At 42.2% G+C, this 70,710-nt stretch overlaps 4 protein-coding genes and 2 pseudogenes across 9 annotated transcripts in view; all 6 read right to left on the minus strand.

The window, feature by feature from the left end:
• Positions 1 to 358: 358 nt before the first annotated feature.
• Positions 359 to 2,947, minus strand: LOC311106840 (major histocompatibility complex class I-related gene protein-like; annotated as a pseudogene). Its single transcript has 4 exons — positions 2,914 to 2,947; positions 1,967 to 2,210; positions 1,104 to 1,125; positions 359 to 511 (listed from the first exon to the last, which is right to left on the minus strand). The product of its transcript is annotated as a major histocompatibility complex class I-related gene protein-like (transcript).
• A 2,317-nt stretch (positions 2,948 to 5,264) lies between these two features.
• LOC311121430 (class I histocompatibility antigen, F10 alpha chain-like) lies at positions 5,265 to 14,287 on the minus strand. 3 transcript variants are annotated; one of them, XM_084157960.1, is made up of 9 exons: positions 14,095 to 14,287; positions 12,286 to 12,558; positions 11,860 to 12,153; positions 11,460 to 11,744; positions 11,159 to 11,275; positions 10,984 to 11,007; positions 9,049 to 9,084; positions 8,791 to 8,868; positions 5,265 to 8,160 (listed from the first exon to the last, which is right to left on the minus strand). In XM_084157960.1, the coding sequence occupies exons 1-9, from the start codon at positions 14,162 to 14,164 to the stop codon at positions 8,153 to 8,155; spliced, it is 1,185 nt and encodes a 394-aa protein (XP_084014086.1). In that variant the 5' UTR covers positions 14,165 to 14,287; the 3' UTR covers positions 5,265 to 8,152. The 3 variants fall into 3 exon arrangements, with proteins under 3 accessions (XP_084014086.1, XP_084014087.1, XP_084014088.1); XM_084157961.1 differs by lacking the exon at positions 9,049 to 9,084 and having other exon boundaries at positions 8,067 to 8,160; XM_084157962.1 differs by lacking the exons at positions 9,049 to 9,084; positions 10,984 to 11,007 and having other exon boundaries at positions 8,067 to 8,160.
• Positions 14,288 to 15,073: 786 nt separating this feature from the next.
• On the minus strand, positions 15,074 to 22,706 carry LOC311106850 (LIM/homeobox protein Lhx9-like; annotated as a pseudogene). The gene is made up of 7 exons: positions 22,581 to 22,706; positions 21,549 to 21,751; positions 21,169 to 21,277; positions 19,330 to 19,459; positions 19,027 to 19,241; positions 18,515 to 18,863; positions 15,074 to 15,553 (listed from the first exon to the last, which is right to left on the minus strand). The product of its transcript is annotated as an LIM/homeobox protein Lhx9-like (transcript).
• A 1,006-nt stretch (positions 22,707 to 23,712) lies between these two features.
• On the minus strand, positions 23,713 to 31,589 carry LOC311114762 (histone H3-like centromeric protein A). 2 transcript variants are annotated; one of them, XM_084157234.1, is made up of 5 exons: positions 31,519 to 31,589; positions 28,327 to 28,507; positions 28,015 to 28,145; positions 27,299 to 27,373; positions 23,713 to 24,334 (listed from the first exon to the last, which is right to left on the minus strand). In XM_084157234.1, the coding sequence occupies exons 2-5, from the start codon at positions 28,457 to 28,459 to the stop codon at positions 24,206 to 24,208; spliced, it is 468 nt and encodes a 155-aa protein (XP_084013360.1). In that variant the 5' UTR covers positions 28,460 to 28,507; positions 31,519 to 31,589; the 3' UTR covers positions 23,713 to 24,205. The 2 variants fall into 2 exon arrangements, with proteins under 2 accessions (XP_084013360.1, XP_084013359.1); XM_084157233.1 differs by having other exon boundaries at positions 28,300 to 28,507.
• Positions 31,590 to 31,696: 107 nt separating this feature from the next.
• On the minus strand, positions 31,697 to 36,310 carry LOC311115140 (proteasome subunit beta type-7-like). The gene is made up of 8 exons (XM_084157274.1): positions 35,814 to 36,310; positions 33,856 to 33,949; positions 33,638 to 33,735; positions 33,331 to 33,471; positions 32,966 to 33,081; positions 32,670 to 32,728; positions 32,435 to 32,586; positions 31,697 to 32,313 (listed from the first exon to the last, which is right to left on the minus strand). The coding sequence occupies exons 1-8, from the start codon at positions 35,876 to 35,878 to the stop codon at positions 32,202 to 32,204; spliced, it is 837 nt and encodes a 278-aa protein (XP_084013400.1). The 5' UTR covers positions 35,879 to 36,310; the 3' UTR covers positions 31,697 to 32,201.
• Positions 36,311 to 47,411: 11,101 nt separating this feature from the next.
• LOC311106856 (tenascin-like) overlaps positions 47,412 to 70,710 on the minus strand; it is a gene marked incomplete at its 5' end in the record, with an annotated part of 30,230 nt that continues 6,931 nt past the window's right edge. The window contains 13 exons of the mRNA XM_084149236.1: positions 47,412 to 48,579; positions 48,710 to 48,873; positions 49,070 to 49,231; positions 49,940 to 50,036; positions 50,495 to 50,646; positions 50,748 to 50,880; positions 50,995 to 51,137; positions 51,278 to 51,430; positions 51,712 to 51,831; positions 52,266 to 52,409; positions 52,530 to 52,652; positions 59,709 to 59,987; positions 60,106 to 60,259. Of these exons, the coding sequence (XP_084005362.1) occupies positions 48,481 to 48,579; positions 48,710 to 48,873; positions 49,070 to 49,231; positions 49,940 to 50,036; positions 50,495 to 50,646; positions 50,748 to 50,880; positions 50,995 to 51,137; positions 51,278 to 51,430; positions 51,712 to 51,831; positions 52,266 to 52,409; positions 52,530 to 52,652; positions 59,709 to 59,987; positions 60,106 to 60,259 (1,923 nt within the window). The 3' untranslated portion in view covers positions 47,412 to 48,480. The remainder of the gene's footprint in view (positions 48,580 to 48,709; positions 48,874 to 49,069; positions 49,232 to 49,939; positions 50,037 to 50,494; positions 50,647 to 50,747; positions 50,881 to 50,994; positions 51,138 to 51,277; positions 51,431 to 51,711; positions 51,832 to 52,265; positions 52,410 to 52,529; positions 52,653 to 59,708; positions 59,988 to 60,105; positions 60,260 to 70,710) is intronic.

Genomic DNA, 70,710 nt, shown 5'->3' on the forward strand with positions numbered 1-70,710 from the left:
ACTAACAGTAGGACATCTAATAACAATAACAAAATCATTTAGATAACTCTTAGAATTACAATAGAAGTAAAAAATTACCAGGGTCGTGGGTGGACAAGGACCCATTTCATGAACCTAAAGAAAGAAATAGTAATGGTGCGTTAGTACTACATGTCCATGTAGTCTCTTGATGATATTTGTTGGGATGTTTGGGGATGTTGGTTAATATATGGTTTGTAGTGTCAATACCTGTAGTTGGATGCAGGGTGGTATGGCTGCTGGCACCAAATCCGTGTTTCATTTCTGTAATCCACATTTACACTATTTGAGGTTGAGATTAACATTCAAATGTCAGCTTGTTTGTAAATACTCACAGTCCTCAGCCTCTGAGTTCTTTGTCCCCATATGCCATGCATTTGGACAGCCAGTCCACATACTCCTTCTCCGGGTAGCCCTTGGTGTACTAGTTGAGGATCTGCACCCCGTCCCACTTCCTCTCAGTCGGCAGAGCTTGATCAACTGGGACCACCCACTGCATAGTGGCATCACAGATAGAACAATGAGACAGATATTTCACTGGATGTATAAATGCGAAGCATCTGGTTGGCGTTTCCGAGAGGAAGCCCACTGGCGGGCAGTGGGAGAAGATGGAACGAGATGTTTTTTGGCCGACATTCTGCATAATTTCTCACCGATTAAACATTTGATCTAAATATAGTTTTCTGTTCCCCAAACTAGAATCTGCTATGAACAGAGTGGACTTAGTTTTGTAGACTTTACCCTTTGCAAAAGTTTTTATAAATCGCACTGTTTAGAAGGAGTGCAAAGGCGAATTGAATTATTGCACACGGGCACTTCACAGAGTAGGAGTTCCCTAACGGAAATATGCAGATAGCTACTAGAGCGCGCCAATAGGATATCGCTAGCGTCCCCACCTCCTTGCTTGTTCTGCCCACTATGACTCATTTGTTCCATTGGAAACGAAGAGCTGTGGTCTATCTTGGTTTAGTTATAAAAAATCTTTGGTGGCATCATCAAAGGCCAGAAAGTCGCCACCATGGTAGCAATAGTATATTGGTCAGTGACCTTTATGAATGTGCCGTCACTCTGTTGGGCAACCTCACAGCCATGTTTCCACTGAAGAATCTGAGTGGAAAAACAAGTAGAATAGAGCCCCACAGTGGAGGTGTCATAATACCCATAAAACCTATCGGTCATACAGGGTAATGGTTCCAATCGTTTTTTCACAATTCATTTTTACCATAGGGGATTTTAGACACAGTTAAAATAAGGTCTGTGTTTCGTGTAGGCTTACCCTGGCGTGACGTTTTGATAACCATGTAAATCTCTCTCGGACAAGGTGACTTTTATCAATATATTCGGCTCTATTTACTCTCAGATTAGAAAATGCTAATTAGCATCAAAGTAGACATCATGCAAGACTACATATATCTGCAAGCTCCTGCACATCATCTATGTCACCTTTGCTAACAGGTACATTAAAAAATGTAGCACATTTATTCATTACTACATTTAGTTAACTTTAGATAGTGAATCCAGAGATTCTTACTTTTGCCTTGATTTGGCAGTCTCGTCCAGGTCATCGTGGCATTTGTAGTTCTTTATGATAGTCACATTAGCAGCTAATTCGAATTTCATTTGTTGGGGGTAAATACTGGCAAATATATTGATAAATGTCACCTTGTCTGAGAGATTTACAGTTATCAAAACGTCACGCCAGGGTAAGCCTACACAAAACAGCCCTTATATTAAGTGTTTATAAAATCCGCTATGTGTAAAATTAATGGTGGAAAAACTATTTGAACCATTTCCATTTGACCGCTAGGTTTTATGAATATTATGACTCATACTGTGGTACTCTACATGAGAGGCAATGACACACCTATGGTATGTTCAAGTCCTTATTTATTTTTTTGCGCATTGTACTTACAAGTTAATTATCTTGGAGTTTTAGTAAAATATCTACAGGATGTTGACGTTGACTTTGAACCACTGCTCCTTGCACTTTTGTGACTGACTGCTTTTTTCCCAGTAGTCTAATGGCAGCTTTTCCCTCATCCAGGCCTGTTTGGGAATCTTCTTCTTTGCCACACTGTCATAGTAATCAATCTGTTTGTCATTCATCAGACCCATGTCAGTGAATTCATGGATACCAGGCAATTCTACTGGCTTTGACAAGGCAGTGTAGATGTAGCTCGGCGACCATGTCTCTAATGGTCACAAAGAGGAGCAAATGGGTTAGTCACAACTCCTGAGTAGAGATGTAAAAGAAGTGAGGTAGTGATGGGAATAATAAAAAAAAAAGTTATGATAATAGTAAGTACAGTAACATCATAGTCATTGTCATGGTATGAAATCTATACCTAATCAATCCATTATTTTATTGAAACTGTTTAATTAAATTATGTATTTGTGATGAGGTGATGTCGAAGGAGTCAGGCGCAGGAGGGTAAATCACAGAATAACAGGCTTTATTCCGCAAATACAGAGTTATGCAGAAATACGTCGAACACTCTAGTGCGCAAAACAGGCGCACTGGAAAATACAAGGCACACAGGGAAATATCCCGTCGATACAAAATACACGGAGCTCCACCAAGCTTAGCTATCCTCCACAATAAACAATCACACACAAAGACAAGGGGGCAGAGGGAATACAGGTACTGATGAGGGGATATGAACCAGGTGTGTGTACTAAACAAGACAAAACAAATGGAATGATGAGATGAGGAGCGGCAGTGGCTAGAAGGCTGGTGACGACAAACGCCGAAGCCTGCCCGAACAAGAAGAGGTGGCAGCTTCAGAGGAAGTCGGTGACATTATTAGACTAATTTGTTTTTCTGAAAGAGACTAAAGAATAATAAACGGAGACTACAAACTTTTATGTGCCAGTCATACTATATAGTCTTATCACCTGACAGTTCCAACCAATCAAACTGTACTATCATGTTGCCAGGTAAAGATTATTTTCTCAGCCGTGTAGTCAGTGGAACTTGCCAGCGGCAACAATGAAACATCGCAATATAAGGGCCTACAAAACTAGCCAACCATTAAACAAAAAGTTGGAGTTGTCATCAATAACATTACAATTTAAATAATATGAACAAAACATTATATTTCATTCAACCAACTTAATAGGCTAGTAATTGAAAATTGCTTTTTTTTGTTTATTATTGATTTGAAAAAGAATGTAGGCTATATACAGTGGGGAGAACAAGTATTTGATACACTGCCGATTTTGCAGGTTTTCCTACTTACAAAGCATGTAGAGGTCTGTAATTTTTATCATAGGTACACTTCAACTGTGAGGGACGGAATCTAAAACAAAAATCCAGAAAAACACATTGTATGATTTTTAAGTAATTAATTTGCATTTTATTGCATGACATAAGTATTTGATCACCTACCAACCAGTAAGAATTCCGGCTCTCACAGACCTGTTAGTTTTTCTTTAAGAAGCCCTCCTGTTCTCCACTCATTACCTGTATTAACTGCACCTGTTTGAACTCGTTACCTGTATAAAAGACACCTGTCCACACACTCAAACAGACTCCAACCTCTCCACAATGGCCAAGACCAGAGAGCTGTGTAAGGACATCAGGGATAAGATTGTAGACCTGCACAAGGCTGGGATGGGCTACAGGACAATAGGCAAGCAGCTTGGTGAGAAGGCAACAACTGTTGGTGCAATTATTAGAAAATGGAAGAAGTTCAAGATGATGGTCAATCACCCTCAGTCTGGGGCTCCATGCAAGATCTCACCTCGTGGGGCATCAATGATCATGAGGAAGGTGAGGGATCAGCCCAGAATTACACGGCAGGACCTGGTCAATGACCTGAAGAGAGCTGGGACCACAGTCTCAAAGAAAACCATTAGTAACACACTACGCCGTCATGGATTAAAATTCTGCAGCGCACGCAAGGTCCCCCTGCTCAAGCCAGCGCATGTCCAGGCCCGTCTGAAGTTTGCCAATGACCATCTGGATGATCCAGAGGAGGAATGGGAGAAGGTCATGTGGTCTGATGAGACTAAAATATAGCTTTTTGGTCTAAACTCCACTCGCCGTGTTTGGAGGAAGAAGGATGAGTACAACCCCAAGAACACCATCCCAACCGTGAAGCATGGAGGTGGAAACATCATTCTTTGGGGATGCTTTTCTGCAAAGGGGACAGGACGACTGCAACGTATTGAGGGGAGGATGGATGGGGCCATGTATCGCGAGATCTTGGCCAACAACCTCCTTCCCTCAGTAAGAGCATTGAAGATGGGTCGTGGCTGGGTCTTCCAGCATGACAACGACCTGAAACACACAGCCAGGGCAACTAAGGAGTGGCTCCGTAAGAAGCATCTCAAGGTCCTGGAGTGGCCTAGCCAGTCTCCAGACCTGAACCCAATAGAAAATCTTTGGAGGGAGCTGAAAGTCCTTATTGCCCAGCGACAGCCCCGAAACCTGAATGATCTGGAGAAGGTATGTATGGAGGAGTGGGCCAAAATCCCTGCTGCAGTGTGTGAAAACCTGGTCAAGACCTACAGGAAATGTATGATCTCTGTAATTGCAAACAAAGGTTTCTGTACCAAATATTAAGTTCTGCTTTTCTGATGTATCAAATACTTATGTCATGCAATAAAATGCAAATTAATTACTTAAAAATCATACAATGTGATTTTCTGGATTTTTGTTTTAGATTCCGTCTCTCACAGTTGAAGTGTACCTAGGATAACAATTACAGACCTCTACATGCTTTGTAAGTAGGAAAACCTGCAAAATCGGCAGTGTATCAAATACTTGTTCTCCCCACTGTATATTGCTCTGCCAAGAGCTTTTATTTTCACTTATGATACATTTTCTAGAAGTAAAATCATTCTTACCGCTGTTCACCGTTGAATGTGTCCCAAACAAGAGCAAAACTACGACAAAATATGTTTTGAACCCTCACATGTATTGGATAACCCGAAAATATACTAAATTCTATGTCTAATTCAGGTCCGCCCCAAAATGCTACGACTGTGCGCTCTTAGCTTTCTCTACCAAGTATAGTCCTGTATTGATCCTGATCATTAAGTTGAACAGGTGTTGTAAAAGTCCAAAGTCTCTTCTCTGATGTTACTGTACTTCATAAGCAATAGTCATACATTGGATTTGCACACCATTCATAACCAGAACTCTGTGCAAATGTGCTGTTGCTTACAATTCTGTTATCATTAGCCAATACTATCCTCCTGAAGATAAATTCTGTTTTGAATTACAGAACGTGCAAAAAAAGGGGCTTTCTTATTTTTTTTATTTTTTTTCCAGAAAAACAAATAAATCATACAGGATGTGTCAAAAGCAGTACAGATTATACACATTGTGTGTGTACATCAGTGGGCATGAATGCAATATGTCACGTAACATACTGGTTTAGTGAATAGTAACAGAGCAATGCCAAGCAAAATTAATGTAGTCATTTGGCGAATGCATTTAGTCCACAGGTAGTGTGCATAACAATAGAGGCCCTATTCATTAAAAACCCCTGACTAGGTTTCTGGCATAAGATACAAAATATTTTTGTCTTGAGCTTCAAGACTGCATGTTGGAATTATTTGTGTCCTCCATAAATCAATGTTTACACTGTGATATTAAAAGAAACTCCACGGCATATTAATTCAAGAGTGTAGCTTTGTCTTAGCCTGGAAACCCAGTGAACGGTTTTGAAATGGGCCCTAGGTTGAAATAAACAATCAAGTATTCTACAATATTAAACAACAAAATAATTTTTACATATATTTGCAGGAACTTAAAACAAGACATACAATACGGTAAAAACACTCATGAAACACACGTGTTGTAGTGAAGATGTGCTTTTTTGTTACTGTAAATGTTACTTAAAATGTTTGTCTATACCTCTTTTGAAATGTTACTTAAAATGTTTGTCTATACCTCTTTTGAAATGTTACTTAAAATGTTTGTCTATACCTCTTTTGAAATGTTACTTAAAATGTTTGTCTATACCTCTTTTGAAATGTTACTTAAAATGTTTGTCTATACCTCTTTTGAAATGTTACTTAAAATGTTTGTCTATACCTCTTTTGAAATGTTACTTAAAATAAGAGTATGTCATTGATTGGCCAGAGGTATAAAAACATATCAGCATATACCTCTAGGCTTATATAACCCTGGATAATTATACAAATACCTTAAAAGGTGCCTCTCCCTTTAGTAACATCCATTGTAACAGTAAAACAATGAAATACACAACAGAGTACATTCATTCAGGAGAATGAGATACATCAACCCCAATGGTACCTAACCCCCCACTAATGAGACTATTTGGAAGTACAGAAACCTACTCAAGAACAGCTAAAACTATTAAATGCAGCAAATTTTAGCACATTGCAATAAAGTAACTATCATTTCCAACACTAGATTATAATAATGTATTAGTGTAACAGAATAACAAGCAATAGCCATACTTAGGGGTTGTGGCGGTCATGACATTTTGTCAGCCGGTGATCGTCAAGCAAATAACTGCCGGTCTCACGGTTATTGACCGTTAATTAACATAAACACATTTAGCATCTCCTGCTTAGAATTCCGTGGCATTACTTTATAGTATGAAGAATACAATTGAACATAGCTGAATAAAATATAAAGTGTGCACATCCGGCTATTCTGAGTTGAGCTGTTAACAAAGAAACAGGTACTCCTATATGCTTCATTTAGTGTTATTTATGTAACTTTAGTTGTGATACAAATGTTGGGCTATATGTTTTGATTTTTTATACATTCTTAGGCTGCATGATGCGACTCTAAAATGATTTGAAAAAAGTTTAATGAAAGGCATGAGCGCTGCTTTGTTTTTTTGCACAGGCTGTACACACTTCATCAGTCTCTCATTCACTATTTGACAAGCACTTGATAATACCTTGAATTTCCCGGCTGCATCCCTTTGTGGCCGTAACGGCCCCTAAAAGAATCCATGCCTTTTGCGGCCAGTGGCCAGTGTGCCCTTGGGCTGAATATAATAATTATAATTCCCTTCTCCCGGCTGCTTGCTGAAGCACCTCTCACTCACATGGCTCTCTGTCACGTGATCGGGTCTTTCTCACAGGCTATAAGTGAAGACATACACATTGTGGACGCAACTGTGCGCATCCTTATCCAATGAAGAGACTGGACTTTTTGTCAGCCAACAAAATGAGTAGGCTTAATGAACAGCAAAAGCACTAGCCTATGTCAATCTACTATCCCCCATTGTACAAAAGTTGACCTATTATATTCTGTGCAATTAATAAATATTCCAAACATAGTCAGGGACAGTTGTGAGATATGATAGATCCCAAATTAATACAACCACTAGCATCAAAAAACCTGTTTTAAGCAATGAGCCTGACGCAACAGATGAGAACGTTTAAAATGTTGATCAACTATTAGGGTATATCGTTTGCCTTAAGCTGGGCATCATTCACAAGTGATAATATATCATTCACAAGTGATAGGCTAATATTGTCACCCATCAGACTTTTCTTGATTTAATCTTTACATATACTAAATAACGTGTGAAATTTGTTTTGATTTATAATGGACCATTATCCTGCACCTGTCTCTAAACAGGGGCAGCAGGAAAAAATACATGTAATCTATGCACTTAAATAGTGAATGGAGGACGCTTTTCCAGTGTTTCATTTCCATGCAAGCCAGGTAGGCTATACTCCTGTTTTAAAGAGAAGTAACGTGCTTAATATTAGGAAAGTTGAGAGATAAATATAGTAGGCCTAGCCTATAGAAAGCTGATGGGATCCCCCTCTTTTTAATAGAGGCCATCACTCTATTGTCTCACGCAATTGCATAGCCTATAGAAATGTTGAGCAACATGAGCTCATGGGCTCTCATAAGTGTTTGATTAGATTTTCGATTACATTTGCGTTGATGTCAGAGTGATTAGAGGGACAACAGAGTGCTGAGTACCAGGCAGTAAGTAAGTTTGGTAGGCTACTAATGACCATCAGCAGCTTGGAGAAGCCTAATTACCGTGACTAAACGGTCACGTGGAATTTGACTGCTGTCATGACTCGTGGCCAAACCGAAACAGCCCTAGCCATACTATAAAATTATTAAATGAATTGACTTTCCTTCATGGTCCGCTCAGGAAGTTTGGCCACCAACGGTCATCTAGACACCTGCACATAAATAGACAACATGGAAAAGATGTGCATTATTAGATCGAACACATACCTTACAGTGCAATGTTGTAAAATATTCCCCATTACAATAACTGACATGGCTCAGCTTTAATTACAAACAGATGGTGTCAGTGCAATGTTGTAAAATATTCCCCATTACAATAACTGACATGGCTCAGCTTTAATTACAAACAGATGGTGTCAGATACCGCCTATGGTTTTGCCTCACATTAACCAACCAGTTGTTAGGATCTTTAATTTTATCTTTTGATGATAAAACAAAGTGTTGTCCGTGACATTTTGAAAGTGATGTTCCTTATGTTCTAAACTGTCGATTTATCGATAAATGCAAACTTTGTAGAACCAACAAAGGAAATGTATTTATTACAGTAAATTAAACAATTCTATATGGCAAAACCAAAGCAGCATTAAATTCACACTTATTTTATGCTTTCTCCATAATTACTCGTTAGGAAATTATTTTGGTAATAAACAAGCAACATTTTAATATTAGAGGAACCAGAAGAACCCTATAATACTTGGGTTGGATATCACTGAATTATTAAACCATCCAAATTGCAAATTGGAGAAGAGATGACAGAAGGGTTGATATCCATCTAGACTTACTTCCATTAGGCAGCATTGACTTCTTAACATCCTCCTCACTGCCTCCGTCTGAGGACCCTTCATTCTGGCTGCCTTTACCTGAAATAGTGGCAGAGCAAAACTGTCTTTCTACAGTCTCAAAATAATTAGTCAACAAATACAATCTAAGTCTTTGATTGATATTAAGTATGGACACACGACTAAGTCACTTTGGATAAAAGTGTCTGCTTAATGTATTTTATTTTATATTTATTATGGGTCAAGGGAATATTAGATTACCAGAGTCTGATGAGGTTCTGCTTTCAACATCTTTTGCTAATAAAAATGAGAAAACAGTCACTCATTTCATTCCAGATATTACTAAAATATCTGTTTCAGTAAAGTAAAGTTTCAGTACAAGAAGATCATGTAGTTGAATGAATGACTAAAGTGTTTCAGACAAGTTCAGAATAAATGAGTACTTATCAAAACCCAAAGGGAAATCTAAACAGTATTGATTGTTACATAGAACACCTTTTAAGTTCGATGGCCAGATTGTTGTTCTGATATAAAAGCATCATGTTGTCTTTATAACTAATGTCAAAAGTATGTTATATGTAACATTCGACCATTATGCTGATAAATGACATTTACAGTCCATTCGGAAAGTATTCAGACCCCTTCCTTTTTTCCACATTTTGTTACGTTACAGACTTATAAAATTGATTAAATTATATTTTTTTCTCATCAATCTACACACAATACCCCATAATGAAAAAGCCAAAACAGGTTTTTAGAAAATTTTGCAAATTTTAAAAAAAAAGATTCGAAATAGAGCTCAGGTGCATCCTGTTTCTATTAATCATCCTTGAGATGTTTCTACAACTTGATTGGAGTCCACCTGTGGTAAATTCAATTGATTGGACATGATTTGGAAAGGCACACACCTGTCTATATAAGGTCCCACTGGTGACAGTGCATGTCAGAGCAAAAACCAAGCCATGACGTCGAAGGACTTGTCCTGGGGAAGGGTCCCAAAAAATGTCTGCAGCATTGAAGGTCCCCAAGAACACAGTGGCCTCCATCATTCTTAAATGGAAGAAGTTTTGAACCAACAAGACTCTACCTAGAGCTGGCCGCTTGGCCAAACTGAGCAATCAGGGGAGAAGGGCCTTGGTTAAGGAGGTGACCAAGAACCCGATGGTCACTCTGACAGAGCTCCAGAGTTCCTCTGTGGAGATGGGAGAACCTTCCAGAAGGACAACCATCTCCGCAGCACTCCACCAAATCAGCCCTTTATGGTAGAGTAGCCACTCCTCAGTAAAAGCCACTCCTTAGTAAGCCACTTCTCAGTAAAAGGCAGCACATGACAGCCCGCTTGGAGTTTGCAAAAAGGCACTTAAAGGACTCTCAGACCATGAGAAACAAGATACTCTGGTCTGATGAAACCAAGATTGAACTCTTTGGCCTGAATGCCAAGCCTCACATCTGGAGGAAACCTGGCACCATCCCTACGGTGAAGCATGGTGGTGGCAGCGTCATGCTGTGGGGATGTTTTTAAGCGACTGGGAGACTAGTCAGGATTGAGGGAAAGATGAACGGAGCAATGCACAGAGAGATCCTTGATGAAAACCTGCTCCAGAGCACTCAGGACCTCAGGCTGAGGTGAACGTTCACCTTCCAACAGGACAACAACCCTAAGCACACAGCCAAGACAACGCAGGACTGGCTTCGGGACAAGTCTCTTAATGTCCTTGAGTGGCCCAGCCAGAGTCCGGACTTGAACCTGATCGAACATCTCTGGAGAAGCCTGAAAATAACTGTGCAGCGACGCTCCCTATCCAACCTGACAAGTGCATGAGAGGATCTGCAGAGAAGAACGGGAGAAACTCCCCAAATACAGGTGTGCCAAGCTTATAGCGTCATACCCAAGAAGAATCGAGGCTGTAATCGCTGCCAAAGGTGCTTCAACAAAGTACTGAGTAAAGTGTCTGAATACTTATGTAAATGTCATATTTCAGTTTTTAATTTGTCATAAATTTGCAGAAATGTCTAAAAACCAGTTTTTGCTATGTCATTATGGTGTATTGTGTGTTGATTGAAGAGGAGAAAAAAAAAAGATGTAATCCATTTTAGAATAAGGCTGTAACGTAACAAAATGTTGAAAAGGTCAAGGGGTCTGAATACTTTCCAAATGCACTGTATATAGACCGAGGGAGAGGCTGTGATACTAACCTGTAGTTCTCAAGCAAGGAATCACTATGATGGATAAAGAGAAAAATAAATAGAAATGTTATAATTCATATGCATTTTGGCCGTAGTGCCCCCCTTTCATAGTAGTACCTTAGATGAAACTTTTCTTAACATTTAACAACAACAAAAACATTGAATGATAAAAATCAAGACCTACCAATTGTCCCTCTTCTGTGCAGAACAAACACGCCAACCAAGATCAGAACTACAATAATGGGGATGACTGCCGCAATGACTCCACCAATAACACTTCCACAGTCACCACATTTTCCATCTGCAAAACAAAATGCATAGTATTTATAAAAAGCAACAATATGTAACAAGAAGCTGATTTCAGTTTTGTTCCTGCTTCACTTGCAAAGCTGTTGTTAGTATGCTGTTTAGTAAGCTGTTGTTAGTATGCAATTTATGATTGTTTCCCGTGTCAATAACATTAAACCAAATGAACCATACTTTACCCCATTTTTCCACAATTGGCTCCTTCAAAGCTCTATGGTCGACATAGCATTCATAAGTTTCCTTATCTGCCTCTGGGACATGCACACTCATCCTGATCTGGTAGGTGTCATCATCATTGGGTAGGACTCCTGTAGACAGCACTCCATCATGTTTGGTCAATTGGACCCCATTCTTCTTAATATGCATAACCACATCTTTGGGATAGAACCCTGTGGCCATGCAGGTCAGTCGGACATGTCCTGCAATTTGGGACTTTTTAGCAAATGCATATACCATTGGAGGGGCTAAAGAGGGAATAAATGGAGAACATTAATATTATTTCTGATCTCACATTTACAAATGGTCGTTTTTTGTTAACCATTTGTTAGGCTATACTATTTAAGGTTCATAAGTACTCACAATCAGCACTACTGAATTCTTTCTCCTCATATTCCATGAATTTAGACAGCCAGTCCACACACTCCTTCTCCAGGTAGCCCTTGGTGTACTGGTTGAGGATCTGCACCCCGTCCCACTTCCTCTTAGTCGGCAGAGCTTGATCAACTGGGGCCACCCACTGCATAGTGGCATCATCGAAGGCCAGGAAGTCGTCACCATCGTAGCTGTATTGGTCAATGCCCTTTAGGAATTTCAATGTGCCGTCTGGCTGTTGGTCAATCTCACAGCCATGCTTCCACTGAAGGATATGGACATCTGAAACAAAAAATAAACAATGAAAAAGAAGGTGAATGATGCCTCTATGGCAATATACATAGATAACTAATGACCCACAATTTTAAAAGATTAACGGTGAGCGTAGGACACATTTCAGGTGTGGTCCCTCACCAGTGCTGTTATGCATCATGCGCTTCATCAAGATGTCGACGTTGACTTTGAACCACTGCTCCTTGCTCTTGCGTGACTGAGTGCCTTTTTCCCAGTAGTCTGCAGGCAGCTTCTCCCTCATCCAGTCCTGTTTGGGAATCTTCTTCTTTGCCACACTGTCATAGTAGTCGATCTGTTTGTTATTCATCAGGCCCATGGCAGTGAACTCATGGATACCAGGCAATTCTACTGGCTTTGACAGGGCAGTGTAGATGTAATTCAGGGAGTAGATGGCTGTAGGGGAAAACATTTAAACATTAAGATCATTTCTCTGAATTTAACTTATCTCCATGTTACTCAGACAACGCTGTAAAACATTAACAGGAAATTACTGTATGTCAAATATTTATCTCTATCACACTGTAGGTCTGTAACGGCCAACAAAATAATGTATTCAATTAATAGTGTCAAAGAGACCTTGCATGATGTTGTCTAAATGTTAGGTAACATATAAATAACAAATAAGCCCACACTAGTGCATTAGTGAAAAGTGGGACACATGAGGCCCTTTATCTACTTCCCAAGAGTCAGATGAACTCAAGGATACCATTTTTATTCCTCTGTGTCCAGTATGAAGTTAGCGGTAGTTTCACAAGCCAATGCTAACTAGCGTTACTGCTATTGCTAACTAGCGTTAGCGCAATGACTAAAAGTCTATGGGTACAGCTAGTTAGCATTGGCTCTCGAAAGTACCTGTAACTTACTTCCTACTGGGCGCAGATACCTAAAAATGGTACCCACGAGTTCACCTGATGCTGGGAAAGTAGATAAAGGGATTAATTGACAAAATCCTGAACTATCCCTTTAACCCAACACCTAGTGACCTCATCAAGAGCTTCGGACCTCTTGGTATAATGGTTAAGGTGTTGGCTTGACAGTCACTGGAACTGGGTTTGAGTCCAGGTCCGGACTACCCCATGAATTTGCTACACTGGTGTCAGAAGTGGGATGGTGCCCGTGAGCCCATCGGAGAGGGACTTGGTAAAGAGAAGCGTGGGGACACGATCTCCTGAAGGAAGGTGGTAATGTATAGACCTTAACCCAACACCTACCGACCTTATCAAGAAGTTCGGACCTCTTGGTGTAACGATTAAGGTGTTGGCTTGATAGTCTCTTGATCCAGGTTTGAGTACCAGTTGGGGCTATCCCCCGGATTCACTACCATAAAGAATATAAATCATATGTCTTTCCTTTGTTCATATATTGTTGTTTTGTTGTATTGTTTGTATATCGTATTTTAAATTTGTGTGACTGTCCTTGTCTATCAGTGAGTGTATAAGTGTTTTGTTACTTGTTATGACTTGTGTTTTGTTTGTGGGCCCCAGGAAGAGTAGCTGCTGCTAAACAAATAAACAAACCTGTATAAAATTACAGAAGTCATTATCAGTATATAGGCTACTGTAAAATTGCAAACACATTACAAACATATTAAATCTTCTTTGCACATGTTTTACTTTGTGATAATAAAAAATAAGTAGATGACGCTATGCCTGGTTATTCCAAGCAAAGTAAAAAATATGTGTGTTCTTGTTCTTGTGCTGGCCTGTAAGTGCGCAATAGCTTTCCAGTAATCGATACAATGGATGGAGAAACGCTTAAAAAGGTCGACTACAAATGCTATAATGCAATTAAAACATGTAGACTATTATGCTAATAGTCCGCAGCAGTATATATGGTAAGCGATTTTAAAAGTATTATTTTTTATTATTATTTTGCCACGCCTGGCTGTAAACTCTTACTTTCACTTTGATATTCGAGTACACAACTTACCGCTTCGGCTCTGGCAAATACATTCCAGTGAAAAATATAAAACAAAAACCATCAAATTAGGTCTATACATCTTACTAATTAAACTACAGCCGTTTTCTTAAACTATATTCCGTATTTTAAAAAGTATATGTCGATGGAAATCCCCTTCACAAATGTCTGTTGCATATGGTGTATTTCCTTGCCCTTTGAAAGTGTTTTTATCCAATGATTTTCGAGGGCTGAAATAAACCTAGCTGTTGTCAGGTAAAATAGAGTGTGGGAGATTTCCGTGGCTGAAGCCTACGGCGTCATACTAAAGACAAATATAGCCAAGGCTATGAAAATATCACATGTTTTTTACTTGAAAGCAAATATTTTATAAAATCTCTAAAATAAGTCAATAACAAAAAAATGTATTCTTACAACTCTATCATAGGTCTACACAATTGTAACCCCCAACTTAAACTTTTGAAACTGTTGTCACTGACAATTAATGTGTAGTGATTTTTATTTGTTTATTTGCTTTACTTTAATGTTTCTTAAGATAAAATATACTTGTAGTGATGTCCTATGTTCATTTGTTATTGTATTGTAATATAAAATTGTATTTAAAATAAAAAATTAAAAGGCTGATTTTTCACTGTAGGTAGGAATGGATAACTTAAATCATGGACAACATGAAATAAACATTCACATACCCTCAATAATTTTATTATGTAGCAATTATGATACATTGTATTTTACATTGACAGACATTTTCTGACCACTTGGTAAACTTTCTGTTTATCGGTTCGTAAGTCTCTTTTTCTCTAATGATACATATCTCATCATAATGTCATGACTGATTGCTCTGACATAGGTGTCAATCAGTACATCTCTACTGTCAACTCATCCCTTCCTTCATCATCAATTCATCCTCCAGCCCTCTACCTTACCCTTTTCCAAGTTCCCCACAGTAGTCCGAGTGCCTCCTCTTTTTCCCCGACCCCTCCCTCCTTTTTCACTTCCTTCCAAAGCGGAACCCGAAGCCTCCCTTCTCTCTGTTGAAAGCCTGAAGCCCGCCGGCGATGGACGAGAGGGCCTCGTTCCTCTTTCCTCCCCCCTCTACTTCCTCTTCTCCCCCCTCTTGGTAGTGCAGAGTGTCCATAGGGTGGCCGGGGAAGGGACCCAGCGGCCTCCTCTCCAGATCCCCCCTCTGGCCCCTCATCATGCCCTTCTGTCCCCAGCTGTTCTCTGCCACCAGCTCCCTGAGCAGTCCCAGGCGTGGGACCTCTCGTCCCAGCTCCAGCAGCGGCCCCCAGGGGCGGAGGCCTGCCGGAGCTACAGCCCCGTGGATATCGAGGGAGGCCTGGAGCTGGAGTAAGTCAGCCTCCCACTCAGGGTTCTCCAACGTGGGCAGGATGGCAAGGGGGAAGTGGGGGTGCCCGTGTGCCCCCGGGATGGGAAGCAGCAGAGCCAGTGAGAAAAGAGTGAGCATCGGCTGAGAGGCACAGAGATGGAACGAAGATAATCTCATCTATAGGTTGTTGAAAAGATAAAGTAGTTGTGAAATAAATCACAAAATGTAAAAAGAGACTGTCAACGCATCATAAATTGCAAACCTATCCAGATATTTTCAAGCCCTGATTCTTAGGGCCCTATGACGTAAATGTAAATGTATTCAAGAATAAGAAAAAATGTACTGTGTGGGGCAACAAACAAGATCACCTTCATAACACCGCATTCCTCCTTCCCACACAAAAATATGATTTTACCCTGAAATAGCACTAAGTGTGTTAGATAAGATAGGACATGATGTCTAGCAGCACACAAAATGCATACCTAACATGAAGATCTCTACAGGTATTTACTTAGAACCATTTACTATGTAAGCACTGAATCATATGTACCTGCTGTACACATAAATAATATCAACATCCACAACTAATTCCAACCACATAAGCATTGATATATCCATTGGCTTACCTTGTAGAGTTTTCAGTGTTTCTGTCTTGACATCCCCCTGACCCTTTAAATACCCCATAAATGAAAAGAGTGTATCAGCTGACAGCATCGTGTCCTCTGTCACTGATTGGTTAATCGGGCACTTGACGCACAAGTGTAACGCAACTCTGACATCTACATTCTTCTGGCTTGGAAACAGGTCTTACTTAATTGATTGACTCTAAAGTGCCCAATTATTGTGCTTGATTGTGAAGTGATTCATTAGGATTTGAAGAAACCTTGTCAAGGTCTCAGTCATTAAGGTCATCTCACGGGGAGGACACAGACACACCTGAAAGAATTCCATTGTCCAGTTCCTGACAAAATCCCATTCCTTATAAACATCATTCATAAATACTCCGGATCAGTCACTTTTCTTAATTGAACGATTCAAGTAAAAACATCATACAACCAGACTTCTATAATGCTCATACAACATCAACTTTGGCTGAAATTCCAACACGAAAGATAACCTCTTTTGCTTTCTGTTTGCCATGTAAAAATCCTATTTTATTATTTTTGGATGTATTTGTTTATATTTTCTTATCGGTATATTGGTATCCAAGTTCATGTCATTTTCTGGTGTTGTTGGGTGTCTACAAAATATCCTGTCTTTTGGGCATTGGGTAATTGGTATTATGCAATCATAAGTGGTTTATTGAGGTCACACCCACACTATAGATTAAATTAATTGCTAAACAGAGCTGTTATCCTCACAGAGGACAGTCCTACGTGCTTAGTAAATTCTAATTTTAAAGAGATTATCCTGTACTTTTGTATACTTTTTAGCCAGTAGTTCTGAAAGTAATGCTCACGAGCCAAAAGTGGTCCCTGAAAATTGCTTGTTATGTCACATATGTGCAGATATGTGCTCCCTCTCTCACTCTGCTGTGTGTGCATCTTGCTAGCTGTTACTCAAATGGCAAGGGGCTGAAGCTCATTGGCTGAAACTCAAATTGCTAGGGGGCTGGCCCATGTGCTGCACAGCTTCCAGAAAACAGTCGCTTTCAAACTAGGGATTTTGTGGCCAATTGAGGAAAGACAATAATTCTGCATGTATGAACTACACATTGAAACATCCAGCCCAAAGCAGGAGGTTTAAAAAATACTTACTAATTGCCAAAGTTCCAGAGCATGTCTAAGAGGATTGTAGCATGATCCTAACTAAACCTGGTCTGTGAAAAGCATTCTAGTAAGGTACGACTTCTCCGATTTGACTGATAGGTGTTTACTTCAGCTATCTGATCTGTTGAAAAATGCTTTTAGACAACAAGTAAATAAAAGACTACCTACACTTCCATTAGGTAATACAGCCCATTTATTAAAGACCTCATATTGTCATATTTGGGGTGGGATTGGGTTACTTGATCTTGTATTACTTCCTGGCATTCAATGTGTACAATATCATCACAAACATCTATACATCTTGTTATTGATTACTGCATTGTTGGGTTTAGAGCTTGCAAGAAAGGCATTTCACTGTACTTGTGCACATGACATTAAAACTTCAACTAAACTTCATAACAACTATGACAAACCGTGGAACAAAACAAGTAGTCGTGAGGAATAAACATAAAATGCTTAAATTTCCCATAGCATTATTATATACTGAACAAAAATATAAACGCAGCATGAAACAACTTCTAAGATTTTACAGAGTTACAGTTCATAAGGAAATCAGTCAATTGAAATAAATCAATTAGGCCCTAATCTATGGATTTCACATGACTGGGCAGGGGTGCAGCCATGGGTGTACCTTGGAGGGCATAGGCCCACCCACTTGGCAGCCAGGCCCACCAACTTGGGAGCCAGGCCCAATCAATCAGAATTAGATTTTCCCCCACAAAAGGGCCTTATTACAGACAGAAAAACCCCTCCACCCACCCTCAGACGATCCCGCAGGTGAAGAAGCCGGATGTGGAGGTCCTAGGCTGGCGTGGTTACACGTGGTCTGTGGTTGTGAGGCCGGTTGGACCTACTGCCAAGCTTATGGTAGAGAAATGAACATTAAATTATCTGGCAACAGATTTGGTGGACATTCCTGCAGTCAGCATGCCAATTGCACGCTCCCTCAACACATTAGGCGCCTGTGGCATTGTGTTGTATGACAAAACTGCACATTTTAAAGTGGCCTTTTATTGTCCCCAGCACAAGGTGCACCTGTGTAATGAGCATGCTGTTTAATCAACTTCTTGATATGCCACACCTGTCAGGTGGATCAATTATCTTGGCAAAGGAGAAATGCTCACCAACTGGGATGTAAACAAATGTGTGCACGTCATTTGAGAGAAATACGTTTTTTGTTCATATGGAACATTTTATTTTAGCTCATGAAACATGGGACCAACACTTTATATGTTGTGTTTATATTCTTGTTCAGTGTAACTAAAAAGTCCATCAGTTTACAGGTCACAGAGTTTTACCGTCAACATGCCTAACAATAATATGGTTGAAGTACCTTGTCAGAATTCCCTTCTCTCCCTAATCCAGACTCTCAAAAGTCATAGGTCATCAAAGGGGAGAGCCTTGGTGCACCCTGGGAATTGTAGTCCAGGAAGACAGTCTTTAAAGCCTGTTGATTGGTTGGTGGGGCTTTGGGCTGGGTCACTGAAAGGGGCGATGAGCAGAGAGAGCTCCAGTTGGTTGATGGTGCTGGTCTGGAAGGACTGGGAATGGTGGGAGGAGGCCACTGGGGACGGGGAGGGCGTTGCCATGGCATCAAACCTCTGGGGGGCGGGTGAGTTGCTCTGCGACTCGTCAGCTGAGAGGGAGCGCCTGAGCTTGGCCCTTGCGTTCTGGAACCACACCTGAGTATGTGTTTGTGAGAGATAATGAGAAACAACTAATTTTTTAAGCATGAGCATGACCGTTTTTATGAATAATCCTACACGGATTTGTATTATTTTTCTGGATCACTATTCCAGTCAAAAAAAAAATCACAGTTCAAATCCTATGTTCTATGTCTCAAACCTGAAGCACTCTCTTGGGCAGACCGGTCCTCTGAGACAGACAGCTCCAATCCTTGCCATCAGGGTTGTGCTTCAGGGCGAAATAGGACTCCATGGCTCTCAACTGCTCGCTACGGAAACATGTTCTGATTCGCTTGGTTCGCCTGCGGCCCCGGCCACCTGTAACGCCATCCTCAAGTCGTGGCTCAGGGCTGCTGACAGATTCCTCCCCTTCTCCTGTATCAAGGAAGGCTGATGTAGCAGACTGTCAATATACATACAGTAGTCGATTTGTAAACATGGATATCATCTATGAATAACTCACCTTCTCTCTGCTTGAGGTGGAGCTTGTGAGAGGGTGGAGCACTACAGTCGTCATGGTTATGTGATTGACAGTACAGGCTCTGCCCCTGTTGGTAGTATAGGTTTCCAGGCATCAAGGTGACATCACACTCCTATGAAATATAGAATTAGCTCCATTGATATAATTGCAACTGAGCTTGGAGAGAGTGACTTCAACAGCCTATGTTCCTATTAAAGTATACTTTGTTTATTCAAGCTTACGTGTCTTGGCCTTTGTCAGAGCGTTTAAAAGTTTAAAAAAATAATCACATCACCATTACCACAGCTTTGATTAATAAACAAGAATCCTCGCCACTGCCTTATGGTAGGGGTAATTGTTCCACCTTATACTCTGAAAGTTTAAGAAACCCTGCCCTAGCCTATAGGTGGGGACCCAAAGTGGGCCCTAGGCTTGTGAGAGGTGGATCGCAAGTTATGAGAACATCTATAATCTCACAGTATTTCTTCTTAATTTGGGTCGTTGGAGGACAATTTGGGTCACGGGTGGAAGGTAAATTCTAATTTGGGTCTCGAGTTTAAAAAATTGAGTTGCCATATTGCTTACACTCAGCTCTAAAGAAGTGCCTAGGAGGTAGTCCCCTGTAGCTCAGTTGGTAGAGCATGGCGCTTGCAACACCAGGGTTGTAGGTTCGTTTCCCACGGGGGGCCAGTATGAAAATGTATGCACTCACTAACTGTAAATCGCTCTGGATAAGAACGTCTGCTAAATGACTAAAATGTAAATGTAAAATGAGGTAGGGTAGGGGTTAGTGGTCAAAGTAGAATTGGGCAGATACTGTACACTCAGTGGCCAGTTTATTAGGTACACCCATCTATATAGCCACGTTATCATTGTGTATTTATTCCTTGTGTTAGTACGTTTTTCTATTATTATTTTGTATTGTATTCTGCATTGTTGGGAAGGCCCATAAGAAAGCATTTCATTGTTAGTTTACACCTGTTGTTCACAAAGCATGTGACAATTCAAATTTGATTTGATTTAGTACCGGGTCAAACCCCCCCTCCAGAAAAGCCTGAATCCTTCGGGGCATGGATTTTACAAGGTGTGGCGTTCAAACGTTGCTCAATTGGTATCAATGGACCTAACGTGTGCCAAGAAAACATTCCCCACACCATTACACCACCGCCACCAGCCTGTATCATTGACACCAGGCAGGATGGGGCCATGTGGTCCTCTGTAGCTCAGCTGGTAGAGCACGGCGCTTGTAACGCCAAGGTAGTGGGTTCGATTCCCGGGACCACCCATACACAAAAATGTATGCACGCATGACTGTAAGTCGCTTTGGATAAAAGCGTCTGCTAAATGGCATATTATTATTATTATTATGGACTCATGCCGTTTACGCCAAATCCCGACTCTGCCACAACAGAAACTTGGATTTGTCGGACCAGGCAATGTTTTTCCACTCCTCAATTGTTGGTGATCGCGTGCCCACCACTGTTGTACTGCACTGTTATTTGCCTGTTTGTCGCCCACTGTTTTCGCTCACAGGACTGCCACAGACTGGATGTTTCTTGTTTGTCGCACCATTCTCGATAAACCCTAGACACTGGCGTGCGTGAAAAGCCCAGGAGGCCGGCCGTGTCTGAGATACTGGGACCGACGATCATACCACGCTCAAAGTCACTTAGTTCACTCGTTTTGCCCAAGTTCAATCAAACAGTAACTGAATGCCTCGATGCCTGTCTGCATGCTTTATATAGCAAGCCACAGCCACTGCACAGCCACTCCATTTTCAGAAACAGGATTGTGTACCTAATAAACTGTGTATGTGCTAATTATAGATCCAAAATAGCTAACCTGGCAGGAAAAGCATTCGGGGTGAAAGGTCAGATCACCAGACCTCATGACTATTGCTGATGACGGCATTGGCTGGGAGCAGCGGGAACATCGTCCCACACTGAATAACCTGGCCAGGTAGAGAAATAAGATTTCTGTTAGCACTCATTATTCTTGAACAATAAGAGGCCTTAACATGCTCCACTTAAGGAAATCACCTTTGACGGAAGAGAAAAGTGTACATATAGAAGATTGAAAGTAACCTACAGAGTAGTCCTGCACAAGAAAATGAAGAAGGGACCAAAACAACCAAATGGGTAGTCTGGTGCAGATAAGTAGGTAGAGGCAGAATCAAAGCAACCAGAGCAGAGGTATGTAAAGTGGGTGAAGACTGTAGTCACCTGCAGTAGTCCTGCTGGCAGTAGATGCTGCCGTCACGGCAGTAGAGAGTGAGGTGCGTCTGGAGCTCACACTGGCATTGGCTACAGCGGAGACACGCCGCGTGCCACGCCCGCCCGGCAGCCAATAGGACAAAGCGGTCGCAAACACGCCCCCCGCAGCTGGCACACACCAATGGCTCCTCTGCTATGCCTGTAGCTAGAGACTGCAACGCAAAAATAGAAAGGTCATTCTGGGGCACAAGGGCTCCGTTCCAATACTTTACAAATGCATCCCTCCTTCCTCTCTTACTTGAGGTAATCACTGACTTGACATGACTGGAGAGGTGTAAGCTGACTCATGTCAGATCAATGACTAACTTTGGTAATTGAACAGGGCCATGAAGAGACATTTCAGGGGGTCTTGGGGGCCACTCTGTATAAAAAATAGAGCCACATTTCCTGGTTTTCCTGCGATCACTATTCCTTCCTTCAAATAAGACAAATCAGAACAGGGTCATGGATATCCTGCTTCTGCTTACTTTGTGTACATAGTGGTTGTGGTCTAATGCACAAATTGAAGCCCGTTAGCTGAATCATGCATGTTAATTATGTAGTCTATCCCGGGAACAGTATTCAGACACTCGCTACTGGAGCAGTGCAAAAAAGGAGCAAAGCTTCTCTTTATGGGAAGCTTGCAAATCATGGTCTATTCATAAAAACCCATAGAATACAAATGGAGTGTAGGGCCCCTGGGCCAGCATTGAGACTGGTCTCACACGACTAGGTTGTGAAAAATACTATCAAAATGTAAAGATATTTGGTCAAGAATGATACAGATTCAGATACAATGCCTGTTTAGGAATGTTAATAAAAAATATTTGATCGCTCACAAAGCTGGGGCATATGCTATTTTATAGTCCCCTTTTACAGTACTGTACGGGTTTTAGCCAACTCTTCTGACTATTGTCGTCATGACATGCATGTACGGCCGTCAGAAGCGTCTGGGACCAGGCTACAGACAAAGATAATTGGATCAGGTTAGCTGGGGCTTACACTGGCTGTGGAATTCACCTCTCCTGACCGGCTGCTCCCTTGGTTCACAGACCCCTCCCCCTTGTCACCATGGAGGATGCCATACAATAAGCCCTCCAGGGTGCTGCTATCCTCTGGTGACATCATGATTGCCCTTGTGACAGAGGGAAAAAGAGGGATGTGGATCACATCAAATAACAAGACATTTAAAGAGTTCTTGTTTATTCATTACACAACTTCATTACATTTATTTCGAACACTATCCTTGCAGTGGATACTTCAATCTCCTATCCTAAAATGCACCTTTACCAAACACTTACAATACATGCAAGTAAACAACGTGGAATAAGAATACATTGCTCTTAACATAGCTATTCAATGAATTGGCTTGACTAGACTCATGAGCATAAAATGGTCTTACCTGACGTGTTGATGTCCTGAAAGCATGCACTTCTTTTGTATCCCTGAACAATATCCCCTTTAAACAGTACTATTCTCTGTCCACGTGACTACATGAACGCCTTCTCTTCGACTCAAAAAATCCTCATGTCCACACCATTATTGGGATACTAAGCAAAACAGTGTTCCCACTCGTCTTTAGTCGTTCAACTGGTGTGCCGTTTAAACATCTAACTCCCTAAATTTTGCCCAGTGTGTTTCTCGGTCCCAAGTGATGCCCTAGCACACCTGTAAACAGGACCATCCGAAGCTGTTCCAGGCAGGTGTGAGAAGATCTGATTGGCTGCCTGCTGGGAAAGCGGGTAGATCAGGGGCCAGGAGGCAGCAGAAAGCTGTCCCAAGAGATCAATTAAAAAAGGAGAGCCAAAAGGGGCATCTGGGAACACCACACCATAAGATGAAAATACAAATGAGACAAAGGCGGTGGATAAAACCACATGCACACAAACACCACAGATACCTGTTAAAATTGGGCATGACAAATAACAGGTTAACGTGAAGGAAATGAATGTCCAGGTTCTAAGTATGGATCTGTAGTCCTACAATAGCTGCATGGGTCACCATCTTCAATACAGAAATGAGTCATTAGCAGGTTGTCTACAGACATCATATATTCCACTATATGTAGCTCTATGATTTTATCCCTGCACATATGAACAGAGGTATACAAATGTGAGGCATTTCTAATTCTTTTCGTAATGAATAAAGACATTTATTTAAAATCCAACATGAAAATGATTTATAAAAACATTATTTACAGAAAATCAAATATATCTTACAGATTTTACCAGTATACTACCTTGGCTTAGGTGCCATGAGGCCCAAAACACAGATGAACTAAAGCAGTATACCCAACACAGTGTTTCCCTTCAATGTACAAAAAATATTTCTAAATGCAAAACATTGGTCAATAGTCTTTGCCTGGGTTAGCATTTTGTTACAGCATATATTGAGGTTATAACTAGCATGAACATGGCAAGAACATAATGCATGTATATTTGGGGAAAATTAGGTCCACTGATGCTTTGCATTAAAACACAGCACTGTTAGGTCCTCAACACCCCATTGTCCATGATCCAAGGTCAGATTGGCTGAGCTTGAGTGGTAAAAACAAAATATATTTGAGGCTATAACAGGCCCCACCCCAAGCCAAACTGCTCACTCCTCAATGGCTCATCTGAGCATTCTCAGAGATTATCCACTCCTCGAATTCGCCGGGCAAGCTGAATGTCACGGGGGAACAGCGTTACACGCTTGGCGTGGATGGTACACAGGTAGGCGTCGGAAAACAGTAAAACGAGGAAAGCCTCTGCAGCCTGTAAGAGAAATAATGGTGTCAAATGATGACCAGCAAACTTTGATATTGACAACATCGTTAATAGGGATAAAAAAAAATGAGGGCAGTTATTTTTTTGCAGATGTGTAAATATTTTTTTCTTCTTCAAAATAAGTGTACTATGATGTTGTTATAATACTTTTAAACTGTAAGAGAAGGGTTTAGAGCAGGGGTCTACAACGGTTTGATCGCGAGCTACCAGTAGCTGCAATTTTCACACGTTCCACCGCAAACGGTCATAAACAAATCTCACAAGTATCAGACACCGCAAACTCCTAGCTATTATTTAACCAATGCAACATTGACATTATCCCACCCTGGTTAGCCACTATTGGCTTAAAAGGCCAAACCTAACACAATATCTGCCAATTCATTTCCAGCAATATTGCCCCTTTTTTTCTGTGTGGTGCGGGCGTTTGTCTATCACTCCGTGTGTAGCCACTGCCAGTTGATGTGATAACAGTCTTGTGGGTTGACAGAAATACTTTACATTTACATTTTACATTTTAGTCATTTAGCAGACGCTCTTATCCAGAGCGACTTACAGTTAGTGAATACATATATATTTTTTTTAATACTGGCCCCCCCCTGGGAAACGAACCCACAACCCTGGCGTTGCAAACGCCATGCTCTATCAACTGAGCTACATCCCTGCCGGCCATTCCCTCCCCTACCCTGGACGACGCTGGGCCAATTGTGCGCCGCCCATGAGTCTCCCGGTCGCGGCCGGCTGCGACAGAGCCTGGATTCGAACCAGGATCTCTAGTGGCACAGTTAGCACTGCGATGCAGTGCCTTAGACCACTGCGCCACTCAGGCAAAGTTTGCAAATAGCAAATAAATTATATAATTTCTCATTATATACTTTCCCCAAAACCTTCTCAATTGAATGTTAACTGCTAAGTAGGCTTACTTGGCAGAAGTATATAATGAGAAATTATATAATTTATTTGCTATTTGCAAACTTTGCCATGAAATAGGCAGCAGCAGTACAGAACCATCACTAGACCGGCACATTAGAAGGCACACTAGATGCGCAATTAAAGGGGAGTTACACGTAAATCTATTTATTTATACCAAAAAAAAGATAAACTTCATAAATCTAAAACCAGTCAAATTAAAACTGAGAAGACAATTTGGGGAAGAAAAAAAAAATATCAGATTTTATAGGGCCCAACTTAAGTTTTTTTTATTAACCATTATTTTTTTTAGGGTATATTTCTCGTGTACACTAAGGAGCTGGGGAAGAGTAGCATGGGAGAGGAGAAGAATGTGCTTATTCGAAAAGTTAGTAGCTCGCGACATGTTTCATTTTTAAAAAGTAGCTCTCATGCTAGAAAATGTTGGCGACCCAGTGGGGGGGAAAAAGTATTTAGTCAGCCACCAATTGTGTAAGTTCTCCCACTTAAAAATATGAGAGAGGCCTGTAATTTTCATCATAGGTACACGTCAACTATGACAGACAAATTGAGAAAATCACATTGTAGGATTTTTCATGAATTTATTTGCAAATTATGGTGGAAAATAAGTATTTGGTCACCTACAAACAAGCAAGATTTCTGGCTCTCACAGACCTGTAACTTCTTGCACCTGCACCTGTTTGAACTTGTTATCAGTATAAAAGACACCTGTCCACAACCTCAAACAGTCACACTCCAAACTCCACTATGGCCAAGACCAAAGAGCTGTCAAAGGACACCAGAAACAAAATTGTAGACCTGCACCAGGCTGGGAAGACTGCATCTGCAATAGGTAAGCAGCTTGGTTTGAAGAAATCAACTGTGGGAGCAATTATTAGGAAATGGAAGACATACAAGACCACTGATAATCTCCCTCGATCTGGGGCTCCACGCAAGATCTCACCCAGTGGGGTCAAAATTATCACAAGAACGGTGAGCAAAAATCCCAGAACCACACGGGGGGACCTAGTGAATGACCTGCAGAGCGCTGGGACCAAAGTAACAAAGCCTACCATCAGTAACACACTACGCCGCCAGGGACTCAAATCCTGCAGTGCCAGACGTGTCCCCCTGCTTAAGCCAGTACATGTCCAGGCCCGTCTGAAGTTTGCTAGAGTGCATTTGGATGATCCAGAAGAGGATTGGGAGAATGTCATATGGTCAGATGAAACCAAAATAGAACTTTTTGGTAAAAACTCAACTCGTCGTGTTTGGAGGACAAAGAATGCTGAGTTGCATCCAAAGAACACCATACCTACTGTGAAGCATGGGGGTGGAAACATCATGCTTTGGGGCTGTTTTTCTGCTAAGGGACCAGGACGACTGATCTGTGTAAAGGAAAGAATGAACTGGGCCATGTATCGTGAGATTTTGAGTGAAAACCTCCTTCCATCAGCAAGGGCATTGAAGATGAAACGTGGCTGGGTCTTTCAGCATGACAATGATCCCAAACACACCGCCCGGGCAACGAAGGAGTGGCTTCGTAAGAAGCATTTCAAGGTCCTGGAGTGGCCTAGCCAGTCTCCAGATCTCAACCCCATAGAAAATCTTTGGAGGGAGTTGAAAGTCCGTGTTGCCCAGCGACAGCCCCAAAACATCACTGCTCTAGAGGAGATCTGCATGGAGGAATGGGCCAAAATACCAGCAACAGTGTGTGAAAACCTTGTGAAGACTTACAGAAAACATTTGACCTGTGTCATTGCCAACAAAGGGTATATAACAAAGTATTGAGAAACTTTTGTTATTGACCAAATACTTATTTTCCACCATAATTTGCAAATAAATTCATAAAAATCCTACAATGTGATTTTCTGGATTTTTTCTCTCTCAATTTGTCTGTCATAGTTGACGTGTACCTATGATGAAAATTACAGGCCTCTCATCTTTTTAAGTGGGAGAACTTGCACAATTGGTGGCTGACTAAATACTTTTTTCCCCCCACTGTAACAGTTCTTCAAATAAGCACAGGAGTGGGAACCAACCTACCTCCTGCAAGGCCAGAAGAGCATACACCTGCCATCTCATGAAGTCCCTGCTATACGTCTGGCACACCTCCCGAACCTGCGTAGACAACCTGAGTAAACAACCTTGCAATTCACTGTAGATAAATAATCAGGAAAGATTAACTCAGGGTAGCAACTTGAAGTGTAAAAACAAGCATTTTAGTTTATCCTTCCAAATTAAGACACTACCAGTTTACCAGACCCTATACATGCATAAATGCTTGATTTTGCTGCGGCAATTCTATCATTGCAATGATTTTGTCCAACTTGTCAAGAAAATGCACTGACAAGGGAATGTTTGGTGACATGTGGCTTAATTGGTTGAAATTGCAAACCCCCTTTTTGTAGTGCGGTGATTGGTCAGTTTTGTGTGATAATATTGCGATAATTTGACTGTTGTATGCGGTAATAGTGCGGTGATTGGTCAAATATGCAAGCTCTCGCATAATATGCGGGGCATTGTTGATTTAGCAAAAAAAGAATGATCGCTAAATGCTGGAGACCCACATAGAGCAAAGTTCACAGGGCTAATATGCATTATCAACAACAAGTAATGTATTGTCAGACAGTGGCAGCATCCATCTTAGAATGTAAGGTGACTATAGACAAAATGGTGGTTATAAAATCGGTCCTCAGGAGCCATGTGCTAATCAACCTCTACCAGACAAGACAGTGGTGACAGAGCCAGGGGTATCGTACCAGGCGTGCAAACGGTCCTTTGCGCAAAAGCAAGTCAGTGCTCTTTTGGTACTTGCGAATTTCCATCAGAGCTCGGGTGCCAGGGCGAAACTTCCTCTTCTTTCGCGGGGAGGGAGCTGGACCTGCAGAGGCTAGAGAGACCAAAATCAACTTTAAAAACAATGGGAACAAAACCTTATAATAAAATGTATTCATTGAAACAGTATTAACTAGTGGTCACATACATAGCTAAACAAAAACAGTTTGCTTCAGTGTCAGCATTGAGAAGCCATGAGACCAACCCACATTCCCCCGCTTCCCTGTTCTCCTCACCCGATGGTCCGCTCAGCCGTGGTGCCTGTGCCTTTGATGTTGAAGCAGGCGCAGTTGGGGCTGGAGGCCGACGCTTGGGTGTTGCACCCTTGCGCCGGCTTGCAGAAGAACTGTCAGGATCGCGACGAGGCATCCGCCAATACTAGTTCACAACACGGCGTCAATGAAGCCAAACTGTTGCCTGATGGTGAAGAGGAGATGGAGAAAAGTAATGCTTTGTGACTTGCTCCAGTATTGACCATATAGCTTGCATGGTCTTCGTCATTAATCTTGCATCACACACACACACCTCTGAACCTCTGTTAGCCATATGGTGCATATTGGAAATGAAGACTAAAAATCCCCTTACGACAGAGGTGTCAAACTCATTCTACGGAGGGGCCGGAGTATCTGCTCATTTTTGTTATTTCCTTTCAAAATTGTCCAATTAAAACCTAGACAACCAGTTGAGGGGAGTTCCTAACTAATTCATGACCTTAATTGATTACTCAAGTACAAGGGTCGAGTGAAAACCCGCCGACACTCTGCCCTCCATGGAATTAATGAGTGAGGGTGTTAAATTAATCTAGACCGGGCACCCGTGTAGGCGTGTTTTGCACCGGCTGAAAGTTTATCACATTCGATTTGGAACCAGGCTGCCTCCCAGGAGTGAGCCAGGTGCCTCTCTGTCCGACGGCGAACTCGGCTCAAAACAAAAGTGACATAATTAAGCATGTGTACTAATAGATGTATTTTATATACGCTTTCCATTACAAGTAGAATCTCACAGTCGCTTTAAAAACAAAAATTAACAAAAATGTTTGGGGGATCTGGCAGTTCTAGAGTGATGGTCTTCCACAGCTTTAGATGATAGGCAGTTCGGAAAGGTAGTATCTTGAGCGGAGGGAGCATAGATGGAACAGCCAGGCAGAGAGGTAGAAACATCTGACAAACAGGCCACGGAGCTCTTCTTCGGGCACCTCGTTGTTTTTTATGTTCACATCTCCTTCTCCGTAGGTAGGCTGGATCGTTCAATATTGAAATGTAGCACCCACCTGGGTGATGCTTCAGCAACTGTAAAAGCAGCAGTATATCTACTACTCCTCAGCAGTAGTCTGGAAAAGCCCCCTATGAGGCGAGCCTCTGCATCTCCTCACACCGCTGTCAACTTCCCTCTAGGAACCGGGGCAAGTGGCCAAAAAGCTGATGCTGTTTATCTGGTGTTGCTGCATCATTCAAATCATACTATTTTAGCTAGCCAAGCCAAAAACAAGTTATCAAAAACAAAAAACGTTGATTTAAAAATTCAGTAAAAAAACACTTAAAACAAAAGTACCATATTTACAGAGCTCTCTGCCTAGGCTACCTCAGGGCGCCATGACAACCACGGAATTATTGTAGTAATGAGTCCGATTCTCTATTCACATGCAAAAGTGATTGCTGAAAAATGTACATATCTGCCGTGGGGTCACGTTCAGGGGGGCGGGTCACGTTCAGGGGGGCGTTCTGATAGGTGCAACGTTCTTCAGTACATCGAAACATTCTGAGGATAGTCTCCTGAGTGGCGCAGTGGTCTAAGGCGCCGCATCGCAGTGCTAACTGTGTCACTAGAGATCCTGGTTCGAATCCATGCTCTGTCGCAGCCGGCCGCGACTCATGGGCGGCGCACAATTGGCCCAGCGTCGTCCAGGGTAGGGGAGGGAATGGCCGGCAGGGATGTAGCTCAGTTGATAGAGCATGGCGTTTGCAACGCCAGGGTTGTGGGTTCGATTCCCACGGGGGGCCAGTATTAAAAAATATATATATAAAAAAAAATATATATATATTTTATATATATATAAAAAAAATGTATTCACTAACTGTAAGTCGCTCTGGATAAGAGCGTCTGCCAAATGACTAAAATGTATAAGCAATCTGTTATACATAAAACATTATACAACGGATGGGTCTAATCCTGGATGCTGATTGGTTAAAACCGCATTCCAGCCGGTGTCTGTTCCACAAGTTACCACCAGCTAAAGCTATGACATTTAAATGCCCATTTACTCTGTTCCATCTCACTGCGCAATCACCTGTCTCATCAGCCCAGCCTGGCAATTTATAAACTTGATCTCCACTATAAAAAGCATCTAGACATTATCTCACATTTTTGTTAGACTAGCATTTGATTTTCAACAGCGGAGATTTTTATAAACCTTTCAATATTGAAATTCGATCTTCAGTTGTCCCATAGTAATGAAAGAGTTGGGACGAGACAGACAGGTTCTCAGCCAGTCGAAATCATGAATCAGCTGGCATAATTTGTATGTATATATAAAGAAATGTCAACAGAAAACAGGTAAAACGAAACGCAGCTAGATTGCTTTATTTCCTGTTTAAAGTGATTGTGTTGGCTAGCTCCTCTGAACAACAGTGCATTTTCTATGCCAGGCGAAATCGCGCATCATCAGCTCATTGTTATGGACCTATCCAAATAAATGTCACTAGAAAACAACTTAAACAAACGCCATTGTAGCTACTTTGCTGTTATTCTGTCTGCAGTGTTTGACGTGACTAAATTAGCCGTAGTTGTTGGCTAGCTAGCAAGCAAGGGATAAGAACGTTGCCAGCAAGTATGGCAATGGAACATTTAGAACGAACGACTGGGTCGCGTCCATAGATACAGAACAAAAATACTTAACGACTGGGTCGCGTTTCTGGCAACCGAACCGATAGAACGAACGACCAGCAGCTTGGGTAGCAACCTTAGATTTGTGTCGGGACTATATCTCGTGGAAGGATGAATACATTCATCAACATAACGTTTATGTATTATCACTTAACGTTAAGTATCTGAACGTTCTGTAAGGTTGCACCGTCCTGAACATGCCTCTGAACCAAACCAGGGGCAAACTAACTGGAAACAATGCAAAACAGCATTTACTCAAAAGGTAGCAAGCAGATAGTTCACCAACTTGCCACAAGCTACTTACAGTAACTAGTTAGCTAGCTAGCATCGAGTTGAACACAGAGAATTTGGTAAATCAAGAATAAGCTAACGGTAACTGGCACGTTCATTTCAGGGAGGTAAGAAAGCTAAGTAACTAGCTAGTTCTTCAGAGCTTTGGGCATCTACTAAATCAGCCATCTACATTGAGCAAGCATGGCACCGCTAACTTAGCAAACCATACAGAGCTAGCATAATCTTTGAACGTGTCGAAATGTCACACTTACCAGCCGATACAAATCTTATGTGAAGAGCTTTTTGTCAACAATGCACCAAAGACTAAACTTCTCCCTGAACCAACGTCACCAAAATTCAAATAATGCTCGTTGGAGTCCGTCTCCTTGCAGAGCCAATGAGATTTATCGATGGGCAAATAAAAACGCCTCGTTTACCGTTACTCCAATGGGTGGTGTCAGAGAAAGTGAAGCTGCTTGTTTATTGGACCAGTCACATCAGTCAGCTCGAGCATCTGATTTGCAATGACATTAACAACGTACAGTGACATATACAACAATGAGACAGATATTTCACCGGATGTATACATGTGAAGCATTTGGTTAGTTATACAAATCTTTGGTACAGTAGCAACAGCATATCTAGCAGTAATATGTCATAACTCTAGTAATATAACAAAGTAGCTTGTAATAGTAAGAACAATTATACAGACATATTCAACATTAGATTTAGATGTGTGTATGGTTTGGTGTGTGGGGTTATCATAGTGACCGTGCTGTACTATTGCATGCATGTTCTGGTAGAAACTGCTAATAGGTTTAATACAAATGTCAAAATGCATTAATTGTATTTTGGTAGTAAGTACCGGTCAGGATTTAGAATTAAAGTAGACACTTTTACTAATGAGTTTTGGAATTCATGAGTGTGTTTGATAATGCCTGCAGCAGCAAACGTTTCACTGAGTGTCCATAAGCTGAATTGATTCATCAAGAACATCCAGAGGCAGGGGTGTGACCGTCTTTGTCAAAACTGCAGTGGTGCCAGGCTTGTACTTGTACTGTCCTTCTCTGGAAACAGGCAAAGAGAAAGGAAAGATTTACAGTATATTATAAATTCCCGTTGTGAATAATCAAGTAATATTCACACAATTGTGTTAGTTGTAGCCCAATAGAAACTTGTATAGCTCACTTTTTCCCCTTTTGGGCAGGCTGGTCATAGCCCCTAAGATACTGCACCCCTGCCTGAGTGATGACACACAGGTCCACATTACTACCAGAGCCCAGGTCACAGAAAATCCCAGCAGTAATGGCATCCCGCACCAGCTTTTTAGCCTCTTCCAGCTGAGCAAGATAGACAGATAAGACAGGTGAGCAATACATTGTATGAAATTAACAACTGTTCAATGAAAATAACTGCACCTCACCTCCATGTTTGGTCTGTATCTGTCCTCAAAGATAGAAATAGCTGCCCCTGCTCCTGAACCTGCAAATACAACGGCAGTACTGTTACCTTTTTCTAATGTTTCAATATTCAATACAACTTCATACCATTAGAAGCTCTTCCCACGGCCCAGATGCATTATTTGATGGCAATAGATGATTACCAAAGACAAAGAATACAGCCAAAATCTATCTGTGATCATGATGGACTGAAACACAACACATTCTCCATCGCTGACAAAGTCAAGCATTGACTAGATAAACAAATGGAGAGCAATACCCATAGTAAGGAATGGTAATTTGTCGTAGGAGCCGTGTGGGTAGACACTGTAGAGGTGAGCGCCAGTCACATCCACACCTCCAACAATCAGAGAGGAGCCAATATGTCCCTGGTACCTGGAGTGGAAGCATTGCGGAAGCCACAATTCAGGTGTAGAGAGCTACAATGTAATAGCATCATCATAATGTTTGTGATAAAAATGTGTTGTTGTAATCAAATGAGGGATGTGATATCATTTATGAAGGCACTATTGTGGCAGTTATTTTATATTATGGCCTGGAAAGTAACTCTATTTTCAGCACTGAGAATGGCCACTGTAGATGTCTTATTTTCCCATCGTCACAGACTCATTCATGCTCTCTCACCTGAAGAGCATCTGTTTCAGTTGTCGGGTAACCGTGACAACAAGGGGAGGGCGTCCTGTGCTGAGTGAGTGTAGCTCCACATTGGATGACATCATCTGAGTGGTTACTTCTGCATCTGCAGCCACACCTGCTCCACAACAGCTACAATAAAAACTGAGATTAGTGGGTGAAACACAGTGGTTCAAATAGACTTCAACAAAAGCCTCTGTCTGTGCATACCATTGTGCAGGGGCTGATGTTGAACTACATAGGGGTTACACAAAGTACACTATTATACTGTACGAGGTGTATTCTTTGTGGCACTTACTAGATGTTGGGTGCAATGTAGTGGATCTTCATGCAATTCTTGTCAGCTACCACCATGTCATCAGTGGCTCTTGTGTCCGCTCCAAGTATCACCCCATCCTGTGAAAGGAGGGAGGAAACCCAAACTATAATCATACTTAGTGAATGAATTGTGCGGAGCTCAATCCTGAGAAGGCTACATCACAGTAAGCGGAAAATGTGTAATATACTGATTCTCACCTTGAAGACTATGCCAGCGATGGTGGTTCCAGTCTTCCTTGCCTTAGGAGAACTGTAACCAAGCTCTGACAAATTCCCCTCCAACACAGCATTCCTGCAAAGTGAGCACTTGTTATTATGCAATGTTGGATATGTTTAGAGGAGCTGGCTTTGTGTTGGCCTAAGTAGAGCCCGACCAATCACTGGGGCCAAGTACATCACTGGGGCCAAGCTTCCTGCCATCCAGGACCTCTATACCAGGCGGTGTCAGAGGAAGGCCCTAAAAATTGCAAAGACTCCAGACACCCTAGTCATAGACTGTTTTCTCTGCTACCGCACGGCAAGCGGTACCTTAGCGCCATGGTTTTTCTATGTCCAAAAGGCTCCTTAACAGCTTCTACCCCCAAGCCATAAGACTGCTGAACAGTTAATCAAATGGCTACCCAGACTATTTGCATTGATCCCCCCTTTTTAATACGCTACTTGCTGTTTATCATCTATGCATAGTCACTTTACCCCTACCTACATGACCATATTACCTAAATTACCTAGATTAACCTGTTCCCCCACACATTGACTCGGTACCGGTACCCCCTGTATATAGCCTCGTTATTGTTATTTTATTGTGTAATTTTTGGGGGACTTTAGTTTATTTAGTAAATATTTTCTTAACTCTTATTTTTCTTAAAACTGCATTGTTGGTTAAGTTTTTTTTACAGTAAGGTCTACACCTGCTGTATTCGGTGCATGTGAAAAATAACATTTGATTTCATTTGATTTTGACCGATATCTCGGTCCACCGATATTATCTGCCGATATTGGCCTTTTAACACTATATCGATATCAGCCGATAACCGATATTCAATAAATAGGACGAAAAACTGGAATTTCATGCTTATCTGAACACTTGTGGCCATTCTCATGATGTGTTATTATTGTCACAATGTATGAAATCAACATTTGAAGCATAGTTATTGGACAATTGCTCTTTTGGATGGCAATTTATGAAAATTCTGTGAGGAAAAATGACACTTTTTAATTTCCCTGATATATAACAGTATATCTGCAGATACATCTGTGTCGGTAAGTTTGCTAAAACTGCATTTACATGGTAACAATATGTAGGCCTACAGTAATTATTCTGTTTTAAACTGTGCGATATTGTTAATTATTTTTCTGTAGGTTCACCATTTTACACAACCTGACAAAATCTTTATAAAATTCAGAATAAATGACATTCTAATTAGCCACATTTATATCAGTTTCTTTAACAATTTCAGACAGGTACAGTAATTAAAGGACAATTCTGCCACTTTTCAACCTCATATTCATCTCCAGCACCAAACCAGTGTTTACATATGTGAAAACAGTGTGTGTCTATGATTTGTGGTTAAAAAGATAAGGTCCTAAAATTGTTTAATCACAGGGTAGGATTAAAAGTCAAAAAGTGATTTTCAAAACCTGCTACAAGGGAAGGTATTTTCTTGCTCCCCACATCACCGCGAATCTGTGTTTGAAAATCACTGTTTTAACTTTTGATGTAATGGGGTAGAACTTTTTTACTTTGTATTTTATCTACAAAACCTGCCATTTTCACATATGTTGACAGTCCAGAGGAGGCTGGTGGGAGGAGCTATAGGAGGAATGGAATAAATGGAACTGAGTCAAACATGTGGTTGCCATATGTTTAATATCGTTCCAATAATGCCATTCCAGCCATTACAATGAGCCTGTCCTTCTATAGCTTCTCTCACCAGCCTCTGGTTGATGTTGGTATTGTGATGGAGATAATGAAAATTAGGTTGAAAAGTGGTGGAGTTGCCCTTTAATTGCGCGCGAATTGGGTCTCGACCAATATCATGGTCTTGACTCAGCCCCTGACATCCACCACAAGAACTTTCACAATACATACATTTTTTATATTTTTTGCAGTAAATGTTTCTCAAATTACCCTGTGGACCACTGAGAAATTAACTCACCTGCGAGTGTTTTCAAAGGAAAAACCAGCGCTTTGAGGTTGGCAAGGTCGGGAATTATGGAGCATCTTCAATCAAAGATGGACGAACGAATCCACAACCCGAGAGCCCTCAGGTGAAAGGTGAGAAAGCCTACTGCACTTTACTTTTCTACCCCTTTTACTTTGTTAAACGCTGTCACGGTAAACTGAGTCGGCTGGAAGTGTCAGCATTTCGTGGGGAGAACTCTTTCACTTTCAATTTTAACACATCATAGCCTCGACGAATCAAAATATGGTATAGGCCAGGGAGAACAAAATGGTAATGTCTAGAAGGGATACAGCTTTTGTTAAATGAACGTCAAAAGTAGATTTGTTTTAATTTTAGCTAAGCCTTTTCTTAACCTTAATCTAATTATCCTAACCTGCTGCGTAAATTCTAACCTGCTACAAAAAGTCAAATCTGACAAACTGTATACCATCTAGTCAAAACCGAACAAAATGGATTCTCAATGGCTGGTTGGTTTATAGGAACGGTCCGGGTCCTTGGGACGTCCCTACTTCATTAACATAAACATGGTTAGGGTTAGGGTAAGGATGAGGGTTAAGGTTAGGGACGTCACAAGGATACCAGATAGCACTAACCTTGGCTGATAGGCCTGAAATATCGGTTCACAACCAGCTGTTTGCACCAATTCTGCAGCTGTTCATTTTCCAAATGTATTGAATTATAGAACATAAACTGAAAGAAGCAATGAAAAAGGGGTGGAGTGTGAATAAGCCTACTACATTTTATATGCATGTCTATGCCATTTATGGTCATACTATCAGGAGGCTATCTATCAATGGCATAGCCTAGGATATTTGCACAGTGTCTGTTTGTGGAGTGTGGGACACGTTATGGAAATGACAAGGTCAGTGTAAATGTACTGTATGTTTAGTATTAGTTTGAAATACATAACATTTACTCAACATAATTATATGTAGGCTAAAAGGAACTTTTTTATATTTTGTCTCACTTTGTCATGTTGCCCAGGGGAGGAAGGATGTTAGGTCTCCTGCTTGGTAGCAGAAACACATGAGAAACAACATCCTGGGCAGGGAGAAGTCTGCCACCAAGGAGAAAGCCTCATATTTCAGGAGACTTGTAGTCATGGCAGGTATACGTGTAGCTAGGGTGTGGTTTCTGGTGGTGTGCTTTCTTTGTGTGGTCAGGACAGTACCGCACCACTGGTCAAATGGAAAATTGTGTGTCCCTCTGGCTGCGTTTAGACAGGCAGCCCAATCTGATATTTTCCCCACTATTAGTCTTGACCAATCACATCAGATCTTTTTTCAGAGCTGATCTGATTGGTCAAAAGACCAATTAGTGAAAAAATATCAGAATTGGGCTGCCTGTGCGTCGAAAGGCTAGTCAAAGAGCACATCACCTCCTCCCCGAAACTCGACCCTCGCCAATACGCCTACCGCTCGACAGATCCACAGACAACACAATCGCCATTGCACTGCCCTCACCCACCTGGACAAAATTAATGCATATGCGAGGATGCTGTTCATCAACTACAGCTCGGTCTTCAATACCATAGTGCCTACTAAGCTCACAGCCCTGAACTCCTCCCTATACAACTGTCCTGGACTTCCTGATGGGCCACCCCCAGGTGGTGAAGGTAGGCAACATTACCTCCACAAGGGGGCCCCACAAGTGTACATCCTCAGTCCCCTCCTGTATACCCACGACTGCGTGGCCTCAGTTCCAACTCCATCAAGTTCGCTGAAGACAAAACAAGGTTAGACAGCCTACAGCAGGGTTCTTCAATTCCGGTCCTGGAGGGCCGAAACACCTCTGTTTTTCATCCTCTCCTTCTAATCAGGGGCTAATTCAGACCTGGGACACCAGGTGAGTGCAATTAACTACCAGGTAGAAATAAAAAACAGAAGTGTTTCGGCCCTCCAGGACCGGAATTGAAGAACCCTGGCCTACAGAGAGGTAGGCACTCTGACGGCATGGTGCCAAATATAAACAACCTGTGAGGGAAAATGTTATGTTTGTGTGTATCAGATTGTACACAGATCGTATGTTTAGCATAAATGCTGCTTTTCTAAAAACCAATTTGTCTGGGTTCATGAAAGTGACTGATTGATCGTGCAGGGGAGGAATCCTCACAATCAGTATAAGCAATTTGGCAGTACACCCAGAACATTGCTCTGGGAACCGAAAGGGGTATCTCAATTTCAAGGTCTCAACTTTGAGAGAAGCCTTGTGAGGTATTGGTCAGTCAGTGCTGGAACCAACGTTAATGATGAATAATGAATAATGTAAATCATGCTTATGGGACTTGTTTGTGTAGCCGTATATAAGGACTGAAATGGAACGCCCTCTTCAGAGTTTTCATCAAGCTTGCATTGAGTTTGTGAACCTCTGGCCGTATTAACGATGGATTCATTTACATTGAGTTTGAGTCCTTAGTGGTGAATTTCCACAACAAACCTCTCCCTCAACATCAACAAAACGGATTATGGACTTCAGGAGAAACCAGGCTGGGCACGCCCTATCCTCATCAACGGGGCCACTGGAGACTGTCAAAAACGTCTAGTTCCTCGGGCATACACATCTCAGTGGAGCCAAACTGGTCAAACCACAGACACCATGGTGAAGGCACGACATTGACGCTTCAACCGCAGAAGGCTGAAGAAATTCAGCCTGTCCGAGGGCCCAGTGTTCTACAGGAGCACCATCGAGAGCATACTGTCGGCTGCATCACTGCCTGGAACGGCAACTCCACCGCCGCTGACCACAATCATCTAGAGGGTGGTACGCTCAGCTGAAAGCACCATTGGGTGCACACTGACTGCCCTCCAGGACATCCACAACACCAGGGGTCGCAAGAAGGCCAAGGACCTCAGCATGGCCTGTTCTCTCCACTTCCATCACTGACACGGGCAGTATCATGGCAAAACTGTCAGACTGGCCAATAGCGTCTATCCCCAGACCATCAGGCTGCTGAATAGCCACCACTAGTCAGTTACCTGCTCCCCGGACTCATTTGCCTGATGACGCGCAATTGGACGAAGAGTCAATTCACAATCATCCACTAAGGCTCTTCGCTGCCTCAGATTACCGTAAAATAACTCAGACTGGGTAGGAGATAAGAGGGTAGCCTTTTGACTTTTTTTTAAACAGGTTTGTTGGTCTTTTGTAGACTTCAAATGGTGAAAATGTCACAGCTGGTGAAAATGTGAAAGAGGCATGGTGAGAAATGGTGATGTCTAGGTACAGACAGAAACACGATGTTAATGCAAAACAGAGGTGCATGGTAAAAAGGGCAAACATACCCAAAATAAATTATCCAAACACTAGTGTTGCACAATTGGCAAATAAGGGAAGTGCACTTAGATGCACAACAAACAATATAAATCGAAATTTACATAACAATATGAATTCAATACATTGGCCGCCACACACCACATTCATGCAATATGCACAGTCAATAACGCATCTCTAGTGGGCCGTGCTGTTTGATTGAAAGGGGCTAATGACTGCAGGTGGGGCATTTAAAGGGGTAGCTCCGCCTCTTTCAGGTGGACCGTGATTGTTCTTAACAAGCTTTGATGGAGGTGTGTGGTGACCAATGAGGGGAGGGCTCCCCTCCAGGTAGGCGGAGAGTGGGCGGGGTTTGTACAATTAACATTGACCTTTTTCAAAAGGAGGACAGAGGAGAGAGGACGCAGGAGGTGAGCCAATCTAATTGATAAAAGGCCAGTGACTCATTCATCCTTTCCATGTGTACTATGACTGAGAGACATGACCATGGCATGCAGCACCACATGCAATGAGAATGTAGGGCCCTCTTGTGGCTTGATAAGGAATGTGAAGCAGAAGACACCACACCGATTTATGTCCCTTTATGTTCAGTTCTTTCCCCTGCTCCAGAATTACAATTGGATTTGGTTTGGGGAAACAAATAATGGCTCATTAATGTTGAAGCAGGCCTACATTCTGAGTTTGTCAATTCAACACTGGGAGCTGTCCATGTGCAACAGAGGCCACAGTGTTCATAGGCTGTTCAGTTGAAGAACATGTGAAAGCTGGCAACTACTAGGCCACTGTACAACTACATAGAGGGCAACATTGTAAAGGCTCCAATCAACAACAAAAAATACCAACATTTTTCTAATCTAATTAATAATGGAGCAGTAGCATGCGCTTTCAGTGACATTGACCTCCATAAAGAAAACGAAAGGTGCATCATGACAAAAAAGTTATTCCGGAAAGGACAATTTGCAATATTTAGGCCTACTGCAAATCTCATCACCCATACCGACAATAATAGGTACGTGAATAATTGGTAAAGGAACCAAGATTTGCTTTGTTTAATGCCTTTATTGCTAAATAATAAATCAAAGTTAGAAATTATTTTGCAGTCAAAAAAAAGATTCATTTTTGCTAGAACAGAAATGCAGTATGCTGATTTTTTTTTCTTGTCAGAGGCTGACACTGACAGATGTCCAGTGGATGGTGTTAGGCAGATCTCCATGCCTACCAAGATCAGCAATCGACCGTAGAACAGTTTGGATCACTAAACCTGTGATCTCTTTCTGTCCCTGCTGCAGTTTGGGGCATCTCTGTGTGCTACTGGCTACCTGACTGTGGTTATTGGTGACTAGGGCCCTGAGGATTCTGATCCAGAGTTGGCTGTTCTGTTGACCTCTGCTCTCTCCACTAAACCCATCTTTGTGGATTTGAGAGCACTCTCGGGTGACGACGTTGGTTGACGATGGTGTCTTGGCCAACAGGCGGGTATGGGCAGTGGTCCCGGAGTGTGACTGATCTCCTGTCCGTTTACTACGGTAATTCTGACTGCGAAATCTGCCCATCCATGAAGAAAATTGCAGATATCCATGTTGAAACCTACAGTTGAAGTCGGAAGTTTACATACACTTAGGTTGGAGTCATTAGAACTTGTTTTTCAACCACTCCACAAATCTATTGTTAACAAACTATAGTTTTGGCAAGTCGGTTAGGACATCTACAGTGAGGGAAAAAAGTATTTGTTCCCCTGCTGATTTTGTAAGTTTGCCCACTGACAAAGAAATGATCAGTCTATAATTTTAATGGTAGGTTTATTTGAACAGTGAGAGACAGAATAACAACACAAATATCCAGAAAAACGCATATCAAAAATGTTATAAATTGATTTACATTTTAATGAGGGAAATAAGTATTTGACCCCCTCTCAATCAGAAAGATTTCTGGCTCCCAGGTGTCTTTTATACAGGTAACGAGCTGAGATTAGGAGCACACTCTTAAAGGGAGCTCTCCTAATCTCAGTTTGTTACCTGTATAAAAGACACCTGTCCACAGAAGCAATCAATCAATCAGATTCCAAACTCTCCACCATGGCCAAGACCAAAGAGCTCTCCAAGGATGTCAGGGACAATATTGTAGACCTACACAAGGCTGGAATGGGCTACAAGACCATCGACAAGCAGCTTGGTGAGAAGGTGACAACAGTTGGTGCGATTATTCGCAAATGGAAGAAACACAAAAGACTGTCAATCTTCCTCGGCCTGGGGCTCCATGCAAGATCTCACCTCATGGAGTTGCAATGATCATGAGAACGGTGAGGAATCAGCCCAGGGAAGATCTTGTCAATGATCTCAAGGCAGCTGGGACCATAGTCAACAAGAAAACAATTGGTAACACACTACGCCGTGAAGGACTGAAATCCTGCAGCGCCCGCAAGGTCCCCCTGCTCAAGAAAGCACATATACAGGCCCGTCTGAAGTTTGCCAATGAACATCTGAATGATTCAGAGGAGAACTGGGTGAAAGTGTTGTGGTCAGATGAGACCAAAATGGAGCTCTTTGGCATCAACTCAACTCGCCGTGTTTGGAGAAGGAGGAATGCTGCCTATGACCCCAAGAACATCATCCCCACCGTCAAACATGGAGGTGGAAACATTATGCTTTGGGGGTGTTTTTCTGCTAAGGGGACAGGACAACTTCACCGCATCAAAGGGACGATAGACGCGGCCATGTACTGTCAAATCTTGGGTGAGAACCTCCTTCCCTCAGCCAGGGCATTGAAAATGGGTCGTGGATGGGTATTCCAGCATGACAATGACCCAAAACACACGGCCAAAGCAACAAAGGAGTGGCTCAAGAAGAAGCACATTAATAAATAAAATAAAAATTAAGGTCCTGGAGTGGCCTAGCCAGTTTCCAGACCTTAATCCCATAGAAAATCTGTGGAGGGAGCTGAAGTTTCGAGTTGCCAAACGTCAGCCTTGAAACCTTAATGACTTGGAGAAGATCTGCAAAGAGGAGTGGGACAAAATCCCTCCTGAGATGTGTGCAAACCTGGTGGCCAGCTACAAGAAACGTCTGACCTCTGTGAATGCAAACAAGGGTTTTGCCACCAAGTACTAAGTCATGTTTTGTAGAGGGGTTAAATACTTATTTCCCTCATTAAAATGCAAATCAATTCATAACATTTTTGACATGCGTTTTTCTGGATTTTTTTGTTGTTATTTTGTCTTTCACTGTTCAAATAAACCTACCATTAAAATTATAGACTGATCATGTCTTGTCAGTGGGCAAACTTACAAAATCAGTAGGGGATCAAATACTTTTTTCCCTCACTGTACTTTGTGGATGACACAAGTAATTTTTCCAACAATTGTTTACAGACAGATTATTTAACTTATAATTCACTGTATCACAATTCCAGTCGGTCAGAAGTTTACATACACTAAGTTGACTGTGACTTTAAACAGCTTGGAAAATTCCAGGAAATGATGTTATGGCTTTAGAAGCTTCTGATAGGCTAATTGACATAATTTGAGTCAATTGGAGGTGTACCTGTGGGTGTAATTCAAGGCCTACCTTCAAACTCAGTGCCTCTTTGTTTGACATCATGGGAAAATGAAAAGAAATCAGCCAAGACCTCAGAAAAAAATTTGCAGACCTCCACGAGTCTGGTTCATCCTTGGGAGCAATTTCCAAACGCCTGAAGGTACCATGTTCATCTGTACAAACAATAGTACGTAACTATAAACACCATGGGACCACACAGCATTCATACCGCTCAGGAAGGAAACGCGTTCTGTCTCCTAGAGATGAACGTACTTTGGTGCGAAAAGTGCAAATCAATCCCAGAACAACAGCAAAGGACCTTGTGAAGATGCTGGAGGAAACAGGTACAAAAGTATCTATATCCACAGTAAAACGAGTCCTATATCGACATAACCTGAAATGCCGCTCAGCAAGGAAGAAGCCACTGCTCCAAAACCGCCATAAAAAAGCCAGACTACGGTTTGCAACTGCACATGGGGACAAAGATCGTACTTTTTGGAGAAATGTCCTCTGGTCTGATGAAACAAAAATAGAACTGTTTGGCCATAATGACAATCGTTATGTTTGGAGGAAAAAGGGGGATGCTTGTAAACTGAAGAACACCATCCCAGCCGTGAAGCACGTGGGTGGCAGCATCATGCTGTGGGGGTGCTTTGCTGCAGGAGTGACTGGTGCACTTCACAAAATAGATGGCATCATGAGGAAGGGAAATTATGTGGATATATTGAAGCAACATTTCAAGACATCAGTCAGGAAGTGAAAGCTTGGTCGCAAATGGGTCTTCCAAATGGATAAAGACCCCAAGCATACTTCCAAAGTTGTGGCAAAATGGCTTAAGGACAACAAAGTCAAGGTATTGGAGTGGCCATCACAAAGCCCTGACCTCAATCCTATAGAAAATGTGTGGGCAGAACTGAAAAAGCGTGTGTGAGCAAGGAGGCTTACAAACCTGACTCAGTTACACCAGCTCTGTCAGGAGGAATGGGCCAAAATTCACCCAACTTATTGTGGGAAGCTTGTGGAAGGCTACCTGAAATATTTGACCCAAGTTAAACAATTGAAAGGCAATGCTACCAAATACTAATTGAGTGTATGTAAACTCCTGACCCACTGGGAATGTGATGAAAGAAATAAAAGCTGAAATAAATCATTCTCTCTACTATTATTCTGACATTTCACATTCTTAAAATAAAGTGGTGATCCTAACTGACCTAAGACAGGGAATTTTTACTAGGATTAAATGTCAGGAATTGTGAAAAACTGAGTTTAAATGTATTTGGTTAAGGTGTATGTAAACTTCGACTTCAACTGTGGGTCTGTCAGACACTCGTGCTTACTGATGTCCCCTCGGCACTCCTCCATGAAATGATCCATGAGGTTATTGAGGACGAGCCCAGTTAGACGGCCAACAATCAAGGTAACTCGTCTGTTGTGTAGTCCTCCCACTGCTTAAAGACTCTCTGATCTCCAACATCTTGAATTGAAGCAAAAGCAGAGAGATTTACAGGGATCCCTTTAGACTTGTAATGCTGCAGAACTTGAAGGACATTATCGCACACATCGTTGATGAATCTCTCTGCCACATTGAGCCAGAAGGGTGTTATTATGGTTACTTGTTCTAATTTGTCCATGTTGTAGCCATGTCGCCTAGCAGCCTCAAGTGGGTTGGCAACAGCTTGCTGCAAGTAAATGAAAGAACTGACAGGGAATTTGAAAGTACATGGTTGTTGTCAATTGCTATACGAATGAATATCATACTGTATAATAATAATAATAATAATATGCCATTTAGCAGACGCTTTTATCCAAAGCGACTTACAGTCATGCGTGCATACATTTTTGTATGTCACTCTGTTAACATATATTATTCTTATGTAACACATTAGACTCTTAAATGACCTAATACGACTTTTTACATACTTTTTGCAATAGGGCCACCACAGGGTTCACCAATGGCCTCATGTGGACTTGCTGATCAGGAACCTGGGTTGGTACAGCATCCCTGTGAAGATTTGACCATATAACCAGGTAAGACGGACTGTCTGTCTGTCTCTCTGTCAGTGGGGGTGTTAAGCAGAAAGAGAGGTCATTACCTGGAAGCCTCAGTACATTTAGCGGTGATGCTTGTTCTCTTCTGGGTATTGTGAGAAATATGTACACATTGTTAAAACAAGCTTATCCTATTTACATTAGCAGTACATAAATAAAACATAATGGTTTAATAATAATCTGTAATATCAATGGTTTCTACAAAAGTAAATGGATAATCTTAAATCCCCTTTTGCCCTTAGAACAGCCTAATTCTTCGGGGCGTGGACTCTACAACGTGTCGAAAGCGTTCCACAGGCCCATGTTGACTCCAATGCTTCCCATAGTTGTGTCAAGTTGGCTGGATGTCCTTTGGGTGGTGGACCATTCTTGACACACACAGGAAACTGTTGAGCGTGAAAACCCCAGCAGCGTTGCAGTTCTTGACACACTCAAACCGGTGCGGCTGGCACCTACTACCATACCCCGTTCAAAGGCACTTCAATCTTTTGTCTTGCCCATTCACCCTCTGAATGGCACACATACACAATTCATGTCTCATTTGTCTCAAGGTGTAAAAATCCTTCTTTAACCTGTCTCCTCCCCTTCATCTACACTGATTGAAATGGATTTAACAAGTGACATCAATAAGGGGTTATAGCTTTCACCTGGTCAGTCTATGTCATGGAAAGAGCAGGTGTTCCTAATGTTTCTTATACTCAGTGTATACAGTGAGGGAAAAAAGTATTTGATCCCCTGCTGATTTTGTATGTTTGCCCACTGACAAAGAAATTATCAGTCTATAATTTTAATGGTAGGTTTATTTGAACAGTGAGAGACAGAATAACAACAAAAAAATACAAAAATGTTATAAATTGATTTGCATTTTAATGAGGGAAATAAGTATTTGACCCACTCTTAATCAGAAAGATTTCTGGCTCCCAGGTGTCTTTTATACAGGTAACGAGCTGAGATTAGGAGCACACTCTTAAAGGGAGTGCTCCTAATCTCAGTTTGTTACCTGCATAAAAGACACCTGTCCACAGAAGCAATCAATCAATCAGATTCCAAACTCTCCACCATGGCCAAGACCAAAGAGCTCTCCAAGGATTTCAGGGACAAGATTGTAGACCTACACAAGGCTGAAATGGGCTACAAGACCATCGCCAAGCAGCTTGGTGAGAAGGTGACAACAGTTGGTGGGATTATTCGCAAATGGAAGAAACACAAAATAGCTGTCAATCTCCCTCGGCCTGGGGCTCCATGCAAGATCTCACCTCGTGGAGTTGCAATGATCATGAGAACGGTGAGGAATCAGCCCAGAACTACACAGGAGGATCTTGTCAATGATCTCAAGGCAGCTGGGACCATAGTCAACAAGAAAACAATTGGTAACACACTACGCCGTGAAGGAATGAAATCCTGCAGCTCCCGCAAGGTCCCCCTGCTCAAGAAAGCACATATCCAGGGCCGTCTGAAGTTTGCCAATGAACATCTGAATGATTCAGAGGAGAACTGGGTGAAAGTGTTGTGGTCAGATGAGACCAAAATCGAGCTCTTTGGCATCAACTCAACTCGCCTGTTTGGAGGAGGAGGAATGCTGCCTATGACCCCAAGAACACCATCCCCACCGTCAAACATGGAGGTGGAAACATTATGCTTTGGGGGTGTTTTTCTGCTAAGGGGACAGGACAACTTCACCGCATCAAAGGGACGATGGACGGGGTCATGTACCGTCAAATCTTGGGTGAGAACCTCCTTCCCTCAGCCAGGGCATTGAAAATGGGTCGTGGATGGGTATTCCAGCATGACAATGACCCAAAACACACGGCCAAGGCAACAAAGGAGTGGCTCAAGAAGAAGCACATTAAGGTCCTGGAGTGGCCTAGCCAGTCTCCAGACCTTAATCCCATAGCAAATCTGTGGAGGGAGCTGAAGGTTTGAGTTGCCAAACGTCAGCCTCAAAATCCTAATGACTTGGAGAAGTTCTGCAAAGAGGAGTGGGACAAAATCCCTCCTGAGATGTGTGCAAACCTGGTGGCCAACTACAAGAAAAGTCTGACCTCTGTGATTGCCAACAAGGGTTTTGCCACCAAGTACTAAGTCATGTTTTGCAGAGGGGTCAAATACTTATTTCCCTCATTAAAATGCAAACAAATGTATTACATTTTTGACATGCGTTTTTTTCTGGATTTTTTTGTTGTTATTCTGTCTTTCACTGTTCAAATAAACCTACCATTAAAATTATAGACTGATCATGTCTTTGTCAGTGGGCAAACGTACAAAATCAGCAGGGGATCAAATACCTTTTTCCCTCACTGTATGTAATAATAAAATGTTGAAATAGATCTGATTGTGGACATTAATTGTCTTGTAGTAGTACAACTGTTTCATTTCAGTAAAAGTGCAGTAGGTGTAATCTTTGTCAGTGAGTAATGGCCAGTGGGAATGCATTGGGGAGTTTGGTAGAGTGAGGAGGGTTGGGTATTCAACATAAAAAAATAACTGTGTATTGTCACACCTTTTGTCACTGTACAGTTTATCTTCAAGGTCTCCAAATCTATCATCTAGTTTATATCAGTGAGAACCTCACTTACATACAGTACTTGCTCATACAATGGTACACCCAGTGCATTTTGTGTCAACAACATAAATAAAGACAGATGTTGAACTATTAGCCCATTTACAATACTGGAAACAGACAGAATATACGAATACAGAAATAAAAAAATCAATAAAATCATTTTAGTGAGCGGCTTCTGCTGCCCATGTTCCACCATTATTTTATTATTGTAGCAACTACAATTTGAGAATTGGGGCAACAGAAAATACAGGACATACAACCACAAATAAGACAAACAAAGGACAAACACCAAAACTCGATAATTACTAGTCAAGTACAAACAGAAATCTCCATTATTCACCCGCTCATTTCCACGGTTGTACCATCATAGCGAGGGGACAGTGCATACATTTTTACAGCTGACGTGAGAGGTGCCACAACATATAGAGTAAAAAAAAAAAGGAAATCGCAAAGATAATCTAGAAACTGTACAATATAACATATGGATGGATAACTGTCCTCTATACATTTGAAAAAATGTAATCACTTTAGTCTGGAGAGCAAGGCATTGGGAGACTTTCAAACTATAGCTAATAGGTGCATGTACTGTGTATGCATGTGTGATTGAGTGTGTTTGCCTGTGTGCTTATGTACAGGAAACTTCCAAAATAAAGGAAACACTTGAGTAAATAAGGGATACAAGGTATATTGAAAGCAAGTGCTTCCACACAGGTGTGGTTCCTGAGTTAATTAAGCAATTAACATCCCATCATGCTTAGGGTCATGTATAAAAATATACAGTTGCCAATTATTTTGGCTACCATGGCTAGAAGAAGAGATCTCAGTGACTTTGAAAGAGGGGTCTCAAAGGAGCATAGTGTGTTATAAAGTGTGTGTGTGTGTGTCTGTGTGTGTAATGTGTGTGTCAGTCACCATATCTCAACCCAATTGAGCACTTATGGGAGTTTCTGAAGTGGTGCCTGAGACAAAGTTTTCCACCACCATCAACAAAACACCAAATGATGGAATTTCTCGTGGAAGAATGGTGTCGCCTCCCTCCAATAGAGTTCCAGACACTTGTAGAATCAATGCCAAGACACATAGAAGCTGTTCTGGCTCGTGAGGGCCCAACGCATTATTAAGACACTTCATGTTTGTGTTTCCTTTATTTGGGCAGTTACCTGTGTGTGTGTGTTCATAAAGTGTGCCTCTCTCCCCTTATCATTTTCTGTCCACCACTTTGTCATTACCCCTGAGCTGGAGGGGTGAAAGATGTTGGTCGGAGCTTCATCTCAGAGAAAGGGATGGAAAAGTCCTTGCCTTTCCAGGCAGTCCAGATCACACCCTGAGACACAGAGACAATTCAGTTAACAAACCACTCCAAAAATGTAATTGATTGTAGTAGTTGACTTAGATTACTTTGATGACATAGACTCTGAAATAGTGAAATGAGGTATGAAGTCAGCTGGCATTACCTGGTGATTGACATTGGTGTCGTAGAGGCCATTTAGGTTGGCCTCGTGGCAGTTCTTGTACCACCAACCCCCCCTATAGGACATGGCGCAGCGGGTGATGAAAGGCGTGGGGTCTCTGTCTCTGGTAGAGAACACGCGCGCATTGTGGTAACTCATAGAGTCACCTACCGAGACGAAAAAGTAGAGAGGGAAAGGGGAAAAGGGAGGTGGAGTAGAAAGACGGATGGCAGGTGTGACGAGGGAAACAGTAGGTGTGGAATAGAGGGATAGTGAGAGAAAATAAGGGATTGGTTTAATGATTATGTGGAAATATGCACAATAAGATGTCAAGCCTTTTTAGTGGACAGATTTTGTTCTTACCTGCTGTACCGCTGTACCCAGACACTTTGAGAGCGTAGTTCCTCTTAACAGTGTCCACCGTGAATGTGGAGTACTTAGCAAACACTGATTCGTCCCCTGCACTGAGGTCCACACGTAGTGTCATTGGTGCCATGTTGGTTAGATTGTGTAGGTTCTCATTACCTATAGATGGATAGAGAGGAGTGGGAAACACGGTGTTATAGTACACAAAAAACTGCTTACTGCCGAGCAACTGAAGGAAACTAGATGTATTGCCTCTAAGGGGCGCTGAATACTTATTTTCATCAGATCTACACAGCAGAAATGAGCATGATGCCCTCAATGTTAGAATAATAATATAATATGCCATTTAACAGACGCTTTCATCCAAAGCGACTTACAGTCATGCGTGCATAAATTTTTGTGTATGGGTGGTCCTGGGGATCGAACCCACTACCCTGGCGTTACAAGCGCCGTGCTCTACCAGCTGAGCTACAGAGGACCACCATAGATACTGTGCTACTGGCGCTAATGCTCAGCCAATTGCTCCAATAAAGTGAAAGGGCTTTGATGAATGATAGGCCCTCTGCTACTGCTTTTGGTTTTCCTTCTGTTCGTGCACCAATAGTGCCAGTAGTCCACTTTTTTCTACCCTCTTGCCATACATTTCCACATTAAATTGATCCATCTCATCTGGTGTTCTGTTTAATTTCTCTGCCTAGCAATGGGTCTATTTACAGAGTTGATCTGTCATGAGGGCTTGCACTGTTTACATAAAAGTGACATGGTTTAGCTTTTGTGTCGTCAATATAACAGTTCTGTTTGATGTTATGCTGGTGCACTGCGGCTGAAGCGGGTGAAAACAAACTTCGCGTGACGAATGACTCTCACCCAGCCAAAATTCCCCACTCAGTTCTCCAAATCCTTTGCTGTAGTTCTTCCAACCTCTGAAGAAGTCAGTTTTCCCATCCATCCTTCTCTGGAAAACCTGGAAAGCACACATGCTCATACAGCTGACATATACCATCCTTAACCAACCCTTAACTCCCTCTCATGTCAGTTAAAGTAAAATACCACTCAAAAACTATTTGGGTATTTGTTTCGTTAGTCCACTGTTGATACAGTCCTGAAATGTTCTGCATGTCAGCGATCAAGTTTTTAAGATAGACTTATTTTGAAAGTTCTATATCTTGAAAACTTAATTGCTGACATGTAAAACATTTTGGGACCGTATCAACAGTGAACTAATACTAATGAAATACCAAAATATCGTTTTTGAGTGGTATTTTCCTTTAAGGGATATTGCTATTATGCAGTCAAATGTATTACATTCGACACAAATAATGCTAAATCTATTGCCTACATCTGAATATATTTAAAAATACCAATCTCTCTATTCACCAACAGGATAGACACATGGTCCCTCTCACAATCATCTCCTCTTACCGTCCAGCCGCCTCCATCAGTCACCTGGTCGCAGTAGACCAACACTGGTTTTCCCTGCTTTCCCTTGGGGAAGATCTCCACCTCTCCAGACTCATGCATCCCGTTCAACAGCTCCTGGGAACAGTCACTTGGGAAGGGGTAAAGGAGATTCCCTGAGAGACAAAATCAAAGAGAGAGACCAACTTTATGAAACTGCGCTTTCGATGTATGTATTTAGTTTGTTCAGTTTAGTGAAATATATTTGACCACTTACCTGTGGTGAACTCAGTGGAAATTGCAGCAGTGGAGCTCCCTCCCCTCTCTCCCTGTAGCTGCACGGTGTACTTGGACATGGGATGCAGCCTGGTCAACTTGAACTCTGTTACTGTGGAGTCAATGGTAACCTCCTGTTGAGAAGAAATAGGCCATCTGTCTAGAGTTTGTTGCATTTTGTCCTAATTTATTGTACTGAATAAAATAGAATGTGTGTCTGTCTCCACCTTTTAATCAGTGTTTCTTACCTGCATCTCCTGTCCCTCCGTCTGATAGGTCAGCTTGTAGCTTCCCATGGCGGCAGAGGGTGCTTTCCACGTCAACAAAGCTGAGCGAGGAGTCACCTGACTGGCCTTCAGGTCACGCGGGACTTCCCCGTCTCCCGCAGATCCTGCCAGATGGACATGGACACAATCACAAGAAGCTCAGTTGTGGGATTCAATAAAAACAACAGCCTTCCTTTTCTTCTCTGTCTCGGGTCAGTTGATTGGTTAAAGCATTAGGGTAGTTTGAGAGTGTGTGCGGACTGACCACTAGTGGTGGTGAAGACGGTGATGGCGGCAGAGCTGTCCAGGTTGCCCAGCTGACTGGTGACCGTGACGGCATACATAGTGGAGCCCTGTAGGCCCTTCAGCTGCTGCTCCGCTGCGTTGCCCGATACAGTGATCTTCACATCATCTGACCCTTGGTTGACACAGAAACAAGTAAGCGGCGACAAAGAGAGCACAGGTGAGTGGCAGGGGAGAGAGGTAGGCAGCAGGATTTAATTTATTTCTCAGTGTTTATATTGTAATGCTGTTGGGGTGGTCATAAACTGACTGGCCAATACAAGTACTATGATCTCATCTTGAATGCCTGTGGCCTGTGAAAGCTCCAACTGGAAAGGGAAATGCTCTAATACGGCTAGGGGTTTAAAAAGTCCCACAGGATATTGTGATGAATATCCAACCTGTGATCCCCGTTACCTTTTTCAGAGCCATAAACTATGACGTAACGGTCAACCGTTGCCAGTGCTGGTCGCCATAGCAGCAAGGCCTTGGTGTCTGTGACATTAATGGCCTGGAGATCCGTTGGAGGGTCAGGGACTAAGTTTGGGTTTGAAAAATGAAGGCAAGAGAAAGTGAGCATTAGTTATCACTATGTGAAATCAAACCCCTTTGATATATAATTAGATTTCGCAACGTACTGTACATAGGAATCTTATTCTTGCTAAAAAGTATTTAGATATTGAAATTGAAACAGCTCCAGAATAGACCTTTGAGAAAATATGAAAATGCACAGATCTTTCCCAGATCCTGCACCTGTTAGAACAATTATGAGAACACAGAACCCATGAAAGTAAGAAACAAAACAAAAAACACATCACTAATGTGGTTTTTAATGCTTAACTTAAATTAGTTGACAGAGACACCACAATGGACCAAAAAAAGTGGATGTCGATAGTCTTGATAACTTACTATAATTTAACTTCCTGTAAATTAGCATTAATCCTAAAACTGAAAGTCAACAGTAAACTTACGTGTCATAACCAGGTCTTTGATTGCATCGCTCTCGTCCAGTCCAAGGATGGATATCACACTGACCTCATAGGTGGACCCCGGAGAGAGCTTTGACAGTGCCAGAGTGGAATCCCCAGAGTCCACCGTTACGGAGACAGGCTCGCCTGGAATAGAACAGGCAAATTGCGAAATATGAAGTCTTCTACAGATGTAAAGAATACACAATGAACTGACGTGACAACAGCCAGGATTTTGACCTCCAGAATATCTGTATAAGGTCCTACCTTCCTGTGTGTGAGTGTAGGTGACCTTGAAGCCACTCACTGGACTTTTTGGCTTGGTCCAGGACACAGAGAAAGACGTCTCAGTCACTTCACTGAAGAGAAGACCTGAGGGAGGCTCTGGACCTGGGCATGGCACGGGAATGACGTGTGTGATTGAGAGCGAAAAAGAGAAACGAAAGAAGGAAAAAGATAGAAAGACAAATAAAGACAGAAAGAAAGACACAAAAACAAAGGAAGACAAATAAAAACAGGAAGAAAGAAAGGAAGGTAAAAACATCCTGGGGTCAATATGCCCTACCTCCTGTGGTCAATATGCCCTAAAATGTAGGTGCACCCATACTTTACTCACGCTGTTATTATTAGTGCTCCATTGAGTTTGTGTATATATGTACAGTGCAAACATATATACAGTATATGCAGTACAGCATATACTAAAACAGACAAAGGTGTCACTGTTAAATGCAGATGTTGGACCCTGGAAAGAAGCAATGGAAAATAATGAGATATTAATGTTGAGCTGGTCTTTTGATCCTGAAAAAAAAGAAGTTGGTAGGAAAGAGAAAAAGTTAAAATAGTTATAACAGAAGACAGGAAAAATCGAAGAGATGTTGACATACAGTTGACCACAAATTATTTGAATACATGAATAGGAGAGATAAAGCAAGAGAAAGATAATTTCTAAGGAATAAGAAATGTGTTGACCAACAGATTTTCAACCTTGAGTGAGCAGAATCCTGCCATAATGATTCCAAAAAACATTTGAGACCTCACGCTCTGAAAAAAACAAAAAAAATAGCTAATCGTTAAAACCTTGTGGAATTTCATTTTTTTTTAATATATATATATTTTTTAAATTACTCATAGGATTAAAATCTGTACATTTCACACTTAAGATCAGGAAAAACCATAGAGACCAACCATGGTCTTACCCTGGGTTTTGTGAGTGATGAAGGGAGCCAATGAAGATTGCTGACTTAAAGCTTACCCTAAGTGAGAGAAGATCAGACCAGCAGTGAATGGCGGTTGTGGCTGAATGGTTTAAGTCTTTTAGATGGTCTCAAGAATATCAAAGTAATTTTCATCAGTACAGTGCCTTCAGAAAGTATTCACACCCCTTTACTTTTTCCACATTTTGTTTTGTTACAGCCTGAATTTAAAATTTATTAAATTGAGATGTTGTGTCACTGATCAACACACAATACCCCATAATGTCAAAGTGGAATTTTGTTTGTAGAACATTTTAGAAATGTATACAAATGTAAAGCTGAAATGTCTTGAGTCAATAAGTATTCAACCCCTTTGTTATGGCAGGCCTAAATAAGTTCAGGAGTAAAAATGTGCTTAACAAATTGCATAATAAGTTGCATGGACTGATTAACAGTGTTAACATGATTTTTGAATAACTACCTCAGCTCTGTAACCCACACATACAATTATCTATAAGGTCCCTCAATCGAGTAGTGAATTTCAAGAACAGATTCAACCACAAAGACCAGGAAGGTTTTTCAATGTTTCGCAAAGATTGATAGAAAAAAAATGGATTGATAAAAAATATATAAATGTTTTTATCAATTTGGCTTTGGATGGTGTATCAAGTATTCACACCCCTTGACTTTTTACACATTTTGTTGTGTTACAGCCTGAATTTAAAAATGAGTAAATTTTGATTTTCTTGTTACTGGCCAACACACAATACCCCATAATGTCAAAGTGGAATTATGTATTTTAACTTTTTACAAATTAATTAAAAATGAAAAGCTGAAATGTCTTGATTCAACCACAAAGGCCAGGGAGGTTTTCCAATGCCTCGCAAAGAAGGGCACCTATTGGTAAATGGGTAATACAATTTTAAAAGCAGACACTGAATATCCCTTTGAGCATGGTGAAGTTATTCATTATACTTTGGATGGTGTATCAATACACCCAGTCACTACAAACATACAGGCGTCCTTCCTAACTCAGTTGCCGGAGAGGAAGGAAACTGGTCAGGGATTTCACCATTAGGCCAACGGTGATTTTAAAATGGTTAGCGTTTAATGGTTGTGATATCAGAAAACTGAGGATGGCTCAACAACATTGTAGTTACTCCACAATACTAACCTAAATGGCAGAGTGAAAATAATTAAGCCTGTACATAATACAAATATTCCAAAACAAGAAACAGAATCCAGCTATAAGCACAGGCAAAATCCTAGAGGAAAACCTGGTTGTCTGCTTTCCAACAGACACTGGGAGATTAATTCACCTTTCAGTAGGACAATAACCTGAAACACAAGGCCATATCTACACTGGAGTTGCTTACCAAGACGACATTGAATGTTCCAGAGTGGCCTAATTACAGTTATGACATAAATCGGCTTGAAAATGGCTGACTAGCAATGATCAACAATCAACTTGACAGAGCTTGAAGAATTCTTTAAAGAATAATGGGCAAATATTGTACAATCCAGGTGTGAAAAGCTCTTAGAGACTTACCCAAAAAGACTCACAGCTGTAATCGCCGCCAAAAGTGCTTTTACAAAGTATTAACTCAGGGGTGTGAATACTTATGTAAATTAGATATTTCTGTATTTAATTTTCAATACATTTGAAAAAAAATCTAAAAACATGTTTTCATTTTGTCATTATGGGGTATTGTGTGTAGATGGGTAAAAAAAAAGAATGAATCCATTTTGAATTCAGGCTGTAACACAACAAAGTGAAAGGGTAAGAATAATTTGAATAATTTCTGAAGGCACTGTATGTGCTTAACACATGGATGTGTTTGGGTTGACATACTGTACATGTACAAAATGGAAAACACAGGCTGTTTATGATATGTTGTATATGGACCAGGAGGACTATATAATCATGTGTTTATTGTGTAAGATTTATCACTGATCAAAAACCTGGATCTGCAACTGTTACACATGTAATAATTATAGATTATATTTCAGAAATGACCTTTATGAAAGAGTATCCTTCAACATAACCTACATTTAGGAAATGATTAACTTATATGCTCACATTTGTTGATGGGACGCACTTCAAGTAGTATCCCAGTTAGCAACAGCCCATCTCCCCTGTGTGTTTTGGCAATCATACCTGTTTTTCCACAATGCACCCAGTATGAACACCACACATCACAGTTGCACGCATCACTGCACAACATGGCATAAACAAGGGGTTAACATTAAATACAAATGATTAGTACAGATGCATGACTATTTGGTCATTGCATATTTTGTCATTAAAGCTTTGGACATTGCTTTAATTAAAAGCCTTTGGTTGTCAAAGACAAAACAAAACAAACACAGCTCACCGTATCAATAAGCAGATGATGCAAATTAACAACAAACATGATGAAGTACTGTAATTCAGGAAGTTACAGTATCAAGAGTGTGATGGCTCTTGAAATGGATATGGATCAAGCAGCTGTGTAAGTATACCTCACCTAAAATGGTGTGAGGATGTATCGGCATCTAACTTGGGTGTCTTGAATAACTTGCATAGTTCAAGAAAAGAGAAGTCCTGTGCTTGAACAATGAGCTAATGAACCCTTGTAGTAGTTGGTAGAGTTTTAACTATGGCCAGTACCTGTGCTGACGATGAGTCTGTGAATTTTGGAGCGTAGTCCGGGACCCTTCCCAAACACGGACAGGGAATAGCGGGTCTGTGGATGGAGATTCTGGAATGGGAATGAGCGAGCCGACCCCGGAAGGACTTTGGAGAACTTGATTGTACCTCCGTCACCAACTTTAGCTGTATTATTACTGTCGCTGCTCTGTCTATGGTTATCACTTTTGCTATTGGTAACAGTGTTCTCCTCCCCTCCCTCCTTACCTTGACTCACCCCCATTTCACTTTCCTCCTCATTCCCCCTGTTCTCCTTCTCAGTTTGTGCCTCCCCCTCCCTTTCCTCCTGACTATCCTCCTCTGACTCACTCTCCACCTCATCCTCTTCCTTCTCCTCCTCTTCCTCTGCCTCATTCTTACTTCCATGCTCTTCCCGGGTTACTATGACATTTCTGTACATCCCCTCTGGTGCTCCCCAAACGAGTACGGACCCTGCTGAGGTTATGCTTTGAACCCCCACTGAGTTTAGAGGCTGGCCTGTTTTTCCAGTAGTAGTGACATCTGATCCATTTATCGGGCTTGGGCTGTCTCTTGAATCAGCAGTCTTCCTCACTTGGCTGCCTTTGTCAGGATGGCCTGTTTTTGAATCTTGGCCCCTTTGGCTCAAGCTACCATTATTTCTCATGTATGTTTGACCTCGTGCTATTTTACTAGCTGTGGCATTTGTTTTCTTGAGGAGAGTTTTGGGCTTAAGGTCTGTGTTTGTGTCATTCTGGCTGGTGCTGTAGGAGCCCTGCTCCCCTGGTTGAGTGGTTTGAACGATGATGCCATTGTCCCTGTTTGTCAGTTTAGGTGGGAAAGGTCTGCGTATGGGGCCTCTTGATGGATGCTGAGGAGGTCTCAGGTTTGTTCGTGTCCTGTTTGGGAATGCTCCCATATTTGGGTGTGGACGGCGTTGCTGGGTCCCCTTAGGAGGTAGACGGCGTAAGGGTGGGGTGCCGCCCACTGTCAGAGTCTTTGACTTGTTTTGTTCAGTTCCAGACGACACCACGTCAGTTGCCCTGTCTCCATCTCTGCTGATACCATCCTCTGCCACAGTAACATTTTCTTTAGTAAAGTCTGATTCCTCTGAAGTGGAGGAAGATGATGAATAGTATTCTTTTCCACTTTGTTCTGATTCATTGGAGGATTTTGGTGCCTTCTCTGGCTGAGCATCTGGAGGGAGGGTTGAGGATTGGGCTGGGGAAACCCGTAATGTCTTTGGAAACACTAGTTGTCTATCAGTCATGGGTTTACCGGTCTTTGATTCATTTTGTTTTGTGGGAGCTGAAGAAGGTGAACGTGTCCTGTTTTGGAATGGTCTCATATTTAGGTTTGGGCGGCGTTGGTAGGGCCCCTTTGGAGGTAGGCGGCGAAAAGGTGGTGTGCCGCCCATTTTCAGAGTCTTTGTTTTGTTTTGTTTGGTTCCAAACAATCCCACGCCAGTGGTTTTCTCTCCATCTTTGCTGACATCCACTTCTGCTACTGCAACATGATCTTTATCTGAGTATGATTCCTCAGAGTTGGAGGGAGATGGTCCTTTGCCATTTTGTTCTGATTCACTGGAGGATGTTGGTTCCCTTTCTGGAGGGAGGTTGGATGATTGGGATTGGGGAACAGGCAAAGTCTTTGCATTCACCACGTGTCTGTCAGTCATGGGTTTACCCATACCGGTCATTGATTCATCTTGTTTTGCAGGAGCTGAAGAAGAACATGACATGTAGGAAGTAGGTGATACTGGTGACGGTGAAGAGGAAGTTGGATATGTAGGACTTTGTGTGGTGTGTGGAGAAATGTCATCTGCTTTTCTCTGTGTGTGAATTACCAGGTTGCGCTCAGAAAATGTTGTCTTTGAATGTCCTGTTTCAGACACTTTTAGTGCACTGTCCTCTTTTTCAGCAAACCCCTGCTCTGTTGTGGGTTTATTTTTAACTATTGTGCCATTCACCCTCCCTCCAATGACTCTCTCTCTACGGGTCACATTGACTTTCCTGTGTGTCAATTTAACCTTGTTGACACATTTCGGGTGAACCATAGTATTTTTTTCTGATGTGGTGGTATGCTCCAAACCATCTGTACCTGGCCCTGGCTCATTTGTTTCAGTCTCTGTACCTTTTTTTCTATTGGGTAGGTCCTTTAGGCCAGGAATCACTGTTTGATCAGAACCAGAGCTTGGAGTGGCATTTACAGGAAGGATTCCGACAGGATAGGTCTTTGTCAAAGTTTCATATTTTTCTCCAAGAGGACTTGTCTCCAGGTTAGTGTCTTTCACAGTTAAGGCTATAGTCCTGTACCCAACAAAGGGATTTTCTGGTTTAGAGTCAGTATCTAAGGTCTTCTTGACCTTTGGTCCCTCCAATGGATTTCTGCTTGAAGGCTTTTTCAGGAGACTGTGACCCACTCTCCTACCACCCTGGCCTACTCTTGTACCATTAAAATGGATAGACCCTCCAATGTATGGTTTCCTGGGCAAGGTTATTCTATCACCTGGTTTAGGTACAACCCTGTATTTTGTGTTGACAAGTGGTCTTGTACTGGTTGTAACAGATTTGTCCTCTTTGGTTCCATTGGTTCCTTCGACTGTTACAGCGCCTGGTCCACTCCAATCCTTCCCCCTCTCTGGTTCTTCACCCTTGGCCTTCATGTAGAAGATGTCCTTCACAGGCTTTGTATTCCCTGCTGGGTCTCCCTCATGGCTTTCTACTCCTGGTGCTACCTGCATGGTCACCTTGGATATTGTCTTTGTGGATTTTCCTAAAGGCATGAAGCGATTGTTTGGAATCAAAGATACCACTACTGGAGGGAAACACTGTTAGATCCAAATGGGAAAATCACAAATATTATCTTTGAACTGAACAATTAGAAAAATGATTATTTCCAACAACACCTGCATTGACATTAGTGCAATAAATAGTTTGCCTATGTGCTGTCCAAACCTGCAGGGAGAAGTGGAAAGATTATTACATTTGGTCATTAAAACAACCTTGCCATTCATTGTTCGGGTGCTGAAATATTCAATGTTGTGAGTTAAGTGTGTGCTGCTATTGTCAAGAAAGAGAGCAGCATTAATTATCAAAAAGAAAGAAAGAAAATGAAGATATATTTTACGAAGAGAGATCAGCTTAGCTCCAGGAGGAGTTTTTATATTGTACATAAATTCATTTCAATCTAACATTTTAATTTCACTTCCAATGACCTGCTCTATTGAATAATGACGTGTCTAGACATGTTAACTTTAGTGGGATAACACTTCACAGGAGCAGGGCTGGCCTCCCTCGCATATTCACATTGCCAGGGAATCCAATTTGTTTCAGAGATTTCCCTCTCTTTTTAAACATATGATTTTCTCTCTCTCCTGCTTCTTCTGCTTAGTTCACAATTTATTTGTTGTTTCATGACTGTATATTTGTGCAACTCCCTTATCTCAAAATATAGTATTATTTTTATGGTCTTTATTTCCAAATAAACTAATAAAGAATCTGACACACTAAATCAAGATTGCTTCTTATACGATCTAGTCCCTGGATCTTTTCATATGCAATGTAGTAAGTAAGGTAAGCAACCCCCTCATCCAATAAAACTCACCAGGAGTGACTTGGACTGTTGCTGGCTTGCTCTTGATCCTGCCTTTTTCAGCCACTATTGTGATGTCATACAAATGTCCCGGGTCCAAACCGTCAATCTGGGCAGAGTCCCTCTCAGGGGGCAGGGTCAGGTCTTGTCTTCCCTTGGCTGTTCCGTCTGTCTGATTGGGTGTAACAGTTAAGCGATACCTGTCGATGTCTCCTTGCGATTGTTCCCATTGGACAACTGCAGATGTTGTGGTTGTCTTCACAACTTGAAGGTTTGTGGGACCAGAGATAACTGAGTGGTAGGTGAGGGAAAAGTAGTGGGGGAAAAAAAGAACTTTGCATTTATATCTATCAATAATGGAAGTAGAAAATGATAATAAGGAGATACAAAATGGGGTTTCCTGACTCACGGGTGGTGAATTCTGCTGTGCTCTCAGCGCCCATTCTCCCATCTATTTCTCCCTTGATTGTCACTGTGTACTCTTGCCCGGCCGCCAGGCCTGATTGGGTGTAGGCCGTGAGCTTGCCTCCAACTTGAGATGTTATCTGTTGATCGCCCTCTTTCTGTGTGGCACAGAAAATGATAAGGTCAATGTTAGAACAGATATCAAGAGGATTAATACGCCCTTTTGGCCTACTGGTATTTCAGTTAATTTGTAATGCTAGTCAGAACCTGTTAAAGATGATATAGAATGGGTGCATGTATGCTTACCAGCAGGGGGAGTAGGCTAACTTACAAATTCTGTCATGCCGAAGCCTATATTCAGATATTTTGTAAACATCAACCGAGCCTACTCTCTAAATTAGTAACTGGACTCATATTTATTGTCCACAGTGGGCCTTAAAATCACATTACTACACCACTCAACAGCTATGCAGTAAAACATCATCAGACAATATAGAAACATTATGTCTCTGTTGGAAATGAACGTGGGTGGGTAGTTTCATTATTTTCTTGGCACTGAGGTGAACAGTTCCAATTATGTAATAGTAGTATTGTGAAAGTAATTAATTATTAACATATAGGGGAAATCCAGTAGATCACAAAGCTTTGAGAAATGTTGTCATCCTTTCACGTTCCAACTCTCACAATTTCCTTAATTGATATGTGATAATTTGAGAATTATGGGGGTGTTCTCCAAGTTTTTCTCCATTGTGTAATATATTCTCTCATATGGGAAATGGGGCCCAGCTGGGTTGCCAGGTTGCCCAGCGTTGATCTACAGTGTGCGTATGTCATATGCCTCTAGTTTTGAGTGTGTCGTTGTGCTTTATCTTGCACAATGTGGGGTTTGTGTCCTGTTTAGTCTACGTGTGTTGTTTATCTGTAAACATGAGAGATTAATGTGTATCTCCCTCATTCACTCTCTTCCGCTGTGTCACAGCTGCCGACCAGTGAAGTCATTTCTCTGGCCAGGGCCATGTTTTTGACAGTGTTTACGGCTGCCCCAGCAACAAGCATCCCACATCTGCATATTTTCTTCTCCCTTGCTGCCCACTCTCTCTATCTCCCATTATCCTTCCCTTTCCCTAACTATTGTTGCTATGACTTTCTCCTTTGACTCGCCTATGACTTTCATCCCTAGTTTTACTTATTCCCTTTACAAGGATGTCCTCCCTTCCTCCATATTTCTCCTCACACCTACCCCTGTCATGTATGTAAAATAGGCTGTTTCCGCTGTTGTTGTTTTGCGATGAGTTTTTGGAATGCATCCTAGTGCTGATGCTGTGGCCAAACTTCACTCTACTAACCTACAATAGCCTCTATTATTTTTTATATATTTTTTCTCTATATTTTTTTGTCTGGAACCCGTTTATGAAGAATAACAATCTCATTCACTCATTGAAATAGTTCCATTAAGGAGGAAAAAGAGGGTTGTTTCATCTTTGTACCATTTCCCTACCTTTTCCAATGGTCCTTTTGGTTGTCATTAAGGTGCCTCTCTTTGTTTCAGTGTTGTAGATGAGACTTTTAAGGACATGGATACAGCTTCTATAGAGTGCTTGTGTCTACTGTAATAGCAAGGTCCAACAACATGTGAATGATGAGTACCAATCCAGTTTGTCATTGTGTACATCTAACATCACCCCTCTGTGCAGATTGGGAGCATATGTTTTATTAAAGGTACAATGCAGCCGGTTTTATCTTCTTCTATCAAATCATTTCTGGATAACAATGTAGTACCTTTCCTTGATTATTTTCAATTAAAATGGTTAAAAATAAACAAAAATTGCTTCTTAGCAACAAGCAATTTCTCAAGCAAGAATTTTGCTAAGACTGTCTAGGAGTGGTCTGAGTGGGGAGGGGAACATTTAAAACTAGCTGTTATTGGCAGAGAGGTTTGGAACTCTATTTCTTATTGGTATATTAACTAATTTATCACCCAGTGATGTCACCACAACTCCATCTCACCAAAACAGGCTACAATTTCAGGCAATCTTTTCAACTAGCTCTTACACTAAAAGGGCATTATCATCATTTTCTAAATTGCACAACATTTTTCCAACCTCATAGTGTTGATATATATACAGTGGGGAAAAAAAGTATTTAGTCAGCCACCAATTGTGCAAGTTCTCCCACTTAAAAAGATGAGAGAGGCCTGTAATTTTCATCATAGGTACACGTCAACTATGACAGACAAAATGAGAAAAAAAAATCCAGAAAATCACATTGTAGGATTTTTTATGAATTTATTGACATATGATGGTGGAAAATAAGTATTTGGTCAATAACAAAAGTTTCTCAATACTTTGTTATATACCCTTTGTTGGCAATTACACAGGTCAAACGTTTTCTGTAAGTCTTCACAAGGTTTTCACACACTGTTGCTGGTATTTTGGCCCATTCCTCCATGCAGATCTCCTCTAGAGCAGTGATGTTTTGGGGCTGTCGCTGGGCAACACAGACTTTCAACTCCCTCCAAAGATTTTCTATGGGGTTGAGATCTGGAGACTGGCTAGGCCACTCCAGGACCTTGAAATGCTTCTTACGAAGCCACTCCTTCGTTGCCCGGGCGGTGTGTTTGGGATCATTGTCATGCTGAAAGACCCAGTCACGTTTCATCTTCAATGCCCTTGCTGATGGAAGGAGGGTTTCACTCAAAATCACACGATACATGGCCCCATTCATTCTTTCCTTTACACGGATCAGTCGTCCTGGTCCCTTTGCAGAAAAACAGCCCCAAAGCATGATGTTTCCAACCCCATGCTTCACAGTAGGTATGGTGTTCTTTGGATGCAACTCAGCATTCTTTGTCCTCCAAACATGACGAGTTGAGTTTTTACCAAAAAGTTATATTTTGGTTTCATCTGACCATATGACATTCTCCCAATCCTCTTCTGGATCATCCAAATGAACTTCAGACGGGCCTGGACATGTACTGGCTTAAGCAGGGGGACACGTCTCGCACTGCAGGATTTGAGTCCCTGGCGGCGTAGTGTGTTACTGATGGTAGGCTTTGTTACTTTGGTCCCAGCTCTCTGCAGGTCATTCACTAGGTCCCCCCGTGTGGTTCTGGGATTTTTGCTCACCGTTCTTGTGATCATTTTGACCCCACGGGGTGAGATCTTGCGTGGAGCCCCAGATCGAGGGAGATTATCAGTGGTCTTGTATGTCTTCCATTTCCTAATAATTGCTCCCACAGTTGATTTCTTCAAACCAAGCTGCTTACCTATTGCAGATTCAGTCTTCCCAGCCTGGTGCAGGTTTACAATTTTGTTTTTGGTGTCCTTTGACAGCTCTTTGGTCTTGGCCATTGTGGAGTTTGGAGTGTGACTGTTTGAGGTTGTGGACAGGTGTCTTTTATACTGATAACAAGTTCAAACAGGTGCCATTAATACAGGTAACGAGTGGAGGACAGAGGAGCCTCTTAAAGAAGAAGTTACAGGTCTGTGAGAGCCAGAAATCTTGCTTGTTTGTAGGTGACCAAATACTTATTTTCCACCATAATTTGCAAATAAATTCATTAAAAATCCTACAATGTGATTTTCTGGATTTTTTTTTCTCAATTTGTCTGTCATAGTTGACGTGTACCTATGATGAAAATTACAGGCCTCTCTCATCTTTTTAAGTGGGAGAACTTGCACAATTGGTGGCTGACTAAATACTTTTTTTCCCCACTGTATACAACACAGGAAAATCAAGTTTTTGACTGCACTGGGCCTTAAAGGCACAATTACAGTGGGAGACCTGAAAGTGAAAAGTTGCACACATGGCCCGGATATTGTATTAGATCATAGCAATGTATGTTGTTTTTATACTTAGTTTCCAGGCTACTGTATGTTAACTGAACTTGAACTTAATAGGAAGTTATTCTGTAGTGCAAATCAGTGAAACACTAACATCCTATACTCAAAACAAAGAGTACAAAGGCAGCTTTGAATAAAATTGGTAGCATATGTCTCTGTGAATTACCTTTTGATATTGGAAACTGGATTTTATCTTTTGAATCCACTGATTGATACCATGAGCTGCTGAACAAATGTAATACAATACACTTATGTAATGTTATTAAGTCCTGTTATGTTCAACAGAAATCCAGATCAGTATGTCAGTCATATGTTTTACATTTTATGTAATGCTTTTATATTAATTATATTATTATTATTATTTTTTATTATATCCTCCGTTCTGTGGTTACTATGGCTGTGAATCCAACCGTATAAGTTGAACCAGTATATAAGTATATGTCACGCCCTGGCTCTGGGGACACTGTTATGTTGAGCCAGGGTGTGTAGATCTATGTATTCTATTTCTATGTTGGGAGTTCTAGTTGGTTTATTTCTATGTTGGCCTGAGTGACTCCCAATCAGAGGCAACGAGTGTCAGCTGTGGCTGGTTGTCTCTGATTGGGAGCCATATTTAAACTGTCTGTTTTTCCCGTTGTGTTTGTGGGTTCTTGTTCTAGTTGGTTTGTGTTAGACCGTTGACTGTCATGTTATCGTTTTTGTTCGTGTTATCCTTCAGTGGTAATAAATATGTTTGCATTCAACGCTGCGCATTGGTCCTCTGTTCCCGATGATCGTGACAGAAGAACCCACCAAAACTGGACCAAGCAGCGTGTCCAGGAGCCATCGCCAGGGGAATCACTAGCAGATCTCCGTGGCAACCTCAACTGGGTCAAGCCTAGTGAGGAGCAGAGAGGGTGGACTTGGGAACAGTGGAGGAAGAGCTTCGACTGGGTCAAGCCCAATGAGGAGCTGAATGGCGGGAGTTGGAAGCAGAAGAGCGAGAGTTGGGCAAGAATTATAGAGGCCTGGCCCACGGGGAAGAGAGAACCCCAGAACATTTTTAGGGGGGGGCTCACGACGTCGGGGCAGCAGGAGGCCGCGATAGAGCGGTCCAGCGGGTTGGCAGAGGAGGCCGCCAGGTTACGGGGGCCACTGGTCGAAGAGGGGATGGAAGGTGTAGAGGCACGGCGAGAGGTACTGGGGTGTGTTACCAGTCCGGTCCGGCCCGTTCCAGATCCCGGTGTAGGGCCAGTGGTGTGTGTCCCCAGTACGGTCCGGTCTGTTCCTGCTCCCCGCACCAAGTGTACAGTGCGCGTCGCCAGCCCAGCCCGGCCTGTTCCTGCTCCCTGCACCAAGCCTATGGTGCGCGTCGCCAGCCCGGTCCGGCCTGTTCCTGCCACTCGCACCAAGCCAGGGGTGCGAGTCGTCAGCCCGGTCCAGCCCGTTCCTGCTCCACGCACCAAGCCAGGGGTGCGTATCGTCAGCCCGGTCCGGCCCGTTCCTGCTCCACGCACCAAGCCAGGGGTGCGTATCGTCAGCCCGGTCCGGCCCGTTGCTGCTCCACGCACCAAGCCAGGGGTGCGCATCGTCAGCCCGGTCCGGTCCGCTCCTGCTTCCCGCACCAAGCCAATGGTGCGCGTCGCCAGCCCGGTTCGGCCCGCTCCTGCTCCTCACACCAAGCCAGTGGTGTGCGTCGTCAGCCCGGTCCAGTCCGCTCCTGCTTCCCGCACCAAGCCAATGGTGCGCGTCGCCAGCCCGGTTCGGCCCGCTCCTGCTCCTCACACCAAGCCAGTGGTGTGCGTCGTCAGTCCAGCACGGCCCGTGCCTGTTCTCCACACCAAGCCAGTGGTGGGCGTCGTCAGTCCAGCACGGCCCGTGCCTGTTCCACTGGTGCCTGGTCCGGCACCGGTCAGATGCGTTACGCCGGAGCTAGAGCAATCCGCTCCATCAGTGTGCAGTCCAGCTCCGGCCAGCGGGGCCAGACCGGACCAGGGGTACTTTGGGGGGTTGGAGAGGGAGTGGGGATCAGGCCCGGAGCCGGATCCGCCGCCAAGGCGGAGTGCCCACCCGGTCCCTCCCCTGTGGTATTTAGTTGGCGCGGTCGGAGTCCGCGCCTTTAGGGGGGGGTACTGTCACGCCCTGGCTCTGGGGACACTGTTATGTTGAGCCAGGGTGTGTAGATCTATGTATTCTATTTCTATGTTGGGAGTTCTAGTTGGTTTATTTCTATGTTGGCCTGAGTGACTCCCAATCAGAGGCAACGAGTGTCAGCTGTGGCTGGTTGTCTCTGATTGGGAGCCATATTTAAACTGTCTGTTTTTCCCGTTGTGTTTGTGGGTTCTTGTTCTAGTTGGTTTGTGTTAGACCGTTGACTGTCACGTTATCGTTTTTGTTCGTGTTATCCTTCAGTGGTAATAAATATGTTTGCATTCAACGCTGCGCATTGGTCCTCTGTTCCCGACGATCGTGACAGTATATCAGTTGAACCAGTAAAAGCAAACCAGTATTTACTGAAGTGACAGTTAGTTAACGCCAAACATCATTAAACAGAAACTGGCAAAATGTCCACTGCTATTTATTTTGGCAAAACGTTTGCATATCTGCACATTTACAGGATCTATAAACCTTGTTATGTACTCCAACAGTTCACTAAAGGGTTTTGCTCAGTGAAACAATTGTTTTGCCATTTGAAAGTCTTTAAAGGCTGAGTGAAATTAATGACTGAATTTAAATTGAAAAACACAGTAATTGTGAGTTAAGAGGGATTGAGAGTCATCTGTTTCTGACATGGTCTGAGGCTCCCCTGCCAGTAACTGTTGAATATGGACTCATCTTTCAGTTGTGTGATGGACCTCTGCTGCTCAGCTGTCAAACTGTGGTGTGTTACTGTTCTCAAGATCAATCTTTGGATTGATTTATTTGGCATAGAAAACAAAGGGCTCTATTCAGTCCGTATCGCGGAAGTTCAGCGTTACAGCGTGATTGAAATTTAAAGGCAATGTTCCGGTGTTAGCGGAGACAGCATTCACGGTAGAAGCTATATATATCTTCTCAATCTGAAATTACCTTTAAATTACCTTACATATTATCCACCAACGGCAAATAAGGGCAGGCAAATGTAGCACTTACAGTTGAAGTCGGAAATGTACATACACTTAGGTTGGAGTCATTAAAACTTGTTTTACCACTCCACAAATGTCTTGTTAACAAACTATAGTTTTGGCAAGTCGGTTAGGACATCTCCTTGGTGCATGACACAAGTAATTTTTCCAACAATTGTTTACAGACAGATAATTTCACTTATAATTCACTGTATCACAATTCCAGTGGGTCAGAAGTTTACATACACTAAATTGACTGTGTCTTTAAAAAGCTTGGAATAGTCCAGAAAAGGATGTCATGGCTTTAGAAGCTTCTGATCGGCTAATTGACATCATTTCAGTCAATTGGAGGTGTACCCGTGGATGTATTTCAAGGCCTACCTTCAATCTCAGTGCCTCTTTGCTTGACATCATGGGAAAATCAAAAGAAATCAGCCAAGACCTCAGAAAATAAATTGTAGACCTCCACAAGTCTGGTTCTTCCTTGGGAGCAATTTCCAAATGCCTGAAGGTACCACGTTCATCTGTACAAACAATAGTACGCAAGTATAAACACCATGGGACCACGCAGCCATCATACTGCTCAGGAAGGAGACGCGTTCTGTCTCCTAGAGATGAACGTACTTTGGTGCGAAAAGTGCAAATCAATCCCAGAACAACAGCATAGGACCTTGTGAAGATGCTGGAGGAAACAGGTACAAAAGTATCTATATCCACAGTAAAACGAGTCCTATATCGACATAACCTGAAAGGCCGCTCAGCAAGGAAGAAGCCACTGCTCCAAAACCGCCATAAAAAAGCCAGACTACGGTTTGCAACTGCACATGGGGACAAAGATCGTACTTTTTGGAGAAATGTCCTCTGGTCTGATGAAACAAAAATAGAACTGTTTGGCCATAATGACCACCGTTATGTTTGGAGGAAAAAGGTGGTTGCTTGCAAGCCGAAGAACACCATCCCAACCGTGAAGCACGGGGGTGGCAGCAACATGCTGTGGGGGTGCTTTGCTGCAGGAGGGACTGGTGCACTTCACAAAATAGATAGCATCATGAGGAAGGAAAATTATGTGGATATATTGAAGCAACATCTCAAGACATCAGTCAGGAAGTTAAAGCTTGGTCGCAAATAGGTCTTCCAAATGGACTTCCAAAGTTGTGGCAAAATGGCTTAAGGACAACAAAGTCAAGGTATTGGAATGGCCATCACAAAGTCCTGACCTCAATCCAATATAAAATGTGTGGGCAGAACTGAAAAAGCGTGTGCGAGCAAGGAGGCCTACAAACCTGACTCAGTTACACCACCTCTGTCAGGAGGAATGGGCCAAAATTCACAAAACCTATTGTGGGAAGCTTGTGGAAGGCTACCCGAAACCTTTTACCCAAGTTAAACAATTTAAAGGCAATGCTACCAAATACTAATTAAGTGTATGTAAACTTCTGACCCACTGGAAATGTGATGAAAGAAATAAAAGCTGAAATAAATAATTATCTCTACTATTATTCTGACATTTCACATTCTTAAAATAAAGTGGTGATCCTAACTGACCTAAAACAGGGAATTTAAACTAGGATTAAATGTTAGGAATTGTGAAAAACTGAGTTTAAATGTATTTGGCTAAGGTGTATGTAAACTTCCGACTTCAACTGTACGTACTCAGAGCATGCACTGACCAGCTGGCAAGTGTCTTCACTGACATTTTCAACCTCTCCCTGACACAGTCTGTAATACCTACATGTTTCAAGCAGACCACCATAGTCCCTGTGCCCAAGAACGCCAAGGTAACCTGTCTAAATGAATATCGCCCCGTAGCACACACATCTGTAGATATTAAATTCTTTGAAAGGCTGGTCATGGCTCACATCAAAACCATCATCCCAGACACCCTAGACCCACTCCAATTCGCATACCGCCCCAAGAGATCCACAGATGACACAATCTCTATTGCACTCCACATTGCCCTCTCCCACTTGGACAGGAGGAACACCTACGTGAGAATGCTGTTCATTGACTGTAGCTCAGGGTTTAATACCATAGTGCCCTCCAAGCTAATCACTAAGCTCAGGACCCTGGGACTGAACACCTCCCCTCTGCAATCGGATCCTGGACTTCCTGACGGGCTGCCCCCAGGTGGTGAGGGTAGGCAACAACACATTCGCCAAGCTGACCCTCAAGACGGGGGCCCCTCAGGAGTGCGTGCTTAGTCCCCTCCTGTACTCCCTGTTCACCCATGACTGCGTGGCAGCACACGATATCAACACCATCATTAAGTTTGCTGACAACACAACAGTGGTTGGCCTGATCATCGACAACGTTAAGACGGCCTATAGGGAGGAGGTCAGTGACCTGTCAAAGTGGTGCCAGGACAACAACCTGTCCCTAAATGACAGCAAGGCAAAGGAAACGGAGGGCTGCACACGACCCTATCCACAACGACGGGGCTGTAGTGGAGCGGGTCGAGAGCTTCAAGTTCCTCGGTGTCCACATTACTAAGGAATTATCATGGTCCACACACACACCAACACAGTTGTGAAGAAGGCACAACAATGCCTCTTCCCCCTCAGGAGGCTGAAAAGATTCGGCATGGGCCCTGAGATCCTCAAAAGTTTTACAGCTGCACCATTGAGAGCATCTTGACTGGCTGCATCACCACTTGGTATGGCAACTGCTTGGCATCCGACCGCAAGGCGCTACAGAAGGTAGTGCGTACGGCCCAGTACATCACTGGGGCCGAGCTCCCTGCCATCCAGGACCTCTATACCAGGTGGTGTCAGAGGAAGGCCCTAAAAATTGTCAAAGACTCCAGCCACCTAAGTCATAGACTGTTCTCTCTGCTACCGCACGGCAAGCGGTACCGATGCACCAAGTCTGGAACCAACAGGACCCTGAACAGCTTCTACCCCCAAGCCATAAGACTGCTAAATAGCTAGTCCGGGTAGATATTGGTTAACTATATAACTATCTGCATTGACCCTTTTTGCACTCTCTTTTGACTCGTCACATTGAAAAGTATTCACACCCCTTTACTTTTTCCACATTTTGTGTTACAGCCTGAATTTAAAATTGATTACATTGAGATGTTGTGCCACTGATCTACACACAATACCCCATAATGTCAAAGTGGAATTGTGTTTGTAGAACATTTTAGAAATTGATAAAAAATTAAAAGCTGAAATATCTTGAGTCAAATAAGTATTCAACCCCTTTGTTACGGCAAGCCTAAATAAGTTCAGGAGTAAGAGTTTGCTTAACAAGTCACATAATTAGTTGCATGGACTCACTGTGTGCTGTAATAGTGTCTAACATGACATTTGAATGCCTATCTACCTAATCTCTGTACCCCACACATACAATTATCTATAAGGTCCCTCAGTCGAGCAGTGAATTCCAAACACAAATTCAACTACAAAGACCAGGGAGGTTTTCCAATGCCTAGCAAAGAAGGGCACCTATTGGTAGAAACAAACAGACATTGAATATCCCTTTGAGCATGGTGAAGTAATTAATTACACTTTAGTTGGTGTATCAATACACCCAGTCAATACAAAGATACAGGCATCAGAGAGGAAGGAAACTGCTCAGGGATTTCACCATGAGGCCAATGGTGACATTAAAACAGTTACACAGTTGTCTGTGATTAGAGAAAACTGATGATGGATCAACAACATTGTAGTTACTCCATAATAC

Source organism: Coregonus lavaretus, assembly GCF_964263955.1.
Source record: "Coregonus lavaretus genome assembly, chromosome: 3".
Taxonomy (NCBI): Eukaryota; Metazoa; Chordata; class Actinopteri; order Salmoniformes; family Salmonidae; genus Coregonus; species Coregonus lavaretus.

Bases quoted from the DNA above. Each gene is read 5' to 3' on its own strand.
- LOC311121430 (XM_084157960.1), bottom strand. From the start codon at position 14,164: ATGTATAGACCTAATTTGATGGTTTTTGTTTTATATTTTTCACTGGAA. The intron at 11,008-11,158 runs GTAGGTCTTGAT...TATCCATCATAG, and splicing joins GCACAGAAGAGGGACAATTG to TGATTCCTTGCTTGAGAACT. The intron at 9,085-10,983 runs GTTAGTATCACA...CATTTTTATTAG, and splicing joins TCCTTGCTTGAGAACTACAG to CAAAAGATGTTGAAAGCAGA.
- LOC311114762 (XM_084157233.1), bottom strand. From the start codon at position 28,459: ATGCCTCGTCGCGATCCTGACAGTTCTTCTGCAAGCCGGCGCAAGGGT. The intron at 28,146-28,299 runs GTGGGTTGGTCT...TGGTCTCTCTAG, and splicing joins GAACAGGGAAGCGGGGGAAT to CCTCTGCAGGTCCAGCTCCC. The intron at 27,374-28,014 runs GTACGATACCCC...TTGTCTACGCAG, and splicing joins AAGGACCGTTTGCACGCCTG to GTTCGGGAGGTGTGCCAGAC.
- LOC311115140 (XM_084157274.1), bottom strand. From the start codon at position 35,878: ATGCTCCATAATTCCCGACCTTGCCAACCTCAAAGCGCTGGTTTTTCC. The intron at 33,472-33,637 runs GTAAGTGCCACA...TTTTTATTGTAG, and splicing joins TACATTGCACCCAACATCTA to CTGTTGTGGAGCAGGTGTGG. The intron at 32,729-32,965 runs GTATTGCTCTCC...TTGTATTTGCAG, and splicing joins ATTACCATTCCTTACTATGG to GTTCAGGAGCAGGGGCAGCT.